This window comes from Cajanus cajan, chromosome 10 (genome assembly GCF_000230855.2).
Source record: "Cajanus cajan strain Asha chromosome 10, NIPB_CcT2T_4, whole genome shotgun sequence".
Lineage (NCBI taxonomy): Eukaryota > Viridiplantae > Streptophyta > Magnoliopsida > Fabales > Fabaceae > Cajanus > Cajanus cajan.
The window spans coordinates 35,326,736-35,398,824 of NC_138526.1; the positions used below are offsets into that span (position 1 = coordinate 35,326,736).

General features: G+C 30.8%; 2 protein-coding genes across 9 annotated transcripts; one reads left to right on the forward strand and one right to left on the reverse strand.

Annotated features, from left to right (window-relative positions):
• Positions 1–434: 434 nt before the first annotated feature.
• RHM1 (rhamnose biosynthesis 1) lies at positions 435–4,292 on the forward strand. 2 transcript variants are annotated; one of them, XM_020370718.3, is made up of 3 exons: positions 435–596; positions 1,784–3,357; positions 3,453–4,292. In XM_020370718.3, the coding sequence occupies exons 2-3, from the start codon at positions 1,795–1,797 to the stop codon at positions 3,897–3,899; spliced, it is 2,010 nt and encodes a 669-aa protein (XP_020226307.2). In that variant the 5' UTR covers positions 435–596; positions 1,784–1,794; the 3' UTR covers positions 3,900–4,292. The 2 variants fall into 2 exon arrangements, with proteins under 2 accessions (XP_020226307.2, XP_082921306.1); XM_083065180.1 differs by having other exon boundaries at positions 446–596; positions 1,787–3,357.
• A 1,617-nt stretch (positions 4,293–5,909) lies between these two features.
• On the reverse strand, positions 5,910–35,429 carry TPS1 (trehalose-6-phosphate synthase). 7 transcript variants are annotated; one of them, XM_020370936.3, is made up of 19 exons: positions 35,141–35,428; positions 24,570–24,658; positions 24,183–24,344; positions 23,620–23,717; positions 23,111–23,499; positions 22,370–22,484; positions 22,077–22,178; positions 20,195–20,345; positions 15,313–15,401; positions 12,874–12,922; positions 10,936–11,036; positions 10,268–10,455; positions 9,348–9,465; positions 8,125–8,292; positions 7,930–8,052; positions 7,761–7,848; positions 7,549–7,679; positions 7,353–7,451; positions 5,910–6,492 (listed from the first exon to the last, which is right to left on the reverse strand). In XM_020370936.3, exons 2-19 carry the CDS (start codon positions 24,613–24,615, stop codon positions 6,112–6,114), a joined length of 2,598 nt encoding a protein of 865 aa, XP_020226525.1. In that variant the 5' UTR covers positions 24,616–24,658; positions 35,141–35,428; the 3' UTR covers positions 5,910–6,111. The 7 variants fall into 7 exon arrangements, with proteins under 7 accessions (XP_020226525.1, XP_082922014.1, XP_020226524.1 ...); XM_083065888.1 differs by lacking the exon at positions 35,141–35,428 and adding an exon at positions 25,107–25,453; XM_020370935.3 differs by having other exon boundaries at positions 5,910–6,489; positions 24,183–24,658; positions 35,141–35,429.
• Positions 35,430–72,089: the final 36,660 nt, after the last annotated feature.

A 72,089-nucleotide genomic window follows, 5' to 3' on the forward strand; every position in this document is an offset into this window, starting at 1 on the left:
GTAAATATTGAATATAATGTAAAAATATCTAAAGCTTTTTTGACCCTTTCTACCAAGTAGTCAAAGTACTTACTTAGCTAATACTTTAAAATTAAAATCAAAGTTGATGGAGAGCTATATTCAATTAACAATTAATTAATGGATTAAAAAATTAATAATTAATTAGTACTTTTTTTTAAGTAATCAATCAATGACATTATGAGCTTGTTTTTTTTTTTTTTTCTTTTAAGAGAGAGAAGTGTCACCATCATAACTAAACGACCAGCAATCTAAAGGGGGACTTAATAGTACGACAGATCAAAACGAAAATTCAATTCAATTAAATATCAAATGGGCAGTGGGCCCCACGTAAATTAACGAAATTTGGAGGGTATTTTGGTCACTTTGCACGATCCTCTGGCTCCCCTTAACTGTCTCAAACACAGAGTTGATCAAATTTTCATACTTAACCGCCTGTGTGTATAATATATATACAAAGTGTGTAGAGTCCAAATCTAAATCTGGGAACTATCATTTTTCGATTCCATTTCTTCCCTGTCTGAACGACTTCTCTAGCTTGTCTTCGTCTTTTCTCCGCTTCATCTCCCACCAATTTCGTAAGTTGTTTTCTTCACTCATTCCTCTGTTTTCCTCTGTTTCTCTCCAGTTCTGTATGATCTGGGTGCTACCCCATTTGGTGTTTCTTAATTTTGCCGAGAAAAGGTTTGAAATTTGGGCTAATGGGGGGTTCTTGTGATCTGGGTGTTGCTCCTTTTCGTTGGATCTGTGGTCAGTGGTGATTATGGGGATATTTTTGTTTTGGTGATTAAGTTGTGTCTTGATCCACGTGATCGTTTCACCTGAAGCTTGTGAAACAATCAGATCTGTGCTGGATTTGTGATTCTGAAGCTAGGGTAATTGGTTCTGTGAGAAATTCTTTGCATTTCGTGGTGTTTGTGCGGAATCTGAGCTGTGATTTGTGTTGTTTTTGTTTGTCTTATTTGACTTTATTTTATTTGCGTGTGTTTTTATAGCTTTAAATATTCCCTTGTTTGTTTTTTCCTGGGTGTTGATATAAACAACGAAGAATGATAAATAGTGGATTGGTTATTGACTTATTGTATTTTTTCTTATTAACGAACTGGATCAAGAAAATATGTTCCTATATTCCTTTTTTTTGCTTTGCTTTACTCTCTCTCTTCTTTCTATTGGACTTGTTGTGTGAGCTTTTTAGCTATACTCTGTGGATCATTTACCTACAGATGGAAAATTTCCTAATGGTTTATTTAACCGTGCACACAAGGCAGGGAGGTTTCAAACTATCACCTCCTGCAATGCTACCCAAACTTATGTCATAGTTGCTTGATTTCCTCACACCACTGTCTTATTGACTTATTATCCAGAACTTAGCTTACCTTCAATTTGAAAATGGTTTTTTCTGTTTAGGATTAAATATGTTTTTAGTCTATGAACAAATTTTACTTGATTTTAGTTCCTGAAATTTTTTTTCATGAAAAAAAAAATTTGACCTCAAGGACCAAAATGTTTATGGGAGGAAAAGTTTAAGGACTAAAAGTGATCCAGAAACTAAAATTAGTAAAAAAAATTTAGTTTAGAGACTAAAAATGAAAATCAGCAAATGTTCGAAAACTAAAAACATATTTAATTCTTCTGTTTATGATAGGATGAACAATTGTTGTGACATGCAATGTTTTATTTTACTTCATGTGATTATTTGGTGAAAAATGGATATGTTGATTCTTATATCTTGGTGATTGTGATTTTCCTTTTATTTTTTTTGTAGAAGTGCGGGCCATGGCTACGCATACCCCAAAAAATATCCTCATTACTGGGGCTGCTGGATTCATTGCATCTCATGTTGCCAACCGCCTTATCCGAAACTATCCACAGTACAAAATTGTTGTTCTTGACAAACTTGATTATTGTTCAAATCTGAAGAACCTCATTCCTTCAAAATCGTCTCCCAACTTCAAGTTTGTGAAGGGAGATATTGGCAGTGCTGACCTAGTCAACTACCTTCTCATCACTGAGTCCATTGACACAATAATGCATTTTGCTGCTCAAACTCATGTTGACAACTCGTTTGGCAACAGCTTCGAGTTCACCAAGAACAACATATATGGTACTCATGTCCTATTAGAAGCCTGCAAGGTAACTGGCCAGATCAAAAGGTTCATCCATGTGAGCACTGATGAGGTCTATGGAGAGACAGATGAGGATGCTGTTGTTGGAAACCATGAGGCTTCTCAGTTACTTCCCACAAATCCATATTCTGCAACAAAAGCTGGGGCAGAAATGCTTGTCATGGCATATGGCAGATCATATGGGTTGCCTGTGATCACGACACGCGGAAACAATGTTTATGGGCCTAATCAGTTTCCGGAGAAGTTAATTCCAAAGTTCATTCTCCTTGCTATGCAAGGCAAGCCTCTTCCGATCCATGGGGATGGTTCTAATGTGAGGAGTTATTTATATTGTGAAGATGTTGCAGAGGCTTTTGAGGTTATCCTTCACAAGGGAGAGGTTGGACATGTTTACAACATTGGTACTAAGAAGGAAAGGAGAGTTATCGATGTTGCCAAAGATATATGCAGGCTTTTCTCGAAGGACCCGGATACTTGTATAAAATTTGTAGAGAACAGGCCATTTAATGACCAGAGATACTTTCTTGATGATGAAAAGCTGAAGATCTTGGGTTGGTCTGAGAGGACCACTTGGGAAGAGGGCTTGAAGAAAACCATGGACTGGTATATCAACAATCCTGATTGGTGGGGTGATGTCAGTGGTGCATTGCTTCCTCATCCAAGGATGCTGATGATGCCTGGTGGATTGGAGAGACATTTTGATGGATCTGATGAAGAAAAACCTTCAACATATGTCTCGACTAATACTCGGATGGTGGTTCCATCATCCAAGAATGTTGGCTCCTCACAGAAACATAATCTCAAGTTCTTGATCTATGGCAGAACAGGTTGGATTGGGGGCTTGCTGGGGAAATTGTGTGAAAAGCAAGGGATTCCATATGAATATGGAAAAGGGCGCTTAGAGGACCGTTCATCACTCGTGGCTGACATTCAGAATGTGAAGCCAACACACATTTTTAATGCAGCAGGAGTGACTGGCAGACCCAATGTTGATTGGTGTGAATCTCATAAAACTGAAACCATCCGTGCCAACGTTGCTGGGACTTTAACATTGGCTGATGTCAGCAGAGAGCATGGACTCTTGATGATAAATTATGCTACTGGGTGCATATTTGAGTATGATGAGGCTCATCCAGAGGGTTCTGGCATTGGTTTTAAGGAGGAAGACAAACCCAATTTCATTGGTTCTTTCTACTCCAAAACTAAGGCTATGGTAAGCTTACTTTCAAGTTACATGTTATTTTGCTTTATTTCCTTTTCACTATGACTATAACCACATCTGATAACATGGATGTGAATTTTTCCCAGGTTGAAGAGCTCTTGAAAGAATATGACAATGTATGCACCCTTAGGGTTCGCATGCCGATTTCATCCGACTTGAGTAATCCACGCAACTTCATCACCAAGATTTCTCGCTACAACAAAGTAGTCAACATTCCAAACAGCATGACTATTTTGGATGAACTTCTGCCAATTTCAATTGAGATGGCAAAGCGAAACCTGAGGGGCATCTATAACTTCACAAACCCTGGTGCTGTGAGCCACAATGAGATTCTAGAGATGTACAGGGATTACATTGATCCAAACTTCAAGTGGGTTAACTTCACACTTGAAGAGCAAGCCAAGGTGATCGTTGCTCCACGTAGCAACAACGAGATGGATGCATCCAAGTTGAAGAAAGAGTTCCCAGAGATTCTTTCCATCAAGGAATCACTGATCAAGTATGTCTTTGAGCCCAACAAGAAATCTGCATAGTTAAGTAGTTTCATGTTTTAGACATCACAGACTATGCATTTTTGTGGCGGGCTACATAGATCACTCATTAATTCATTGTTATTTCATTTGGTTTGATAAGAACCACACCACAAAAACAGCTAGCCATGTAGTTCTTGCTCTTTTAGCTATAAGTAATTCCAGTTTCAACATATAGTTCCAGCATGTACTGTGTTTAGAGGGTGACAAGTATTATGATTTGGACCAGATGTGGTTCTAAGTTAACATTTCTGCCTCATTATTCTAGTTTATAGTGTCCTCTGTTATGAGCAAACCTTAGATAGGGTTTTGTTACCAAAAAACTTACTAGCATCTTTTGCATCCTGGAAGACATGTATTCTTTTATTTCTCATATATATCCTTTTTTGTGGGACATGCAGTTATGCTTTTATCGTATTTGCATTGTATATTTTTATTTGTCTGAGAATCGAATTCGGTACCAAAGAGATTTACAATACAAACGTACTTCCTCAACTAAGTGAGCTAAACCTCCTTAGCACTGCTCAAATATTCATTTAATTTCCTTCTCTTAAAGTTAAGAGCTAGTGTTGTATAGCACTTGAAGACGTTGAAAATACAAAATATGACAATACATAAATTATTTAGTTTGGAATGAACCAAAGGTATATACGCAAGGTCTTGTGAAGAGAGACATAGACAAGGACATGGGCAAGTAGGATCATCATGTTTAAAGACTTTTTTGTGCCTAGTTACGTGAGATGTGAAAATCTGGCGATACGTTATTTTCATTTAACAAATTTAATTATCTTAACAATCATATTGTATATTAAATTTATCAAACGATGTGATAGTATATTATTAAATATTAATGTAATTTTTTTTATACTAATAATACATATCAAAATGAATTAGATAGCATTGATAAGATAGATGATTTTTTTTATAAAGATCAAATTCAATGCATTTATTATTTTATTGAGGATATAAATAAAAAATGAATGATATATTTTATTATGCATATTTTGATATGGTTTCATGTTTTTTTTTTTAAAAATCTTAATATATACTATTATATATAAGTATTTAATTTTTACGTTATTCGATTTGATTAGTCTAACTAATTAAGCCAATAGAATATGACAACTTTTTCTGCTAATCCTTTCAAATATAATTGTATATAATTTATAAATATATGACTAACAATGTTATAAAGTAATTAGAATATTTAATAGCAGTTAAATTTATTTCACAAATAAGTTAATAATATGATGTTATAGTTTGCCACTAGTGTTTAACTGCACATATAAATATGATTATTGTTAGAGTTAATAACCTATACACTGTCAGTGTAAAGTTTTTTTACACTGACAACTAATTATATCTTTTAATTGTGTCATGTCATTGTTAAAAATAAATGTATTTACAATGACATGGCACAATTAGAAGATATAATTAGTTGTCAGTATAAAAAAACTTTACACTAAAAGTGTATAGGTGATTAACTCTTATTGTTATCTAACAAGTAATTAAGAATAAACGAACTTAATCATATATAATTATTAAAACATGGTTAATAATATCTTGGGAGTTATGCAGTAAAAAAATCCTCAAGTTATTAAAATATTTACTTGTAATTGACTTTATTTCAGAAGTAATTAATAACACATAAGATTATTGACCGTTAGAAATAATGTGTAGTTAAAAATAAATTAATTGTATATAATTGATGTGGATGTGATTAACAGGTCATATAATTATTAAAGTATCTAAGTGTAGTTAACTTTATCTCACAAATGTGATTAATAATATAATAAAGCTATTGAAATTTCTTTAATAAATCGTTTGTAATACAAAATTAGCTATATATAGTAGGTGCGCTAAGATACTATTGCTGACCTAAGCAAAAGTGTATGTGGGGCTCTTTGGCCTGCCAAAACCAAATTCATGTTGTTCCTAATTCTCTTGGGCTGTGGGCGTAAATTAACATATATATATATATATATATAAATAATTAAAATCTTGTGCACATCATTGAAATAATTATGAAACCTTGCAAGAAAAGGCTATTCTCTAATGCAGAACAAAAGCAAATTTAACTAAATGAACATGTACAAGAAATTCTGAGACTAAAATTGCTCTAACTTGCAATATGGGCATTTGAAGGAAGCAGGATTGGTAGTATATACCGAATTGCGAAGGTGGGAAGTATCCTAAGATGCAAAAATATGTAATCTTAACCCTTGGCATTCGCTAGATCCTTCAGAAATGCAACAACCTCCTCTGAGGATCCAAGTGTATACCGAGCATTTGTCTGTGTTCTTCCAACAGCACATGAGAAGTAATTCTCCTTCTTCAGGTCAAGAACATTCCAAGAGATCTTTTCAGGGACTGGCCTACGTGGTGCACGGCACATATGGTTATTTATTTTCTTCTCCACTGCTCGTTGTCCCTTATTTTGGGATGATGATTTTGCTCCATTTTTACTAGCTGGGATCTTCACTGATGATATCCTGTCAACAGGGAACTTAACTCCTTCTGTTACCTTACTTCGTGGAAGACCGAATCCATTAGAAGGTAACTCTGGCTCAAAAAACGCGTATATATCTTCATCCTGCTGCAACCGATCGTGTTAAATTCGATTGCGTGCAATGAGGCTGTTTGGATACAACTTAATGTTTTTGAGAGTTTTTCTATTGAAAAAAACTCCTTATTTTCAATAGAGAATCTCTTCTAAACTTATATCCAAACAGGTTTAAAATCATTCCGCAAAATAACTTTCAAATGTTCATGAGCAGATGAGCTAATTTTGAAACATGAAAAACATATATTAGCATCGGCCTTTTAATAGAAGTAACTAGCCTTCAGACGTGGAAGAATGAGCCAAGAGCGGAAGACATCAAACACGTCCACTTGCATTCACCAATAGAAACAAAAGTATGATTTTGATTTAACAACCACTTTGCTTTACATGTCTGGGATAATGTTATTTCATCACATGCTACAATCTCAAAGGAAGCTTAACCAACATATTGGCGGCAAGTGTAAAAGATTTAACAGAGGTTGAGGTAGGCAGCACATAAAACAAATGATAGTGGAGTAGTTCAAAAGTAAGGAAAAATCAAAAACCCTTCAATGGATCAAGAGTTCTCAACATAATACGTAGATTTAATGGATATGCAGTGAAACAGGACAGTAGCAATGGTAACTTGCAAGCCCAGTGGTAACTAATGAAATCTTTGTTTTTGTACCTCAGGAAAGCATGTTTGAATTTAAATCTAGAATGTTCACTAAATTTTGAGCTTCCACTTTTTCCATTTTATCACTTAAGTTTGTGCAGTAAAAGGCATTGAGGTCAAGGTTAAAGCTTATACTAGACACTTGCATGGTAAGGAAACAAATTACAATTAAAAATTGCCACATGTGAAAGCATGCTCAAAAGGACATGAAAAACAAACACAAGTTCTCATTAGTTACCTTAGTCAGAAAATGTCCTATACATAGAACGTAATCAATTGGTGTTGTCATGGATTTACTGTGGACAATCTCACCTAGAATGCGGTCAATAGCTGCGCCCTGATTGAATATAAGATAGATGTATATATTTAAATCACCATCAAAATTTTTATGCGAAAACAGAACTCAGAAAAATTAATTACTAACACGACATTACCTTTGTAACATTAGCAGCTCGCACCTCCACAGATCGGCTCCCTTGAACAACTTCAACTGATGCATTAGAAATTGGACCTGTCCAGAGATGCTGCAGCATGTCCCTTGCTTGGAGTCTTCCAAACTCAACATCTATATCATGGTGAGAGTATCAATAACAGGAGAAACAGTAACCAAAACACAAAAAAGTCTCTCTACACACAACTCAAGCACCTGCATGTCTGTAACTCCATACAAGTGAAGCATCCCTTTCCTCGAAATGTGATCGAGGTGTTCTTTCTGTAAAGTACTCAAAAACATGCTGCAAGCATATGATCATCAATGTAACTCGATATCGTGAAGGGGAAAGGCAACCAAAACAATTGAAACTTCAAATAAGCACCTTCACGCTTTCAACCCATTCCATATTCAATTGCTCTGGCATTGTTGTCATCCATTCTCCCTTTGAAGGGTTTAAAAACATCCCATTCTCTGCTGCCAGCCAGATGTCATATTCTTTGAAGTTCTGTAACAGCAATAAGTTAAAATTGGATCAACTAGTTCATAAAGAAGAAAGTAATGTACCAAGAATTATTACTTCATCTAGAACTGTCCTACAGCTTCCACTAAGCACAACAACTGTAGTCTTTGGGTCACTGCAAAGTTCTGCCAAGGGTTGTTTCAGTTCTGGATGCACTGTGAGTTCCGTTTCATCATATTGATCACCTTTTCTTTCAACTGGTTCAGTTAGAGTTCCATTGAAACCCTGCAGTGTGTATCACCATCACCAATGTGAAGGGAAAATGTCAAAAATTATGGAAAATGCTAGAGCTCATGATTTAATATAGTGAAACATTAAAAACAACAAAATATATTGAAACATGACATTCATCTCTTGATGTCTCTTGATTCCCTGACTACTTTTACATCTAAGAATGCCATACTTGTTCACAATTTCTAGTATTGAGATACTACCATTATCTTCCCTAATCAGGCATCTTGTTTGTCTTCTATAAACAACCACGTTATTCCAAGTCTATTATGAATTTTCAGACAATAAGAATTGGGCAGTTTATAAAAAAATTCTATCTATTTCTTGCAAATTTCCCCATTAGAACTTCCCTGAAGCAATAAAACTGTTCCATGTCTGATAATCTTTTATATTTTTTGGCGAATAAATATCTCATAACTTTGTCATCTTCAAGCTACGTTTATCCACATTTGACGTTTGAGTTTTTATAATATTTAGTCATTTTGTTCCACACTGAGTTTGATTTGGTTCAAAAGATGGAGGAAGAACATGCAGTTACGAGAAAATGGCTTAATTTACAACTTTTCCCCCTTTTCAATTTCAACAGATGACTCATTCCAGTAATACACTTCAGGTCTAGCTTCCATTACAACCTTCCTAGTTTTCATCACAATAAGAACTAGTAAGTGTTTCACCGGATCTGATACCATTTATAAAACAACCTAGTGCTTTTCTCTTCCCTTTTTTTGTTGCATAGGGTATCCTCCAGCTGAGAACCCTCGAGGCATGAAGATCCATTTAAGGGACTAGCCTCTCCTAACTAATGTTCTTCCATACATACAGACTTGAGTATCGAACCCCTGACCACATGTTTAAGGAGCATAATTATCTGTCTACTATGTTACACTTACACCATGTTGGTAGTGTTCTTCTCTTTCTAAAGTAGCTAGTAGGTAGCATTCAGACATTTACTAAGATAGTAAAATACTCGGAGAAAACATAAAGGTTTAAAAGGGTTACTTAAGATCAGTATTCAAATAAGACATAAGCTTAATGGGAAGACAGCATACCAAAATAAGCAACCGGTTTTTTGACTGCAAATAACGTTCAACTGCAGTCTTGGTTGGGAGCCCTGGTGGAACTTGTTTTGTCCTTAGCTGTGCCTCAACAACAGTATCATTTAGTTCACTGCAAATATTAAAAGATAAAGATCACCAAGGTATCCTGGATCTATCTTACAAATACAAGCAGGAGATTGTTTCTTAATAACATGTTTTGGTTCATGATCAGAATCAGGTATCTGCACATTGTAAAGAACGTATAAAGAATAACAAAAAGGACTAAAGAATTGCAGAAAGAAAATGGTTGTCTTGCAGAACTTCGAGGGTCTGCACCTCCCAAAGCCCAAAGGCCACAATCCTCTTACAAAAATATGACAAGCTCCCTTTCCCTCTCAGCACCTTCTTATTTATAGGCAATATGCCTAAACTAACTATCTCCCATAACTAACTAACAGAAAGGGGATACCTAACACACATCTTTCTACTATTCATAAAATTACAGCATGACCAATAAATTGATAGGAAATGAGAGTTAGGGGCAGTTATGACAGTTTTGTGATAGCAAATCAATTGATAAAAGTATTAAAATTGAACGCTGAAATCACACACGACAATATACTTGCTGTCCCAGAGAGTCAATATTTCTAAGGTATTGAAGTTGAACAATCTAAAGATAGACTCGTGATTTTCCAAAGGAAGTATGCGCTTGGCATCCTCGAAAAATCAAGTTAATGAGTATAATTAATTAGGCAAATCAAGAAAATAATTTCCAGTATTGTTTAAGAAAAAACCACGAGGACAGAAGTGCAGATTAAATTCGAAAAACATATATCAATAAGCTGTAAAAGGATAGATCACCCTCATTATAAATGACAAGGTTCTAATGAATAAGACTGGATATCAGGAAAAAATACTATGTATATGTCTACCTTACAAAAGTTTCTGCCCATTCCTGAGCAGTGTGGGATTTTACATGATGAAAGTTATGTTTATGCCTCTTCTCTCGTTCTGCCGATGACATATTCAGAGCCTTTTTAATTGCATCAGCTACGTCTGTGATGTTCCAAGGGTTGACCAGAATTGCTCCAGCACCAAGTGACTGTGCAGCACCAGCAAACTACAAGAAGAATACTAATGTTAGATCGAGAGAATACTTGTTTATTTAATGCAATTGTAAATCATCCCGTTGAGTATAGATATCTAGTTAAAAGGAATAAATATGCAAAAGCTTAGTTTAAAAAACCATAGATGAGAAGCATTGAGAGCCTTCTATAAATAGAGACCTAAAAGCTTGACAGGAATGAAGAGATGAAACTTTGTATCTAATTTGTCCAAACTACTTCAAATAGTAAAAGTATAAGTACAGAGAATACTAATATTTTTACAACGAGGGCAAGTTGTTTCAGGCAATGAATTCTTGATGTTTTGGTTGATTACTCAATTTATTGCAAGTGCAATAACCTAAAGACAGGATTTTAGGGGGAAAGTTTCATCCACTAACATTTGAATCTATTCTTCATCAACTATTCAACATTAACATGGCATCAAATGAGAGATTAAAGAAAAGACAAATACACTATAAAGTTTCAGTAATTACTTCGCTAAGAATGAGAACCCCTTTCTTTTTATCTTGGCAGGCCACAAATTCGTAACTTACTAGATTCATTCCATCCCTCAAAGAAGTGACAAGTGCTACATCTGGGTAAGAAACAGGAAGTATGTACACACTATTAGCAGAAAAATTGCAATAAAATAATTGAATATCTTCAATAAACAAACTTATTCCTTCAAGGACAATTGAGACTTCAGGGAAACATGTAATAAATTAGGGTTTTATAAACTTATGGCAGTACTCTAGACATATTTGGCATACTTTGATCTATTCCCAAATATACTGTCCCAAAATATAATTTTTTAAACCTAACTTTAATTCCCAAAATGTTAAAAAAGTTTGTATTTGTTATAAATATCATATAGATATTTAATGGGTTCCAAAAATATGTCAATTGTATCTTGATATTTATTTCCTTATTTTCTTATTTCCGGGTGATTAGAGAATGTACTAAAACACAATCAACATACAAATTCTCTCTCTTTCAACTTGGTATAGCTCTTCATCATGGGAGCTCTGTTTCTGCTGCTCTATTCCAGCAAGCCACTACTCATTGTCACCCCCTTCAGGACTGCTAGTCAGGCCAATAGGAGTACCTTTCCTCTTGCGGTCAGGCCTAGGGGTTTTGGGGTTGATCTCTGCCCCACGGGCGCCTCCCTTCCTACTTGACAGTGCAAACATAGACAGGCTCATCAGAGTCCCCCTGTCCATTCTAGGGATTCATTTCACCAATTTTTGTGTTATGTGCTCCAAATCTACATCAAATCTCTTTCTAATTTTTTTTCTTGGCTGCATTTTCTGTGAAAACTTACTACGTAATGATGGTCGAGGATATTGACTTGATAATTACAACTATCTACAATGGGCACAATACTATTCTAAAAGGGCGTATGAAGCTAAGCCTATTGAAAGGGGTGGTCCACCTCAAGATGACATGAGGTTTGAAGCTTACGATAATGAGGATTCTCATATCAAGACATGGTTGTGGAACTCTATGACGCATGGAATAAGCTGAATTGTATGTTCTATCCCTCGGTACGTGAAAAATCTTAGTGAGACTTGCTCCATGAAGAAAGGCATTGCTGCCTGCTATGATGTTAAGAACAGGTTCTATGTCAAGAATCAAAATTAATTATCATACATTTATTGGAGTGGTTTACAGGCAAATAATATCAATTCTAGAGGAAAACAGTATCCTTTAATCATGTGTATTTAATGTATTGTGCCTAAATAATCTCCATGTTGTATTCCAACACACATGTTAAGCCTATCATGTCTATATTTTCTTTCTTTCAACATGACATCTAGATCTTCATAGAGGCATCCCAAGATCTGTGCCTGCTCGATGGACCCACTGTCCCATGAGACAATTTATATTGTGCCCACCCTGTTTTCAGTGCCACCATCCACCGCCGCAACTCTGGCAACCTTTTTGGCACTCAATCACCCCATTTGGTACACCATTCACAATCTACATGACACCGTCAACAGTGTCACAAACGACTAGTCCATGATGTTGGAATACAAACCAAGTCTACATCATTGGAATATGATGATAATCATGTATTTATAAAGTACACACATACTCCATTAATTTGAGGCCTTTGCATGATGAACAAAGACAAAATTATGAGGGTTTAAGCCAAAACCGAACAATATCATATCAATGAGAAGATATGTGAAATACTCTAGTCGGACTTCTAACATCACGTTATGCATTATTGGTCAAGGGTACAAAGACCATCTCATTGATACTTAGATGAATAAGTAAGCATTTACAAATCATGCAAAGCACATGCTGATTCACACGTGTAAAGCTATCTTGGCATTCGCTGACTATTGATTAATGAAAAATTGACATTAAAAGTTACACACTGGACTTTGTTAAAGAATAAAAGAAATCTAAATGCACAAAAAGTGTACCTGTAACAGCATACAAACCACATAGTTCATAAAAATCAAGAGAGCGATCCTGCAGGCATAGCAAATTCATTAAATTTTAGCATTGTAACGTGATTAATAATTAATAAAGGATGCAGATTGATCATCAAAATAAGCATAAAAATATATTAAATTATATTTTTTGGTCTTTTCTCTTAATTTTTAGATTCATTTTGATCTTTTATATGTTAAAATGTTTATTTTAATCTTTTATCTTTTATATTTGAATCAATTTAATCATTTTAAAATAATGATCATTTTCAATTTTGTGACATGATTTTGAATTGGTTTTTGATTGATTTAAGAGATGAAACTTGTAACATCAGGTTCACCCATATGAAAACTATGAAATGTAATTCATGTTTAAATTTAAAATGGTCATAAACATAGTAAAAATTATATGAAAAATATATATGAACAGTTAAAAAATAATATGAAATTAGATTATTTGAAAATTTCAATTTTCACCATGTTTATAATAATTTTGGTTTGAACTTCAATTGCATTTGAAAGTTTTCATATAAATGAATTTTATGAGATAAGTTTTAAGTTTTGAATTAGTCAAAAAAGGATTCAAATGGACTAAATTGACTTAAATTTAGGAGATAAAGGAACAAAATGAACATTTTAAAAAATGAATGACCAAAATGAATATAAAAAGTAAATAAAGGACTAAAAGTATAATTTAGGCTAAAAAACATAATATTTTTTTTTATATTTGATGTCAAGACTTGTCCAATATTAAAAGTACATAGTTCTGAATTCGGAAGTAAATGAATTGAGTTATTCTTTCACTATTTGACTTGTTAAAAGCTAAATCAAACTTGTTTGTTTGAAGTAAAATTTCAAATTTAAGTTGGGTTATATCACTAAGTCAAGTTCAAGATGCACATTAAAAGTTCTCTCTCTCTCTCTCTCTCTCTCTCTCTCTCTATATATATATATATATATATATATCCATCTATCTATCTATCTATCTATCTATCTATCTATTTATTTATCTATATTCAACAAGAAAAAATAATTTTAAATTAGTTATATATCGTGTTGGTATTGCGGATTGGTAAATTGTATTTCTATCTAGAGAATTGTAATTTTATTTATTACTATCAAATCCAGTATCAACTACTTATCTTCTATTCTAGCATTAAAATGTACACTAAATATTGAACTAAGAAAAATAAAATATATTTAAGTAAATGTTCATTGTCTAATAAAGGAAAAGAAAAAATCAAACCAAAAACAAACTTAACAAGTGAAACTCAAACTTCATATTTCTAAACAAGTCAAACCTAAGCTTTAAATTTGGCACTTTTAAGAGCAAGTGCACAACTTGTTTATAACATTTATTATGAATTAAAATCTTTCCTTGGTCCATGTTAGCTTTTCATACATCAACTGTATCAAATTCAATATAAACAAGGAAGAAAATTTTAATTTGATTGAAGTCAAATTTTATTCAATAAAGAGAAAAACTTTGCAATCAGTGTTATTATCAATAGCTGATTATTAATCCATTTGGATAAAGTTCTCATGTTTTAAAATTAAAAATTAGACACCACATTAGTTGAAAGTACATATACACCATATCCAAATCTGAAAAGATACCATTCTTCTAATTTGCAAAGGCATGGTTGCAAGTATAGTATACAAGATAATAAGATACATAGCTGCTATTTCTGAAGAATTTAGGATATAAACTACTAAAAACATATTTACATACACAAAAATTAGTGTAAAATTACATTAATATGCTTTCATTGTACTAAGAACAGAAATGCAAAAACTTTAAATGCTTTAAAGGAGTTCAAACATGTTTGCATGGTCACCATGATCGACCAAAAAATATTAAAAAGAGCACCTACGTGGGATGTTTGGTACAAAACTACAGATACATACCCAATACAGAGAATATAGATACAATTGAAATTTTGAATAATGCATTTAGCTGATGTTACATAAATAAGCGGCACAGAGCACAATTTTGACATTTTCACTTTTCACTCATTGGAAGTATGAAAATCAACACCCTTTCAATTCAAAGCAATCTGACAGTTAATTTATAGTTGCACCAATTAACAAGTTGATTTTACACAACTTAATATCTTCAGAGTTCAGACCAGCCTGATATTAATTTTTACTCATTTTCAATTGAGCAATTAACGTGAATTCAACCAAGGTTTGTTTGCTACAGTTCTTATGAGCAGGGCACGTCAAATGAACCCAGTATGGAGTCCAGCACAGAAAAAGGTCCCACAGTTCATACGTTGTCTCAAACATTTTTTTTTTATATTCAACTATTACTGCTGAAATAGATAATCTAACAAGATATAAGTAATATTAAAAGAAAAGATAAATCTTGTATTGTATATTCCCATTGCAATAATGGATCATCAGATGATCACTGTTTTAAGAACGCACCAGGTGATGTATGGGAACAGCAGTCAGTGTTCCAAACCGGCCATTGATGCGACCAACAATTTCATGGACCTGGCTTGTAAGCTTTTGATCTGTAAATATGAAAGAAATAAAAAAAGGTTATGGGCAAATTATGGCTGTTGAATATATAAAATTATTATTGGGCTTCCCCCTAAACTGCTTAAGATTTTTGTAAAGTTGGTCACAACACCAGTTAAGCATAATAACACATAGGAGTGTCAAAGTTGGGTTGACCCACATGGCCCATATGTTGTCAAAGTTGACTTGGGTTCACTTTTCAACCCACCAACCGCACAACCCAACAGGTTAAATGGTGGATTGGGTTGACAAATTGGATTAGTCCAATTTTTTCCTTGACTTCTATCTATTGATACTGACTCTTGATATTTTATTTGTGGTTCTTTTGTGTATTAAGATTTATTTATGATTTTATTTTTATTGATAGACTTATTGGTGGTTGTAATTTAGACTAATTTTAATGTTGTTAATAGACTTATTTTATTGTTATTGATGAACTTATTATCCCATTAAACATTTGATTCATTACTAGTTTTATAACATTTTTCTCTTTTTTAGTTATATTTTATCATAAATTTTGAAAAAATGGATTCAACCCAACTCAACCCTTTTTTCAATAAGTTGGGTTTTGGCCCTTTCCCCACAAAAAAACATCCCAAACTGTCACGAATATAAAAGGACTGCTGAATCTCTTCCTACTAGCTTAAGCTTTTGGGAGACTCTTTCTTTAACATGGTACTATGGCCTTTATGACCAAGTGGTCAAAAGTTTGATCCTCGCCACCACGGCATCACCTAACAGCATAAGATTTTAAGAGAGCTAGTATTTAACACATACTATCAAAAAGGGGAGAAAACTGTACAACTCAAGACCCCAAATGTTGGACTCAATAATTGAAAACTCATAAGTTGTTATACATTTACTAGAATTGTCTAGGTTATAGACCAGATTGGAAGAACAATATATCAACTACGCAGGTTTCCCCCTAACAAAAAAATTTCCTCCTTCAAAACTCCTGTAACAACAAAGTGATACCCTAACTACCTCCTACAGGTCTGTCATACCTTATATATAACAATATAACCATCACATCTTAAAACATAACTGGCTAACAGAATTTGGCCAATCACCCAACAAAAACACAAAATACATAAAATGCAGAGTAAATGAAATAGCATGATTAAATTGTTGTGAGCACATTATATTGATAATGTACCCAATTTTCAGTGCAACACATTTTTCATTTATGAAAATCTTTATACATGAATTTGAAAATGCAATATGTAAGCTTATATACTATTGTACAATGCAAGAAAACTCAAAAATGATTCATTTCTTTTTTCCATTTGTGTAAAAAGACTTTCATTTTTAACAATAAATATCAAAAACTACAAAGGAACAGAAAACATTAGATTTTCATTTCATATAAACAGAAAATTGATCTTCTAATTCTTGAAACAATAGGAGTATCTATATTGGGTCAGGATCCATTGAAACTATGATGTCAAATTAGTGAAATGACACCTTCAATAATTTTTTATAGAATGCAAATTTAACTGATCCAACTGCTATATTTAATAATATTAACTCATGATCATGCATATCATATTTCAAGATTTGGACTTTTCTAAATATGTTATCTAATAATGGATATTTACATGTATTTTCAATATCATTTTATATGTTGAAATAAAGTGGTAAGATGAATTACCAAATAATTTTAGAATTATATCCAATTTTGTATACTTGATATAATTAGTAATTGTTAGGATCGTGTAAATATAGTATGTGTGTATAATAGGATTAATTAGATTGATTCTATATTTATGTAATTAGCCAAAAATAGGTAACTGAATATTCTGTAATTATGTACTCTTTATTATAAATTCAATAGCTCCACAAAGCTCTAAACACGTGAAATTCATCCTATGCTCTCTTGTTCAACATGGTATCTAGAGCCTAACAACAAGTTGATTCTATGATATCGCGATGAACCCATCAATACCTAAAATTTTCTTCGAAAACTATGTTTTTAGTCTAGTTTTCAAATTTCCCTCCTTTGCTCATGTCACAGTGCAGTGTTGTCGCCACTACCAATTTATCTAATTAGTTTCATACCTTTATGGCATCTCATGGTGTTTTACATCAAACTTCTTATCCTTATACCCCCTAACATAATAGGGTTAATGAATAGACATTTTCTTGAAATGACTTGGATTCTTCTTCTCCACTCCCATGTCCCTCATCAATTATCGGGTGATGTTGTGCTTGTTGTGTGTTACATCATCAATTGCATGCCTTCTTCCATTCTAAAAGGTAAAATTCGCCATCAAGATCTATATCCTTATTATCCTCTTCATCTTTTACCTCCTAGGGTCTTTGGTTCTACATGTTTTGCTCATGCCCTTGGTCTTGGCATTGACAAACTCTCTCCTTGGTCTCACAAGTGTGTTTTTCTTAGATACCCATTGTTTTAAGAAGGGTACAAGTGTTATTCTCCTACTCTTTGCAAGTATATCATCTCTATCATGTTATCTTCTTTGAATTTGTTCCATTTGTTGCGTTTGGAGCATCTACATCTAAGACTTCTCCTTCTTTGACTGACTCTCCAACAGTCTTTTTTTGTCCTCCAAAGGAATCTCCATCCCCTCTAGACCCATCTCCTCCACCCTTGCAGGTCTATCAATGTTGTACTCATCTTGTATTGCCACCACAAAGCGCCAACAACGTTGCAGACTTACCTTAGGAGACCCCTCCTTTGCCTCATCCTCTAGTCCCTCCTCCTGAGTCTAATATTCCCATTGCACTTCGAAAAGTATATGTTCTACTCGTAATCCCTCTCCCCATTACATTTCTTTGAGTTATGACTGTCTTTCTCCTTCTTATTATTCTTGTCTTTCCTCCTTGTCCTTTGTTTCTATTCCTAAGAATGCAAGTGATGCCTTTGCCCATCCAAGATGGAAACAAGCTATGATAGATGAGATGTGTATATTACGGAGTAGTAGAACTTGGGACCTCGTTCCTTTACCACCTAGGAAATTTGTTGTTAGTTGTTGATGGGTCTATATGGTGAAGGTTGGCCCAAATGATAAGGTTGACAAGCTCAAGGCTCGTCTCCTTGCAAAAGGCTATACTCAGATCTTCAGGTTGAATTATGAAGGCACTTTTTCTCCAATTGCCAAAAATGCCCTCTATGTGACTATTTTTGTCCATTGCTGCTATTAGTCATTGGTTTCTCTATCAATTGGACATCAAGAATGTTTTTTTACATGGTGACCTTCTTAAGGAAGTCTATATGGAGCAACCTCCTTGCTTTATTACTCAAGGGGAGTCTTCTGGTCTTGTGTACTAATTGTGAAAATCTTTATATGGTCTCAAGCAGTCACCTAGGGCATGGTTTAGTAGATTTAACACTATGATTTAACAATTTGGCATAACACAGAGCGAGGCTAACCATTTTGTCTTTTATCGTCACTTTGTTGTTGGTTGCATCTACCTGGTTGTCTATGTAGATGATATTGTCATCACAGGTAGTGATCACTTTGGCATCACACAAGTAAAACAGCGTCTCTTCAAGCATTTTCAAACAAAGGATCTTGCAAACTCAAATATTTCTTGAGAATAGAGGTAGTTTAGTCCAACAATGGGATCATCATATCCCAAAGGAAGTATGGAATGGATATTTTGGAAGAAACATGAATGTTAAATTCCAAGACAATCGACACTCCAATAGATCCTAATGTCAAGCTCCTACCAAATCAGGGGGAGCCTCTGCCAAACCTTGAGAGGTACAGACGATTAGTTGGAAAGTTGAACTACCTCACTTTTACCAGTTCAGATATCTCATTTCAGTGAGTGTAGTACATCAATTCCTCAACTCTCCATGTAAAGAACATAGGGACTAAATGACTCGCATTGTTCGATATATCAAAGGAGCTTCCATAAAGGTTTTTTGTATAAGGACAAAGGACATAGTCAAGTTGTTGGGTATTCTAATACAAATTGGGTAGGCTCCCCTATTGATAGGAGGTCTACTTCAAGGTACTATATGTTTGTTGGAGGTAACCTTGTCTCTTTGAAAAGAAAGAAACAAAATGTTGTCAAATCTAGTGCAAAGGCAGAATATCGAGCTATGGCTATAGCTAGTCAGGCGCTTATATGGCTCAAACAATTGCTTTAGATCTAAAGTTTGGAGAGGTCACACAAATGTCACTTATATGTGATAATCAAGTTGTCGTGCATATAGTCTCAAATCCAGTATTCCATGAGAGGACAAAGCATATTGAAGTTGATTGCAACTTTGTTAGAGAGAAAGTCATGGCAGGAGAAATATCTACTAGTTTTGTCCGTTCTAATGATCAACTAGTAGATGTATTCACTAAGGCACTAAGGGATCCTCGGATTAAATACATATGTAACAAGCTTGGTGCATATGACCTATATGCCCCAACTTGAGAGGGAGTGTTAGAATCATGTAAATATAGTAACTGTGTATAATAGGATTAATTAGATTGATTCTATATTTATGTAATTAGCCAAAAATAGGTAATTGAATATCCTGTAATTATGTACTCTTTATTATAAATTCAATAGTTCCATTGTGCTCCTAACACACAAAATTCATCCTATGCTCTCTTGTTTAACAGTAAAATCATCAAATGTAATAGTTAGATCCATCGAATTTGCCTTCTATAAAAAATTATTGAAGTTGTCATTTCACTAATATGATACCATAGTATCAACGGATCCTAACCCCCCCTCCACACACACACACATATATAGACCTTATTTTACTTGCTATCTAAAGATGTAACAAGAGGAAAATGAAATAATAATAGTAGCATACACTCAGGAACATCTGTTCTTGTTGGCACGGCAATTTGAAGCAGAACAACTTTTTCATGCCAACCAACATTCTCTTCCAAAAACTTTTCAAATGCTAGAATTTTTTGAGGGATTCCCTTAATCATATCAAGGCGATCCACACCTAACATTACCTGTCAAGCACGGGAAAAAGGTTAAGGAATAATCAAATAGTATAGAAACAAATTAAAGTAGCACTTGGCGGCTCTAGGGGCCATAAGAGAATGTCATGACATGTCATGCCAAACAAATACAATTTTATAACACAGTCACTCTATTAATACTAGAAGAATGGAACATATTTTTTATAAATAAATTTTAAAAAATATCATATTAATATCACATAGTGATAGCATGAAAAATAGTTGGCACAGATTAATGCTGATAGCTTTCTGCAGAAACACATTGCAGAAGGATCTGATCAAGAAATGATAGAGTACCTCCAAACAATTTCAGCCCTCTTCATTTTGTAATAAGAAATATGAGATTTTGGTTTTAGAAAGAAGAAATTTTGTTGCCTAACTCTTTGCTCCTAAATCATTTCTGTTAAAGAATCTAAGCAATTTGGTCATCTGAAAATTCAAAAGACCAACAGATAGAGGGTCCTATGAGAAAAGTGGAATGGAAGATAGCCCGACTAAAACGAGTAGAGTTAGACCAAATAGAATTATATGAGAAAGCATTAAACAGGACCTTGATGTAAATGCTTTTTTCTAAAATTTTGGTTCTTGATAAAGCATGATAGCATGATTAGAAGTATCTAGCCAACCAGGGATGGATCCATAAGATGTATAAGGCAGGTACCAATGAAGTATTTTTTTTTAAAATACATATATTTATATATACACAAAAATAATTTAAATTATTAATTTAAACATTAATTAAAGTTTAAAAACTATTTAATAAAGTTTTGAAGCTTATAATAATAATTTAAAAATAATTTAAAAGAATTTGTATATTTTTTATTTTAATTAATTACTAAGGTACTTAATCTATGGAAGATATTGATAATACAAATAGTAGTAAAATGTATTTGTTTATTTTATACCAAATTTGTTTGGATGACCATGTTAAAAATTTAAAGTGAGAGTATGTGATAGTGATACATCTTTGTTGGAACTCAAACTCATATACAAAGCCTTTATTAATTTTCTTTCTCTCAGAATAGTTTTTATTCCTTCAAACTCATATATTATATATAATTTTGTATATACTAAATCCATGGAGGAAGGGGAGGCTACGGCACACGGGTGCCTTCCCCTGAATCTGTCATTGATCCAACCTCACCAATTGTAATAAGTAATAATTAATAAGGCTTGGTTTTTGTTATATTAACATGAGAAAAACACAACAGGAAACTAGGCCCTGCAAACCTAGCAAATGGAGGTTCTAACAGGTTAAAATTGCCTATAACAACCAATAAATTAAAACTGCAAATATTTCAGAAATTAACCTCTAAAATGAATTAAGCAAAGTCTATCTAGAGGGACCCATAAGTTGAAGGCAGCAACACTATAGTCAAATAATGATGAATAATTATGTGTATAGAGAAAGGACTTTGAGGTCATGTTGAATTTCTCATGATTCTATAAGAATAAATTATAAGGATGATGCCTTTTTTCTGTTTTCTTTCTTTATAATTTCTTCCAAATGATATTATGATAGCAAGTTACTCAAGTTGAAAGCATGTATCTATAATTCTTTAAAGTACTTAATTTATCCCAAATTTTCATTACTCTATTTAGTCCGTAATCTATAATAGAAAAATAATAAATCAGAGACAATCTCAATTAAGAGGACCTACATGTACAATACAATATAAGATATAATTTAAAACAGCAGTTAATACAAAGTATAAGATGCACCTTTCTTCCTTTAAATCTCTCTTGTAAATTTTTGATGTGTGTCTTGACTTGAGGAAGGTCAAGTGCACGTATGAAGCGTTCTGAGTCTATACCTATTGGAAACTGACATGCAGGGGTAAAAGAAGTAAATAAATAGTTCTAATGTTAAGTTCATCATGTTAACTGGTTTGGTTAAAGCCAAAGAATTGTTATAATAAAAATGTTTTATGAAAGCTTGCTGTAAAAGTTCAATAGATAATTTTGAATGTAGACAAGAAGCATGGTCATTATAGATGTATTTCATGAACACGTACTGCAGCAACTCGAGTCAGCTTCCCTTGATTCTCAACCCCTTCAGGCGTTCCCTCAAGTCCAAGAATGCGAGTACATGCACTAACAAAATGCCGTGCATAATCGTAGGTGTGAAAACTACTCAACAAAAATAACATTTATCCAAGTCAGAAGCGATGGCAACATAAGAAAATGAAAGTATTAAACTGGAAAATACAACATATAGCATAAAAGGAATCATAAAGTTCAGAGCCTAATGAGAAGAAAGAGTGTCAAACTGAACTGGAAATATAAGAACCTGCAGAGTCATTGATGTTGTAGACTGTCATTCAACACTATTATTTGGGCATTATATCTATGTATTATGTATGGGATAAACAAGATGTATTATGTATAGAATAAACAAGATGTGGTGTGGTCATAGCTTTAGCCTCTTTTTAGTTCAGAGGAACATGATTTTCTATCAATTGTAATTCGGTCCTCAAAATAAATGCTCGAGTTAAGTGGTTGACTGCCACCTCATGCATAACTAGTGGTTTATGGCTTGTACCAACAGTGAATTCAGCACAGGTAAAATGTCTTACTTATTGCTAAATAAGCATATATAGGCATATGGAGTTTTATGCACAACTCCTCATGCCCAAACCATCCAGGTTCACATAAAACAATCTTATTGCAAAAGCATGCCCATATCAAACACATTCTTAAGTAACAAAATTTGATGAATAAAAAAAACTTAAATAAAGGAACAAATTGTAATTTACCCAACCAAATCAGCTGCAAGAACAGCATGCAGGAGGTCTGAACGAGATGGCAATGTCCTGTGAATTTCAGAAGATGGAAATGGGGTATGCAGAAACCAGCCAACTTTCATTTTGCGGTTATGATTCTTTAAGCATTGTGGAAGAAACATAAGATGGTAATCATGGCACCAAACAACATCACCCTCTTCATAGTGCTTGTTTACAACGGCGGCAAACATTTCATTTGCTTTCTTATATGCTTGAAACTGAGATTGGAAACCTCGTGTGGTAGCAAGGCGGTCTTCTTGTGGAAGTCCAAGGTAATGAAAAAGGGGCCACAAAATGTTGTTGCAATAGCCATTATAATATTGATGAACAATCTCTTCATCAAGAAACACTGGGATACACCTCTGCAACACACGTAACAAGCAAGAGAACGATTAAAATAAAATATTAAAATTTACTTATGAAATGGCACAAAGGTAAATGCCAAAGTTATTTCTAACATTGTAATGCAGAAACTACTGTACCTTTTCGGCCAAAGCTTTTGTAAGTGCCTTTTGTCCAATCTCATCTGGCACATTGACACCAGCCCAACCTATCCACCTCGTCTCAAACTCATTCACACCTTTGTTTAAAGAAATTGTGGTGTTAGATAATTCTTTGCAAATTAGTATACCAAGTTCATGGCAAAATGTAACAAATGTATATTTTGGAACCCACTTTCTAAATCCGGTTACAGTTTAAAGCATTTAGCAATTTCAGAGCACAAATAGTAAAGCCTAAAAAATATAACAACAGCAACAAAACTTTATCTAAAGGTGAGGTTGGCTACATGGATGACAAAACATCCTTCAAAATTATAAAGGGTTTGTTTGATAAGTTTCTCTAGAAATACTTCAAGGAGAAAAAAATAGAAAGGAAAAATGAAAATAAACTTTTCTATAAACTAAATTTAACTTATGCATAAGTTAAAATTAAGATTTTGGAGAAGCTAATAGCTTCTACAAAAGTTCATGGAGAAATTTATCAAAATAAGTCCAAACTAAAAAGGGAAAAACGGAGAAGAAATACTATATCATCCACCACATACCTAAAAGAGCGCTCACCAAGCCACCAGCACTTATCTCCAAAGACCATGAATCCTCGCCTTTCCTAATTGCTGAGACTGGCAGCCTATTGGCTACCACCAAAAGCCGTTGTCTGAAAGGTTTTCCATCTTCCCTTACGCGGCCCTCACTAAGAGTCAGCGCTCCTTTCAGGAATCGTTCAACAGCATAGCAAGTAGCAGAGTTGTTATTATCTTCTCTTAAACGCAGGTCATGCTCAAAATATTCAGCAACCACATTATTATTATTATTATTATTATTATTATTATTATTATCAGGAGACTCATTTGAAAAACATGCCCTGCCGCTTTTCTTTTGCTCTCTTACTCTCATAAGTCGTTCATGACGACTTGGAAAACTATTAGAATTACCATTGCACTTATTCCCAGGGTTATGCTCACTCTGGAATCCAACCATTGAAGTCGAATTTCAATATTTAGCTGAAGTCAAACTTCCTTCCCTGCATTAAATAAAATAACAAAACAACCCCAATTCAGCCTCTAATGAAACACATTATAAACAGAGTGAAAGAAATTAAGCATTTAAAAGTGTCAACAAGAAAGTTTTCGAATCACGGAAAATCAAAATGAAACATATACAATAAAGAAAAAACAGCATCCACGAAATTACAAAAGGCAACAAGAAGGGGTGAACAGGGTGGGCCGATGAGTTGGAAATTTCACATTCATTAACTTGTATATATGCAACTGGAATTATCCGCATCTCTGGACTTGGTACATTCATGGAAATGGAATACAAAAAAGCAGAACAATAAGAACAGAGGAGGTGTTTTTTTTTATTATTTATAAAAATAACAAATATAATGTGAATGTTATATTGAAAATACTCGAGAAGCAAGAGCCGTCCATATGATGCGAATAGTGAAAACTTCTAAGAGCAGCAGTTACCGTGATATTACGAGCAAAATTATTCTGACTTGATGAGATGGAAGATAGCGTAGTAGGACAAAAAAAAAATATCAGAGGCGAATAGTGAAAATTGCATGAACAAGTTCAAATGGCCAGCTAAGGAGGCGCCTCGGAAATCAGGCTGAAAACAAAAAGACAATTCTGGTTTAATGTGTCAATTTACAGCTGGGTTAGGAGCAGAGGGTTTAAGTCATATAACGAGGCTACGTAGAGAGTGGGCAATCTGCAGAATCAAATGGTAGAAAAAGTGGGAGGAGAGAAAAAGAAAAAGCAGTAGAATCCTCGTGTAAGCTTTATAAGGCACATATAGCCTCATTGCCATGCAAGTGACACCCAGGATTGTGTTGAAAACAGAAAGAAAATATTTTACTCGAAAAAATGGATAAATTACTGGGCGTGAAAATTATTCTAGAACCAACCAGTTCTTAAGCCTGCAATGCAACTTCATCGTATTCTGGCCTTTTCCATGGCTTCTCTAAATTGAAATTTTTATTTTACAGAATCATACATTTATAATTATTAATAAAAAAATTAATAATTAAATATTGAAATCAAATTTAATATATAATAAATCTAAAATTAATTATAAATTTTTATTTATAAAAATTAAAATAACAACAACAGAATTCAAATATAAATTCTCTTGCCATTATTATATGTTATCTCTATTTTCTTTGTTATAAGAAAAGAAATTAATTTTTTACCAATTAAAAAATTAATTATTTATGTTAAATTTTATTATCTTCACAATAATCTTCTTAAATTATCTTATTATAAATGTTAGAAGAAAAAAAAGTTGTGCAATTAAAAAATCATGTATTGAAGGAAAGATATTTTATTATAAAAAAATATTATTAAATAATATAAGAGTAGTTAATATTTTTTGTATTTAAAAAAATATGTATTTTTATTTTATAAGAAGAATATCCTTTAAAAACTCTTTTTTCACTTAAAATTAGTTTTAAAAAAATCTTTATGAGAAAAAAAAAAATTAGCATTTCTCTCTTTAGACGTAATTTATTTATCCAGTAACAGTATGACAAAATTCAATACCAACTAAACAAACTCACTAAAACGCCCACTAGAACCAAAAAGTAAAAAAGAAAAATAAAATAACTTGCACGCATTATTAATATAAGTATTATTAATGTCTAATTAAAAATATAAGATTTTCCCAAAAGAAATATTGCGTGAAAAATTAAAATGTAAATATTTTTATATTATTGAATAATAAGAAATTATTATTAAAATAAATATTATAAAAATCAATAAATTTTATTCAAACATAAAAATAATGTTCACTTAAATTAAAGTCAAGAAAATAAATCAATGTTTACTTGTTGGTGTATTTTATTAAATGAATTTCACATTTCCGGTAAGAGTATTTATTTATAAAAAAAAAAAGCATATAAATCAATGTTTACATTTTATTAAATGAATTTCATGTTTTCTGTAAGAGCATTTACTTATTAAGAAGAAAAAAGTATCATATTCTTAGCACAAAGAAAAAATATTATTATTTTCTTTCGATTAACTAAATATCCTAAATTTAGACTGATAATACTATTTACCAACAAGTTATTTCAACAAATAAAAAACAAATCCAACAATTCCCGTAATATAGAGCTTCAGAGTGAGAATAAAATTATAAAAAATAATAAATAATAATATTGGTTTTAGACTCATCCACATATATGCATACATATTTTTTTTATATTAAATATTTCATATTAATATTATGATTATAAAAAAATATATAAATAAATATTTAAATATAATTTGATAGATAATGATTGTTAGTCAATGAGATGAATCACTTATTTATCCAAAAGTCAATAATATATATTAGCTGATTTAATGAAAAAAAATATAAATAATGTTTTTCATCCACATATTTGTGATTTGTTTTAACAGTAACAGCAATTTGTTTTTACTGAATGAGGAAAATAAATTATTTCTCCATCTCTACTGATAAATAGAGAAAAATGAGGTTAATTTTTTTATCATCATTAAATTACAAAATATTATATATGATAAATTTATTGATTTTAATAACCTAATTAAAAATAATTAAATTAGTTTTTAATTAAGATTTAAATATATTTTTTGTCTCTTAAATTTAAAGTAAATTTATTTAGCTTTCCATATTTAAAATCGATATTTTTAGTCTTATAATTTCAGAAAATTTTATATTAATTCTTATATTCAAATTTTGTTAAAAAATCTATTAAATATTATCATATAAAATCTATCTACTGATATTCTTATTAATGAAAATATTACATTAAACTTATTGATATTTTATAACTGTCTCAATTTGCTACTTTTAAATATATTATTGATGATTTGAAGAACTAAAACATAATTTTTGAAAATTATAAAACTAAAAATAATTTTAAATTTGAGAAACAAAAATAAATTTATCATAAATTTAAAATATTAAAATTATATTTAATTCTTTAATTAATTAACAATATAAAATTTATCAAACTCTAATAAAGTTAACTTTAATTAATTAACCATATTTTTTTTAACTCTGATAAGTATATCAGACCAAACGACACGGTGTAACTTTTACTAAGAGTTACACTACTCAATAACTTTATATTATTTGTGAATTTTGTAAATCCAACCGTCAAATTGAAAATTCATATTACTTTATATGTGTATATCAAATTTTGTTAAAATTGAATTACAACTCGAAGGTAATCAAAGTGTTTATATTTTATATTTTGAAATGAATATATTACGTCAATTTTGTTTTATAAGAATGAAGTATCAAATTATTTTGGATTAATATAAAATTTTGTATATATGATATAAGAGTAAAGAACTTTCAATCTAACGGATGGATTTACAAAATTCACAAATAATATAAAGTTATTGAGCAGTGTAACTCTTAGTAAAAGTTACACCGGTGTCGTTTGAACCCTCCTCTAATAATATTCTTAATTTTTTGTATTATATATATATATATATATATATATATATATATATATATATATATATATACAGAGAGAGAGAAGAGATCCTTTTACTCTAGGAGTAAATCTACCTAAACTTACTCCGTTCGATAACTCATGTTCTACATCAAATTTTAACGATCCAACCGTTCAATTTAAAGTTTTTAATGCATATATCAAATCTGCAAATTTTTAGAAAATTTGAAAATTATTTGATACTTCATTTCATTAATTCAAATTGACGGATAATCATAAAATCATTTTATACATTGATTCAAATTAATGAAACAAAATATCAAATAATTTTCAAATTTTTTAAAAATTTGCAAATTTAATCTATGCTTTAAAAACTTTAAATTGAACGGTTGGATCGTTGAAATTAGGCATGGCAACGGGGCGGGGCGGGGGCGGGTTTTACGTTCCCGCCCCCGCCCCCACAAATTTAAACCGCCCACGCCCCCGCCCCCGATACCCGCCGGGGATAAAATCTGGGTCCCCATCCCCGCCCCGGCGGGGTTCGGGTTTCCCCGCCCCGCCCCCGCTCCTATTTTTTTTTCTTCTTTTTTTCTTTTAAATAAATATTAACAATTTTAAAAAAATAAAAGAAAAATAAAATATATAAATTTTTACATATAAATATTTATAATTTTGATTTATATATATATATAAATAATTTTTTAATTATATTATTAAGCGGGGCGGGGGCGGGGGGCGGGTATGGGGGCGAGGGCGGGGTGGGTATTAACATCCCCGCCCCCTCCCCGCCCCCTATTTTATCAATCAGGAAAAACCCGAACCCGAACCTGAACCCGATAAACACGGGTTTTCTCCATCCAAATCGGGGCGAGTTCGGGCGGGTACCCACGGGGCGGGATAAATTGTCATGCCTAGTTGAAATTTGATGTAAAACATGAGTTATTGAACGGAATAAGTATAAATAGACTTACTCCTGGAGTAAAAAGTCCCTCCTCTTATATATATATATATATATATATATATATATATATATATATATATATATATATATATATATATCTTTTACTTGATACATAAGTTCATATGTATATCCAAAGGTGAACAAGTTCCATGAAGGAAGAATCTCCATAAACGTAAAAATAAAAATAAATAAAATAAATATTAATATCTAGAAGATGACTCAACAACTTTTCATCATAGTATAGTAAAACCGAAAGCCAAATTATGGTTCTAACATTAAATGCAACATTCTCTTACACTGAGTTAGTAGTAAATATCAGAATTAGATTAAACTAAGAAATAAAAATAGATTTAACAGCGGTAAAGAATACGAAAACCATGATAGTAAACCATATTACATATGACTAAATGTGCAAAAAGGTTCACTGGTTCAGGGAGAAGCGACAAATAATAATTAACAGAGAAAATATTTGTAGCATTTTTAATATTTTTCTCTCCTGAATGTAGCAAAGGAACTTCGCATTATTAAATTGGCATAGCAGATATGTGAGATCAAACTTTTAATATGAATGACCCGTAAAAGGTATACACAAACATGATGACCATGGAATTTCAATAAACCATAAATTTGTCAAACATGCACGTAGGGTAGGTACCACAAAGCTTATGACCCCATACAAAAGACATATAGACAGCATGGCCGAGGATCTCATCAGTTAGTGAGACCATTATCTTGCAATCTAATACGGGCCAAATGGACAATACATACTGGTTACTAGTAATTCCAAGATACAGATAAGACTAGGAGTAATGATTCCCAAAAGACCGAATTTGGGATGGACAGAGGTAGAAAGAAGAGACATAAGAAGAAAGAAGGGGGGAAAAGTTATTATCAGAAAAAGTTACAGAAATAATAATAATAATAATAATTATTATTATTATTATTATTATTATAATATTATTATAATAATAATAATAATAAACTAGAAAGTTGGAACCAAATGAAATAGAAGAGGGAAAAAAATTATATTTAATATTTTGCTACTTATAAGTATTTCTCGTGATGTACCTCTTACTGAATCTTTGTGGATCTAGTTGTACATTCCCAACTCACATATTATCAAGTTTTAACATTCAATTCACACCATCAGCGTAAAAGTTAATATTATTTGTTCTACTCATATTTTTGTCCATTTTTTATGACACACAATCAAACAAGTCATGAGATCAACTAAATAATTGCACTTTTAATTACTATAAATTTGGAGATATTTTTTAATTGTCATTAAATTGACATAAAAACTAATACTACTTGTTCCGTATTTTAGGCACACCAAATAAATTGTTAGATCAACCAAATAATTACACTTTTGCTTTAAATTTGGAGATATTCCTATGGTGTCACCAAATTGACATAAAAGCTAATACAATTTACTCCACCCAAATTCGTGTCAAACAGACTATTAAATCAACCAACCAATTGCACTGGCTTGCTATAAATTTGGAGACATTTCCATTGTCTTCAAATTGACATAAAAACTAATACAATTTGCTCCAACTGGATTCACGTATATCTTTTTTTACACATAACCAAACAGACCATTAGATCAACTAAATATTGCACTTTTGCTATAAATTTGGGAATATTCTTAACGTGTCATCTATTGATGTACAACATATTTGGTTTCACATTTAAAAACTCTAAAATAAATTTTCAAGCATTCCAATATCTTAAATGAAAAAAACTAATATTTATAGATGAAAAAAAAAACTTGAATTATATTCAACTAAACATTTTTTCAAATACAAGTGTAAAAAGCTAATTCCACTTAGATTGATATCTATGTTTTCTAACACACAACCAATCAGGCTATTAGATCAACCAAATAATTGCACTCATGCTAGAAATTGAGATATTAATTCCTAACGTCTCCAAATATAAAAATCGATATAATTTGCAATAATTGGACTATGTCTATCTTTTCTGACCGAAGTTAAAAGATAGGATGTTATATTAGTGATAAAATAATATTTGGTTAATAGAAATTATTTTTTATAAATACAAATTAATTATTAGTATTTTAAAAAAATATATAAATCATGTTTATAGATAAATAAAATAAATAAATAAATAAATATATATATATATATATATATATATCACATTTATTATCCAAACTCTATCTTTTTTGACTGAAGTTAAAATATATGATGTCATATTAGTGTTAAAATAATGTAACAAAAATCACATTTCATAATTGCAGATTATTCATTAATGCTTTAAGATAATACATGGATTATATTTATATTTATATTTATATTTATATTTATATTTTTATTTATATATATATGATATCACATCTATTATGCAAACCCTCCACTAACCCAACCTAATAGGTTATATATAATACCTATCCATGTATAAATTAGCAATTATAGCATGTCATACTTAAAAAAAAATTAGTTACTGTTATCTCTACGTATATTCCAAAGAATCGATGGGTGAAGACCCGAACCTTAGAGTATATATTTCTAATAAAAATGAAACGAACAAGAGTCTTAGCATTTCGTTTTTTGGAAATGACCCTATAATGCACTTTAATGAGCTCAAGACATCATGCTTTTGTGATGGAAAGGACATTTCTGGATGGAAAAACCGTTCTAATTTAATAAATATTTTGGATATTAAGTATTAACCCAACTAAACAATGCTATAGCTATTTTCTCAAGAGAATGTTAGGAACTAAGGTTCCCTCGGTCAATGGATGAGAAAGAATAAGCTAATGAAAAAGGGACTGAGAGAAGTTGACTTCATTAAGAACATGATGAGAATATTTAGTCGAAGCGTCTAATACAAATTAAATGACAGTTTCTTTTTTTTTTTTTTTTTTATCAAAACAGTCTAAAACAAAAAGTTGCAGGTGTGATGCTGACCAAGAGGGTTCAAAAATGTTTCGTAGACACCTTATACCGGTATACGCTTGAAAATAGAGAAACAATTAAGAAAAATATAATTGCAGTTGGTAATTGATATAGTAATAGAATTTTTAACATTAAAATATTATAAAAATGATTCAACATTTTATTTCTTTAAGTTGGATTATTAGTTTAAATCATATATTCCAAGAAGTTAATCATATGCAAATTATTGATAAAAGCATGATATCACATATGTCAATCCATCCAAATTTGAACAAGCAATCCTTCTCAATTTATTTCTCTTTTATTAATTGACGTCATAAATATCTTACATATTAAAGCAATCCTTCTCAATTTATTTCTCTTTTATTAATTGACGTCATAAATATCTTACATATTAAAATATAATTTTTTATTGTCTTTATATTTTCCTAACCATAAAAAAAAACACTTTAACAAGACTTCATACTTTTTTTTTACCTCTTTAAGTCTATCACACTTTTTATCTATTAAATCTATCACTTTTCTCTGGACCAAAATAAAAATACATCTATCACTTCTCCTTATTTTTTTTTCTCTTCATAAGTGTATATTAGCATATAAGGTGCCCAAGAAAAAATTTATTAATTAATATGATATATGATAAAATAAAATAAATAAAAAAATACTGTGTCAATGGGTGTTTGTATTGTTCAAATGTCCAAAAAGTTTTTCTAATTTATTATTGAAACTTTGTCTTTTTGATCTTGTGAGGAAGGTGTGTGTAGAATATAATTATTAAATTAGAACAATCACATGTTGGTTAATCTATGAGATCGGTGATTTATAAAATAAAACTTTGTGAACCCAAATGAAGGAACGAAATTATTATTGATTAGTTTAATTAATTTTTTAATACCTTAAAAATTCATATTTCTTCTATTTCATCCTCAATTCTTTTAATTTTAATAGTTTTTTTGTAAAATGATTTTACCGAATGATTTCTCTGTTAATCTTTTTTTAATTTTTATTGTATTTCCCACCTGATGTCTGCAACTATCGTGAATTTTTCACTAAGTTCAAAATGAACAAGTAAATAATAAAATAAAAAATCGCAATATTTAAGAAAAACTAAAGAATATACAATAATTATACTTAATAAGAGAAATTTATTGTGACTTTTGATGAAAAAAATACAAAAAAATCTTTTAAAAAAATAGAAAAAGATAAAATAATAACTAACATTTTTAGGCAAAAATTCAATGCTTATTGTTATAATATTGGGTGAATCATCCCAGTATGAAATATCTAAATCATATTTGGATGCTAGTTTTAAGAATATTTTTTAGATAAACGGCACTTTCAATATAATTTTAATTAAATAATTTTACGTAAAAACTTATGTCAGGTGCACTGTCGTACATAATTCATTGTCATGAGAAAGACTATTCATATAACAAAGTTATACAGCAACTTATAAAATATATTTTTTCTTTATATTTTCCATCACTGGACACATTTTATTAATTTCATATTTTCTTTCTTCTCACTCTGTATCTCCTATTTTTGTATGAATACTCATAAATAATTGTTACATCCGGCTCATGTCCTTTTCATGAGTCTACGGGCTATACCTCACCCCGCAACTCCTGGTCCAAGATCAAGAGATACTACATTGATTTTCATCAGTTATACTTTTTTTCTGAGCCAGTGGCAGTCAACTTGCTTGTGTCTCTGCTCTCAGTAGTAGTACTACTACTGGTCTAAAAGATCCATTGGGAAATTCTCTCAAGATTTTTATTCTCCCCACCAGTATGGTTCACCATCAAACCGAATATGAAACGAAACGGAACAGCCTTTTTGATACGGTGGGTTAAGAAAAGCACACGAGGCATAACACTTGAATAAGGAACTAAGGATCACCTACACAAACATTGCCTCCCTAATTTGACTATAAATTTTTTGTGCATGACTAACCTCATCCTAACAGTAATCACCCAAGTTGAATTATCATTCTTTTCTTGTTACTAAACATTACGAAGCAAAATTTTCTATAAAAGCATTCCCATTAGCACAAACACAAACAATAGATGGGCAGGTTATTATGCATGGTCACCTAAAATTTGACCCAAGCAGAAACTACTTGTATGTTCTAAGACCTAACTAATCTAATCTTAAATAGAAAAACGGAAGAAACCTGAAGTAAAACTTTTTCAGGGTCCATCATTCCTGGCATCCACAAACTCTACCACATCACATGGGTGCCTGAGTGAGTCACATGTGATGCTTGATCTACGGAAGACCTGAGCCATCTCTAACTTAAAAGCCTAATATCCTCATAAGCCATGGCCCCGATTCATTTCTACCGCTTCTTTTCCGCATTATGATATCATAATAACACGATGTTTGCTTGCTTCCTATTTCCAAGTTCCCATTCCATCCTCCACACGCACACGCGCAAAAACGAGTTCCACAGAGGAACCCGCAAGGTCGCAAAGGGCATTTCAATAGAGCAAAGAGTGGGCGAAATTTTGCGGAGTGCTCCGAGCCAAAGAAACAAACTAACAAACACCCTAGGGGACCACACGTGACGTCAATTCTGGTACTCTTCTTCCAATATTTACCAAAATATCTACCAGGAGAAACTCCTATAAACAATTCGGAATAATTTTCGCCATATTAAGTTCTGGATTTTTCATCCTTCATTTCAGAGGCTCAAATATGAAATAACTGGCTCTGGATTTTTCATCCATCCTTCACTTCACGGAGAGATTTCACATTTCACATTTCTATTAGAATATGTCACATTTCTAGAAGTAATTCTAGTGGCGCAACGATGAGTTAATTTCACACACAGACACAAAAAAAAAAAAAAATTATAACCGAAAACAACAAACACATTGGATTTTCTCTCTTAGAATTCGGCACACATGCGAATTGCATTTCACTCGGTCAAGAAAATACGCATGCAAAAAACAGAGATACAGCAAACAAACGAGGTCGTTTTCGATTTCGGTCAAAATTTATCGGCAATCAAACAGAAGCAACTTATCAGAATTCATTAAAGTCGCAGAGAAATCGTCGCCGAAAATTGGAACGAGAAAAATTAGAAACAACGCTTCGTTCGATCTAACTCTATTCAAAACCTCGCACGCAATCATGACATGAAGAAATATATATATATATATAGAGAGAGAGAGAGAAGAGAAATCTGACCTGAATGGCGCGAAGTTGTGGAAAGTGGAATGGTTATTCGGTGGAGTGAAAAGGGAGAAGTTTGAGCGATTTGCGGAGAGGGAGAGAAAATATGATGGTTTGTTATGTGAGAAGTGAGAAGTAAGAAGAAGAGAGAAAGGCGAAGGGTTTATATTGGAAAGGGGAGAGAGAGTGCGCATTTGGCAGACATGGTATCGTCACCAAGGCATTCCTTTTGGCGGTGCACAGAGGTGTGGGGAGCCAGGAGACTAGTAGACTTGCCCTGCTTTCCTTTCCTCTGCCCAATCACTTGGAGTTGGAGGGAATTTGTTCTGCTTTTTTTTTTTTTTTAAGTTTTAAATAATATTTGCTGAACCAAAGTTATATCTTGAAAACATAAATTAGAAATTAGTGATTGATTGTGAATTTTGTAATAATCCGTAAAAATGTCATTAATAATAAATTTTTGAATAGATGTAATCGTAATTTACAAGGATAATTTTTGAAAAATATAAAAGAGATAGAGAATAGTTTTAAAAAAATATAGTTTAAGAAGTGATTAAAGGAATAAAGTGAAAAAAAAAAATGTATACATCAAATGTTATAATCATCTTTTATTAATAGTATAATATTATTAGTAATAGATTAAAACTGACAATAGTAGAGAAAAAAACATTTTATGTCTCTTAATTTTTAAAAATTTTAAAAAAAATATAGAAAGATAATTTAATATGGTTATTGGTAAAGCTATTAATATGGGTCGAGCTTACCAAACTAATTTCTTAGGTTTTAAATTTCAAGCTTAAATAAAACGTAAATCATTTTAGTCCATTCTGATAAAGCACATGTCATAAACATGTTTAAGTTAGGTTGGCTTGGTCAGGCACTCAAGTCATGGGTTGTTCGTTTCTTTTTAAAAAATTTTAGTATTTTTATATTTTATTTATTACTAAAAAGTAGACGAAGAATTTAGAGTCTAAGAGTGAGAAGTATGTTCAAAATAGTGTTCATTCAAATATAAGCCAGTGACAATAAGCACAAGATTCATAATTATTTAGAGTTAGAAAATGAAATATCTCGGCACTATTTAACTTGTACAAAGTAAGTTGATTTTATAATTTTTATATAATTAATTTCACTATTATTATTATTATTATTATTATTATTATTATTATTATTGTTGTTGTTATTATTGTCATTTTATATATTTATATTAATTAGTTAAGTTGGTTATTTATTTTATAGGAACTTGGAGAGTTTAAGAGCACAATCACTATCAATATTTAATATTTTAGCTTATTGGAAATAAAAAGTCATCATAAGTGTACTAATATTGTAAAGATAGTTTATGATATACAAATTATTTCAATAATCATTGTGATATTCACTCTTAACATTGTCTCTCAAATTTTGAACAAGTATAGGAGTTTTTGCGAAATTAAATAATTCAAACTCTCTTGTGCACATCTAATTGGTTATATGATTTTATAAAAACGCTAGATGAGATTGTTTTATAATATATACTCACATTTTGCAATAAAAACATGTTAATGAAAATAATTATTACAATAATTATCAACTTTGAATTTGGGAAAAAAAAATAAAAAATTAATTGAAAAAAAAAAAAAAAAAAAAAAGGTCAAGCCATAGTTTGCATAATTATGGGAGTGTTTTGAGATAGGCTAACAATTATTATTTAGAAGACCAAATTCAGGTCGAATCTCTTTGACTCAACTCACTCACTATAGTTCGTGGATCGCATTGGACTCAACCCATAATAAATCAGGTAACCCATTTTACTAGTTTTAATTATGTGTGGTTATTCCAAAACATAAGAGGTTTTTTTCCCCTTTACAATTGAAAGATATAATGATTCACTAAAAAATGGAGATCAAAAGCTATTATATATCATATATCCCTTTTATAATATGTATAAATTATTATTACATATCAAATATCTCTTTATAATATGTATATTATATTATTATTATTATTATTATTATTATTATTATTATTATTATTATATACGATTGATTGACATTTGTAAAAATAAAATAAGTCAAAAGTCATATCAATGATAATATTTTTTTAACCATATTATTAGTATAAAATATTTATCGATTTCTCTAATGATTGATTTCTATCGAGGAAATTGGTTGGTCAGGTTTAATGGAATTTTTTTACCAACCACATTTATCTATTTACAATACTTGAACTTGAGACCTTATTTAAAAAGACAAATTTCAGTATCACCCAAACCAAAGATTTTTGGTCCAATAATGATATCTAATTTGTTGATATTGTAAAAATAAAATTATTTTACACTATCAGTGCATAACTAATAAACTCTTATTATTTCAGGTAAATTGATACAAATTATTAAATTATTTGTATGAGTGAAACTAGAGTTGATCCTTTAAGTAACATCTCGAATTCAAATATTGTAAATAAAAAAATAATAATTGAAAGATGAGACCATATTAATAAATTTAGTATTCATACCGATAACATAATTAATTGGAAAAAAAAATGTTGTTTTATACACTTCTAAACTTTAACCACATACTTAAATTATATGGTAATTTATCAATCATATGATACCATATTGTTCTTATTATTACTTTAATACAAACTCACGGCTGTGACTTGGTTTCAAAAAAAAAAAAAAAAGAAGCACTTTTCCCCCACCCAGATTATTCTCTTTATCTCTAGCCTATTGACTAGCTATCAGTTTGTTTAGTGTGTTAAAGATGGGGAAAAAAACAAAAAATACCAGAACTCATCCATTGGAAATTCCTAAGGGGGAGCTATGCACAATTTGTTTAGGACATATTCTTTTGCTTTACAACTTCAGCGTCCTTTTTTGTGTGCCTTGGGATTGGGATGCCTCGTAGGGCATCATTCTGATAGGAAGAAAATGGATCTTTAGTTATGTGTTTTTGATAAAGATTCCACTGACCAGATATTAATATGCACCAATTTTGTATGTATGTATAATGTAAATTAATTAATGACATAAAGTAAAGTTGGTTTTCAACCACCGTTTCATTTTCTGTAATTATACTTTTCCTGTTCTGGATCAACATCTTAGTTTTTCACCTTGGCCCAACTGGGGTATAATCAATCTCAAAATTTTGGCCCAAGTGCAACTTTCTGAAAGTCAATAACTAAAAATTAATTGATTAACAACTCACATTTATAACAGAGATGTGATTTGATACATGCTCACATTCTTTCTGTTATTTCATAATCTTACCATATTTTTACTATTGGGTGTCTATGAGTGATTACAGGGATGATGATTGATGAGGAATCACATTAGACAGTAACCAACCAAACTCTATCAAGTTCATATCATCATATGCTTATAAATAGTATATGCAACCACCATTTGCTTACGAAATATTTATACCTAACTATTACTTTACCAAAATCATCAATAACTTAAGTATTAGAGTATTTCCTTGTAGTTGATTCAATTGAAAAGTAATCAACTCATATTTTAAAAAGACGTGAATTTAAATCTTATCGATATAAAAATTTAATTAATGGATAATCTGTAAGTACTTTTATAAACTCTCATAGAACTTTGAGATTTGCCCTAATCTTGTATTTTTGTAAGAAAAAGAAAGTATTTCCATGCAAAAATACTTCCTCTAACGGGTAGAAACGCCATGGAACTCATCACCATGAAACAGATTTTTCATCCTAATATAGTATGAGGTATTTCAAAGTTAGATCAATGTTTTCCTACTTCTTCATATTCCTCCTCATTCACCAACTTAAAAGAAAAATGAGTAAAGCTCTACCAACTTCGAATGTGCTTGCAACATCATCCATCCCCATTCCCCAATTTGTTTCTTTAGCCAAAACTAGAATGTTGACTCGTGCATTAGCACAAATTGCATCGATATTTACGCATGAAATAGAATGGTTTATAAATAAAAAATATATATGCATTAATTGCAGTTTGATAAATTGTATAAATTTTTTGTCAATAAAATTTTATAAATATGTGTATAAGTGTTTTCGCACGATAAAAAAAATATATTTACTATTTGTGTTTTTAACCAAAATAAATATTATTGATATAATATAATTATTTTTAAACATTTAAAAAGATAAATAAAATATTGTTTTTATCAGCATGATGTACCAAGTATAAATTATATAAATCAGGGAATAGAACAAATGTTAGTGTAACAGTTAAATTTTCCCAAAATAGTATAATAATTGATTAATCATGAGTGGGAATACCAGTAAAATACTTCTATAGTTTTACAATCTTTGACCAAGTAAATTAAGTTAAAGACTTGTATAATATTACAATTATGACATTCTTTTTTTTTTTTGGAAACTAGTAGAGACATATCAACGGGGAAAGTAAGGCTTTGGCCCCCCTCACCCTAGACTATTTGGAATAATTATTTTGATGAAATATATTTATTAAAATAAAATATATAATTATTAAGAAAATGTTTCACTTATTCTTTAATTTTTTTTTGAAATTGACTCTTTCTATTTAAGTTATAATTTAAAGATTACTTTTAGCTATATAGATGATAAAAAAAATTAGTTTAAGAACAAGATGAAAGATGTATTTTTAACTGTTTAATTTTTATATTGAGAGGTTGGTTGAAATTGGATACGTATTTTATATTGTTGATGAATTTTATGATTTAAATGAATGTTATCCATAAGTTAAATAAACGGTATGATATATTAAATAATTATGATTTAATATTTATTTAGATTTATAATTAAAATTTTATCTCCATTTAGTGTAGTTCTGGATTTATCTCTGGTTTAAAGTTCTAATCTTACACATATGCATATGTTAAATATTAGAAGAAAAAGTTTTGTTATTTATAGTGGTCGTCCTACTTAACTTGAGTATAATCAACTCTGGTGAAAAATATATGTGAGCTAAAAAAATAGTTGGGATGATTTTTCATTGATTTGTATGAGATGTTTATTCTACTCAACATAATGGTTTCAAAATCAAAAGGAAAAATTAATGTTGTCAAAACTAGATCCATCGGTAACTCAAAGGATATTGATTCAATGAGTCACTAGTCAAATTAGAAAATTATTGTTGAATCACATGAACTTGTATAAATTATATACAAAGCATATATGAAAGTATCTAAGCGGAAAGCTACCTAGCTTAGTGAGTCATGGTGTAACATCTTTTTTTTTATATAAATATAATTATAATATATGCTTTATTTTTTTAACTTCAATTAAATAATTGATTGAGATTTTAAAATAAATCAAGGTGTTTTTTTTTAAATAAAATAAAGTGAGTTGAGAGGGTTATATTAGTCTCAAGTTATGTGATAGGTTTTGAACTTTAGAAGGCCAACTGATCACTTAGTCTATTGGAAGTTGTTCAAATATGTCTAAAAGTCACATATTACTTAGGAATCGAGGTCAAAAGTAATTTATAAACATCATCCTCCCTTAATCTAGTGAGACGTCTTTTCAAGGACAAAATTGTGATGATCCAATGAGCGTCAAAATGGATTATATCTCAGACGCAGTGTCCTTAACGGTGTTAGTGGACTTACAATTGGAACAAAAGTACAAATGGGTGCGTTGAAAACATTTTAGAGAGTTAAGTTTATTTTTGACACTTTAGGGAATGTGTGAAGGAGGTATTGGAGGAGCCTCAAAAGAGAATTCCATAGCAATAAACCACACCCTTCATAATAGAGATAGCATCATCAGGATAAAGAGGAGTGAAAAAGGTATCTTCTCTTATGTATGTATAAGAATCGTCAGTAGTGGGGTTGTCCCTAGACCCTTGTAGATTTTTGAGTTTCATGAGTTTGGAAGGGTTATGAACACCCCAAAAGTGTGTTAAAGTATAATTGTATTGCATTGGCTTATTAATTAAGTACTCTGTTGAATATTACCTTATTTGGATGGATTATCGTGTGTTTTTCCTATTTTTGGTATTTTGTTTGTTAGGATTCATGAACCGTAGTACATCTAGTAAATTGAATAGAAAGTGAATGAAGAATCAATGGGAGGGTTTAGGTTTAATATGAAATGTTGAGTTCGTATGTAATTTTAAAGTAATTCAAAATGGATATATGTGCTTTTCTAAATTGAGTTCGCACATTTTTTGGAACTTTATCCTAAGAGCATGATGTGCTCAATAGAGCATGGTTGTGTTGAGGGAACACGATCATGCTCAAGTGGAGTAAGGTTGTGTTGATCTAAACACAATCATGTAAGAAGTATTCACATCCATGCTTATTTTTCTAAAGAAGAAAAGTAAGAACCTAAACATTATCATGCTTGAAATAATAGAAAAGATGTGTCAAACCAAGCACGACCATATTTGGGAGGTAGCACACCCATGCTTGATCTCATTTTTCCTAGCACTTCCATGCTAGAATTAACAAGGCTATTGTTTTAATGATTAGCATATTGGAGTCCCTATATGATGTTGTTGCATTAGAATTAAAGGGAGTGAACATGGTAAGGAGAAGTTAATTAGAAGAAAGCTAATTATAAAACTATAGACTAGTTTAAAAGTATTAGATAATGTTTTAATAACTAAAGAACATATGAATAATTGTAAAGCTTGAGCATGTGATCTGCTTCAAGAAGTTTAAGTTGGAAGCTTAGCCACATGTTTAATTCTAAGTATAGGGATTAACTATTAGTCAAGTCTATGCATATAACCTTGTCATTTGTTTTGAGTTTGATACTTAGCCATTTGTAATTTAGATTTTGAGATGTGATGTGTATTTGTTTTAGTTCATGCATAACATGCATTATATTGTTTGGAGGTATGGACGTGAATTCAATTTTGGAAGGCATCTATATTTCTCTATCTTAACATTGGGGATTTTCATAGTTTGGGACCTTTTTGCCAACATGTTGATAAAATAATACCTTAACATGACTAAAGAACTTGAATTAGCTATTGTTGAATCTTCTTCCAAGCTGAGAGTAAACTTATTAGATACTTATTATGTGGTGATTTGTTAATTTCCAAGTACTTCTAGACTATCTATATATGTGTTTTGAGAAATGAGATAATGGTACCACATACATATAGAAAAGTAGAGCATAAGAATTATCCTTTTATGTGTATTTGAATATTGTGTTTATGTGTGTTATAAGATAGCTTGTATTTATATTATTAGATTCTACTTGACGTTTTTATATGTATTAAAGGTATGTGTGAGACATATTCTCACTTCTTATGTTTTCTTTTGTATTGTTTTTGTTTTCTTTTGTGTTGAATATTGCTAGATTGAAAGTGATGTACCAATTCAACTTGATATGCATGATGAGGATGTTACGGGCAAAATTTAAGCTTTTGAGTTATTTTGCTTTATTTGAGTTTTGCTATGGTAGTTATTACATCAAGGCTTTGGAAGAATAAATGTTTTGTTTTACTTTAGTTCTTAAAATTATTGGTTTACCTTTAGTTATTGAAAAACGTTGTGAAGGCTTTTGAAGTGTTTGTTTTAGAATTTTTTACAGAACTAGAATTTTTTTTAAAAAAATTACCAAAAAGGTATCTGTTACACTTTATTTACACATCTAGCACCATTTACTGTTCATACTCAGAATTCGGTTCCCGGAGAACCAAATTTTGAGCTTCAATTTTTTTTTTTATGATCAAAATTCGGTTCCCCGGTGTAGTAACCCAATTTCGTCCGGGAAATGTCAATTTTGTTTAAAAAAAAAATAGCAAAAAAGGTATATACAAGAAAGAATAAAAAAGACAAAAATATGGAAGCCAATTGTAATGCCTCATTTTTTATATTTTTATGGGAGGGTAATTTAGTAATTTTCATATGATTTCAGAAGTCCAGAACGGGCCGTTCCAACATTCCAAAAAGCCCCAAAATTTCTAGCCCAGAACGGGCCGTTTCAAAACAGGAACGGGCCGTTCCAACATTCCAAAAAACCCTAAAATTTCTAGCCCAGAACGGGTCGTTCCAAAACTGGAACGGGCCGTTCCAACCTTCCAAAAAACCTTAAAATTTCTAGCCCAGAACGGGCCGTTCCAAAACTGGAATGGGTCGTTCCAACCTTACAAAAAGCCCTGAAATTTCTAGTCTGGAACGGGCTGTTCCAAAACTGGAACGGGCCGTTCCAACCATCCAAAAAGACTTATAAATTCTAGCCTTGAACGGGCTGTTCCCAGAAACTGGAACAGCCCGTTCCCAAACTGGAACGGGCCGTTCCAACTTTAAAAAAGGACCTGTAGTTTTTAGACCAAAACGGCCGTTCTGGAACTACCAAAATACCTAAATTTTTTAGCCCGGAACGGGCCGTTCCCAAACTGGAACGGCCGTTCCGAAAGTGGCCGTTGTGAGTAAAATTGCCACCCCAGAACGGGCCGTTCCGGATTCAGAACGGGCCGTTCCAGTCCCTCCAGAAAGTCTATAAATAGCACCCTTCCCCTTCCCAACACACACATATCTCCACCCTTAACTTCCCAAAGGAGACCTACACACACCCTTCCCACACACATCTCCACCTTGGACCAGAGGGAACCCAGAGAAGGAGACCCACTTCTGTAGCGAAGAATTGTGAGTATATTAAATTCATTTCTTTTTATTTATTTATTTATTTATTTATTTATTATATTAGTAATATTTGCTATTAGTTCTTATTTATATTCAAAATGTGATTAAATATCAAAATATAGTGTTACAATATTTAATGTAAATATATGAAATTATTGTATCAAAAATTTTATTGGAGGAATGGTTAATTAGATGTGACATCTTTTTAACCTTTGAATTTAAAGTACAAGTTGTGACAGCTTATCTTTAAGTTTTTCCTCCAAAAACAAAAATGTTCAACCAAGAAATTTTTTTAACATCATAACATCTCTAGCAATAATTATAATTAAAATTTTATTGAATTGACTTTGGTGTACACCTTAGTCAATTTTATATTTTTAGGTGAATGAGCTGAGACAGTTCAAGAATCCTATATTTAACAAAAATAAAATTTAATTAAAAATATGAACACACAAATATTTTCTACCAAAGAACTACGTGACTCTGATTCTTCATTACACATGAAGATACGTAGGAGCAAGAACTAAATCTTGTCGAGCCAAAAAATAAAAAAAATATATTATCCTCCTTTTTATATAACAATAATAATTTTAACCTTTTTTTCAATGCATAATTTAAATTAGTTAAATAAAATATATTTGATAATTTTAGTGAGATAAATATTTTATAAATTATAAATAATTAGTTTAATTAATTAAAGGTAATCGTCTTAGGACGAACGTTGTGAGGTGCTAATACTTTCCTCATACGTAATCGACTCCCGAACTCAAAAATTTGGTTTTCGCAGACTATTTTCTATTTTATGGTTTTTCCAATGTTTTTCCCTAAAAAATAACATTGGTGGCGACTCCTCTTTTTCAATTTATTTTTCGCCGTCCCGTCGCGATCGAGGTTGCTACACCCGGGAACCGAATTCTGAGTTGTTTTTAATTTTATTTTTTTTTTGGTTTGTGGCCCAGTTTGTGCGAATCTTGGAAGCAGAACGACCCGTTTCAAAAGCAGAACGGCCCGTTTTGCTTGCACACGTAGAGGAAACGGGCCGTTATACTTCTGGAACGGGTCATTCTGCTTCCAAGATTCGCGCAAACTAGGCCACAAACCCAAAAAAAAAAATTAAAAACAACTCAGAATTCGGTTCCCCGGGAATCGAATTCTGAGTTGTTTAGGGTTTAGGGTTTAGGGTTTTACCTTGTTATTTATGTTCTCTTATATTTAAACTTTTATTCAAACTAAGTATAATGTGTACCTTTTATTCAAAGTAGATGTGATCATATTTATAATTTAGTTTCTGTATTTTATCTAAATAATATTAAAAAATTATTTTGGAGGTAAAGTGTGATACACATAGGAAGTTGCATATTGATGTTTAAATCTTATTATATGTCATTTGAATTTTGACATTGTAATTTGTGAGAATAGATTTGTGTGATATCAAGACCCAATATCTTTTAATGTAATCGATTATATTTGATAAACAACATACATTGACAAGTCTATTTTGACAAGTTTTTAATCGAATGAAGTCCTATAGTGCATGTGAAAACTCTAAGTAGAGGGAAGATGATTTTTCTCTTCTTTTTTTCTTCTACATTGGATTTGGATGTTTCTTATTTTTTGTTTTGTTTTCTCAATGACTGAGTGAATGTTCATCTTCTTCTAGAATTGCAGCCTAGCTCTTACCTTTATTGATGTATAATTGAAATATTTTTTACGTTCTTGTTTGGTTTTATCTCTTGATTTCTTTCTTATTGAATTTTATCTATGAGAAGCATTTGATCAATGTTTTCCATAACTTAAAGACATTTAAGAAAGGAATGAAAGGTGAACCTAATAGTTAGAATCATGGGGAATTGAACCAAAAAAGTAGGTTTAATCCTCCAAGGAATCAATGAATCAATAAAGAACTTAATGAGTTTAATTGGAAATAACTATCACAAAAGTACGGGTTAATTCAAATTAAATACCTCTCTATATTATGAAAATGAATGATACATTAAGTTAATTCACCTTCAAAGACAACTAATAAGAGTATTAAGGTAAATATATTAGGTATGTTGAAAAAGATGGAAAATAGAGATATAATAGGCTAAATTTGTGTCTCAACCACACAATGGAAGTTCATTAATAAGAAAATACATGATGGGTGTAATAGAGAATATTTTGTTTCCCTTAATTATGAGATACTTTCCATATTCTACGTTATAAATGAAAATATCATTTCCCAATTTTCAACATTTTCCCTCAAGTTGAAGTATATACATTATATGTACGCAAATTGCTACAAATATAATCAATTCTCAATCCTCTCAAAGAATCAATAAAGACATTTGTCAATTAATCACAAAAGTTAACAAAACTAGTGATGATTTCTCCGTACTCGATCTTCTTTATGACAAAATGATAGTCTACCGAAATATGTTTTATCCTTTCATGAAAGAGCGGGTTGGATGCAATATGTAAGACAACCTAGTTATAACATATTAATGAAATTTGCATCATCTCTTTTAAATTTAACCTCCCAAGGAGTTTTTTCAACCAAATAAGTTTACAAGTTACTAGGATCATGACTATGTATTGTGCTTTGGCACTTTATCTTGCTACCGCATTTTGTATCTTACTCTTTCATTATATTAAGTTTTCACCAACAAATACACAATATCAAGAGGTGGATTGTCTATCATTAGGCAAGCATGCCTAGTCAACATTTGAATATCCAATTATTTAAATGTGATTTGTGTCTTCATATAATGATCATTTTTCTTACACCACCTTTAATATACTTGAGTATCTAAATTTTACGGCATCCCAATGGTCTTAGCAAAGAGAGTTCAAGAATTAACTTACCATAGTTAAATAATTAAATTTCGCAACTAATTTTTTATATCTTCCGTGGTTAATAACAACTCCCTTTGATTTGGTAGTAAGTTGATTTTGGGATTCATAGGGGTGCCTACATGTTTGACATTCATTAAGTTAGTTTCTTTAAGGATATCAAATGCGCACTTCCTTTAAGAAATCACCGACCCATCTTTAAATTGAGTAACCTCAATACCTACGAAATACCAAAGTTTTCCAAGATTGTACCACATTTCTAAACTTGTCAAACCCGACTTGCAGTGACTACTTAAGACTATATAAAGACTTGTGAAGTCCACAAACCATGTTGAAAGAGTCCCCTAAGCAATGAATCATGGTGGTTGCTCTACATATACTTCTCCATCTAGGTCATTATGGAGGAAAGCATTCTTGAAGTCCAATTGAAATAAATGTCAATGATAAATGGTTGCAATAAAAAGAATTCTTAGATAGCTAGGTCATTTTAGCTATAAAGGAGAGTATATTTGTATATTCCTCACAAAAAATTTGGATATAGTGCTTGACCACCAAATGAGCCTTAAAACAATTAATCTTGCCATAAAGTCTCACCTTGAGTGTGTAGAACCATCAACACCTAACAATGTTTTTTTAAGTCTTACTCAAAAAATGATGTTGTAAAGATAATCAACATGTTATTTTCTAAAACATGGTGTTTAGTCTTCAAACAATTACAAGTATAATAATTCAATCTATTTATTCTTTAATTATCAAAACCATCTATATATGAATTCAACAAATCCTTCTACTTTATAAAATTGAAAATTATCAATGGATTCATCAATGTGTAAGTTCAACAAATCCTTCTAAATTTATAAATTAAAAATCAATGGGTTGGTCGAATTTCACCACCACTTATCATGAAGTAGAAAATTAATCTTTCAACCTAATTTTATAATCTATTATAAGTCAAGTAATTATATGAATTTCAATAATTAAACATTAGTCTTTTAAAAAAATTGAGATGTCAAAACATAATATTTTAAAATGAAAGATTTTAAGTATAAAAACATATATAAATATTAAAATTTATTTTATAATTGTTTAAAAAAATATATATTATATTTTAAATTAATGGATCATAACATCAAGTGCATGAAATAATTAAAATCAGTAATTTTGAATTTAAATTGTGTGTATAGAATTATGTTAAATACTTATTAAGAGAATTTTATAGTTACAATAATATTTGTGACAAGCTTAAGAAAAATATCTCTTGTAAATAATATGTTGTGTATAAAAAATATTAATAATCTTCATAATCATCCATAAAAAAAATGTTAATAAATAGATTAAAAATATTTCTTTTATTAAACTAGACAATCGACTCATGCATATACTCCTTTAAAAAAAATTTAAAAATACAACAAGAACTTATATATATTATTTTAAAAATAATGATACACATACAACAAAAATTATACAATACCATTTTTATGATTTTATTTTTTCATCATTAATAATATTTCTCTTTCTAATAAAGGAAATAATGAAGAGAGATAAATATAAAATTGATGTTATATATATATATATATATATAACATTCCTCTATTTTAATTCAATCATATAAAATTAATTTATAAAATAAGAATTTTTATTAATTTATATATTATTTTAATCATACTATATGACAACGTGAGATATTAAAATAAATTAAATTGATCAATGAATGTGAATTAGTGTATTCTCATTCCATCTCATTCCAACCTATAGAAATTGTGAGAAATTTGGAAACTTAATCATGACTATTCTGATAAACACGAAGAGGAAATTATCTGTGTTTTCAGGAGGTTGAAGCACCTAGGATACAAACTCCAAATGAAGAAGGAGATAAATAAATCATAGTTATAGTCACATGCTGCAAAACTATCGCAAGTGAAACAGAGTGAAGGACAATCGTACACTCCATTACACTAAAAAGATCATACATGTTATAATGAGGTGGGGATACATTCAAAAAGGTTCTAGACCCACATGCCAATAAATAAATAAATAAATAAATAAATCCCCTCAAAAGAAAAAAAAAAACAAAGTTTACCAATTTGTCAAAAACAAATGACAGAATCTTAAAACATGTTTGGATTATTGTCTGCAAATCATGTTTTCACTCAAACAAAAATAATATATATATTATATATATTTACTTCTATTCAAATTATGATTTAGAATCTAAATTTATGTTAAACACGACTCAGTGATGATTTTATTAGAACTATATTTATAAATAAAAACTAATTTACACACACCAAATTAAAGTTTACTATGAATGAATTATAATTCAAACATTGATAATTTTTTTTTATGACTTTCAAATAATAAGTAATAACCAATAAGGATGATTAAGGTGGTCAATCTAGTACCAAAGATTAAATTAATATACACAAAATCTTAAATTCAAACTTTAATATTATCATTATAAATTTGATAAATAAAAAATAAAAAATTAAATTAAATTATATAATTCTTTGAAATTATTATTGGATGACGATAATTATAAATTTATAACACTATTGAGCGCTAAATTAACTTATATAAGATCAATTTAACTTAACTAGAAATATTTGAATTTGAGTTCTTAATATATAAATACATTAAATACTTAGATGTGGTAATTGATTCAGATGTAATCATTTTTAAATCTACGTTTTTTAATTTTAATTTTAATTGGATAAGATGTAATAGTTTATTGGGGTCGAATAAAAATGTCTCGTGCATAATACAAATTTTTATACACAAAGCTTTAAATTTAACACTTTAGTCAAAGATTATATTTGTAATTTCACTGGAAATAATAAAATCTGAAATATGACATGTCTAGTTGGTGATCACATATCTGAAATATGATATTTATAAGCTTTTTTGAAGAGGACCCTGGTGCAGCATGGAAGAGTGAAGAGGGTGAGGTGTCTGAAACTGGAATCCACTTGGATTTGGAGCAGAATCTTTAGTAGTATTATTCATAGAAGGCACGTTGATTTTGAAAATGGTCCAACTTTTGAGCTTGTCTAGTTGTTGTGTGCGTGTGTGGGTGGAGTCAGCTTTTGAGCCAAAGCAAAGGGATTCGCCATATCGCAACGATGTGATGTGATGTGATGACCCCTCCGATTTCTCAAACCTATCATCTATAATTTAAAATATTGGACCGATCATCAAATCGGTTAAGATACTGAATTAACGAGTTAGTAAATTAGAGATTGAACTAATAAATCATTAATTAAATTACATAATTAATTCTTATTAATTTTTTTAAAAAATATTTATATTAAATATATTTTATATTTATAAATTTCAATAAATTTATATTTTATCTTAAATTTCAATTTTTATCTTATTTAAAATTATATTTATTTTTATTTTATATAAAAAAATACATAAAAAAAATTATTTTAATTTTTTTTAACCAGTTTGACCTACTGGTTGGACCGATCGGTTCACTGGTTGAACCGGAAAAATGATCAATTTACTCTAATTTAAAACAGGTTAAATGCATAATCGATTTAACTCAAAATTCAGACCAACTAGACTACCAATTCTCAGTTCAATCGGTGTGATCGACCGGTACGATCTGACTTTTAAAACACTGCTCTCTTCTCTTCTCTTCTCTTCTCCCTCACGTGACCTCACCACTTTTAAGTGTCTCCTACTTTCATTTATACCACATTATTATGAAACAATTAAACACAAACAAATTAACATTTTCTTATCATTGTTTTTTAATTCAGACCACTTCAGTTTCTTAACTTTACCCATAAAGTATAAATGTTCTTGTTTGGTCTTGACCCTGACTTTATAGTTTGATTCTTGCTTAGGAATGGGTTTTCGATACAGTGCATGTTCCGCTTTCCATTTTGAAAGCACTAAGGCACCATTTGAATATCTTATCTCTTATATGTTTTGTTTATAAAAAAAAAAAGAGAAGAAAAGAAAAACACTAAACCCATCAAGGGCGAAAAGTTGTGGGTTAAAAGGTTGGTCGTGTGCTTTACAACTTTTGCATTGAAAACAGAAAGACGTGGCTGTTTTGTTTTTCCTCAACTTTACTTAAAATGAACTTTTGTATTGCGCTATTCTTTTTCTTAATTTGTGGTTATTTGGGAACTTGTGTCACATAGTGCATGTTTGGTTTTTAACTCTAACATGAATTTTCACGTTTGCTTGAAGCAAAAAAATTTTACTTCCACGTAAAATTGATATTTAACATGGAGAGAATGTAGAATCATGTTTCAAAAGCTAATCCAAACATGCACATAGTCTATAACTTTACCAATCACTTTGGTTTGGATGATAAAAAAATAAAGAATGGAGAAAATAATAATAATATATAGAAAAAGAGGAAGAGATATGAAAAATTCACTTATTTTAAAAATATTTAATAAACTTACTTTATTCAATAATTCATATTTTATATATATATAAATATTTTTATATGATGATTTAAATTTATATAATGAAGTATTATATAATTTTTTAAATTTTTAAAAATTTATAAACTTGATTTATACATTAAATTTTTTTAATTTGTTAGCTAAATCATTGAAATTTAATATAGAACATGAATTATTAAATAGAATAAGAGTGAATATTCTTTATGTAAAAAGTAAATTTTATCAATTTAACCATTAAATTAGAATTTTATATTGTCATGAATATATATATGTCAATTTTTTTTAAATTGAACAACAATGAAAAAACAATCAAATTGTTTATATTTTGAAAAATAATAATTCGCATGTATGCACACGAAAATAAAATTGAAAATAGACAAAAATAACTTTTAAAAATAAAATTTATTTTTTTAAAAAAAATTTCTTTTAATTTTTGAAAATTTAACTTTTGACAAACCATTTATATCCACCTGATCGGAAAAAATAAATAAGGCAGCTTTATTTTTCGTAATTGATATGTGTTTATTAGTAACTATAAAATATTATTTTATTCATATTGCTTTTTAAAAAAAATTAGTAATAGTATAAAATGAATTTTTATTTTATAGTTCCTGTGTTTTTTTTATACAATATTTAAATAAATTAATATGATATATTCACTTAAAAAAACACGATATTTATCTGTGGTTATTGTAACTGTAAATAAAATAGGAGTGTTGCAAAGTAAATTTGTTAAGGCAAAATGATCTATAAATAGGTAAAATAAGCTAACCTTGGGACCACGACAACTTGTTATGGGCTCCTTCATCTAAGGACCAATACTTATACAATGAGAGTCTCAATATATAGAAAATTATTATTACTTGTAACATCAATTTTTTTTATAATAAATAAAATTATTTAAAATAATTAGAGTATAATATACAAGAATATTTTATTAATTAAATAAAAAGGGAGAGGTAATTAAGCTAGACTGTGAGTCTAACACGAAGACTAATTAAAACCTAGAGCACTAGTAAGAGAAAACTTAGAGAAGACTATCAGAAAATGTGCATATTAACGGTTGAAATTATAGGAAGTGTGTTGATCTACAAGATCTTCACTCTAGGTGAGGATAGTGAGATTGTCAAATCTTTGTGGGCATATATGGAACTGTCAAAATAGTTCGGCTCGACCCATTTGGCCTGGTCTACTTCAACCCACTTTTTAAGTGGATTGGCCCAGCTTGACCCACCAACCTCAATGTCCAAAAAAATTTAACTCGGCCCGGCCCACCACGAGTTGGTGGGCTAAATGGGTTGGTCCACCAACCCACTTAATTTTTTAATTTTTTTTAATTTAAAATAAACTCCAATCTAAAATAATCTCTAACATAAAGTAAAAATTTTCAAACTAAGTATCATGCATACAACATTAAACTTAAATTAAAAAATGTAAAATTTTAAATAATTAAAACAAAAAAAATAAAAATCTTTTCATGAGAATGATTATTCATCAATATTAAACTTCATTGGAGGCTTGAGTAGATAAATTTATAGCAATTTTATGTTGTTTAACATCAACTTTATCTTTATCTACAAAAAAGAATGGTATCTTGCTAAAATAATACATATATAATAATAAATGGGTTAAATGGGTTGTTAGTGGCTTGAGTTGATGGGAGTGTAAGTGGGTTAGGTGGGTAACCCGGCCCACCACGGGTTCAACCCGGGTGGGCCGAGTTACATTTTTTGACCCATTATGAAAATTTTCATTTTTTTTGGCCTGACTTAACCTCTTTTCAAGGTGGGTCGAGTTGACCCATGGGTCGGAACCCATTTTGACAACTCTAGGCATATATGAGGGATAAGGGTAGAGAGATTGATGGAGGAGGCCCATGGGCCAAGGGCCCAACTACTAGGGCTATGACAAGGAGGATACAAGAGGAGTGGGCCCAAGCTCAAGGAAAGCCCATCACATTGTTTAGTTGGGTTTTGGCTCAAGCCCAAGTAGATTAGGAGTAGTGTAGGGTTGGGCCTTAGTGCCTTGTATTTCTTTTAGGCCTTGTATTTCCGGCCATTTAGAATAGGATTTCATTTGAGGGTCATTTGAATTTAGGGTTATTTAGGTTGCATGTGTATTTACATTAGAATGTAATTAGTTTCACATTTGGTATGCATTTCGGCCATGTGCAACACATGCACATGGTGTGACCGAAATGCAACTCAAATGGAAGCCTAATGACATTCCAAATGAAGTGCACATGGTGTGATCCGAGTTTAGGGTTTAGGGTTTAGGATTTAGGCTAACCCATGGTTCACTTTGACCTATTTTTCTCTATAAAATCCATATGGCTGAAACTTGTAAACACTTTTGGATGATATACATGAGATTTCTCTTCTTAGAATTCTCCCCCTCCGAAAGTCACCTTATCCTATCTCTACCCTACTTGAGCTCCTCTCCTTGTAGAGCTAGGATATCTCTCCTTCTTCCGGACTTAGCTAGAGCAAGCCTAGGTCACATTGGTGCTTCTTAGAGTCATCTTCCTTGACCTCTTTCCAAGGAATCCGAGAAGCATTGAAGGAATACTTGAGGTTTCCAAGTGGAATCTTACCAAGTGGTATCAAGAGCTTCGGTCTTCAAGAGATAAGTTCATCATCTTGTCTTTTGAATTTTGATCTGTGGTTCATCTTGTTCTTGTGTCATCTTGTTCATCTTGTTCTTGTGTTCATCTTGTGTTCTTGTCACTTTAGAGTTTAATCTTTCCTAGATCTAATTTTTGCCTTAAAATTTGATGGATCTAGTATCATGTTGCTTGAATGATTCATTTATGTGTTTATGACTATTTGCTTCCATGAATCATGCTCCAATTCTTTTGCCTATTAGGAATTTTCTGCCTATGAGCTTTTTGATTTGCTTGAGTCTTAATTGAAATTTTATTCGGTCATTGTATGTTTGAGTTCATTTTATTTTAAATTTGTCTAGTTGTAATGTGTAGTTCTTGTCTTGTTCATCATTCCTAGCTATGCTTGTTTGAACCTTTTTGATTTTAATTGCATTTTGAAATATTTTCTGGATTTGGCCGAGATCCTTAGTCTTTTGGTATGCTCATAATTTTTGTTTGAATTTGAGTTCATAAACTACTATTAGTTCATTAGTAGTTTTCTTAGAATTTTTAGGTTTCCTATACTAGAAAATGTCTTGAAATTTTTTTCTCCTTATCCGTGAGTTTGATCTTGTGTGATTTGTTGTTTGCTGAAAATTGTGTTTAAGATTCATTTTGAATTTTGAATTTGGAGCCAAAACCGTGCATGTGCTAAACAAACAAGCAAGCATCAAAAGCATGTTGCATTTCCATTACATCTTAACCTAATTTGCTTGTCATTTGCACTTCAAATTTGAATCCGGTTTTGTGCCCAATTCTAAGTGTGACCGAGAGTGGTGTTTGCATATTGTGTAAAGAGAAAAAGGCAATCTCCTAAGATTAAAAAAAAAAAATAGAACAAAGTTTCAAAGAAAAATACAAAAGCAAAGTGATTAAAAAAAAAAGAAAAAGAAAGTGCTAAACCTAATTTCAAAAAGAAAAAGCCATATAAGGAGTTTTGTTCACAAAGTTTCTTCTCGGTTATACATTGTTAATTGAATACATGATGTTTTCAGCTTACATCTCTTGAGTGTTTTGGTTTTGTGAATCAATTCTAGATCCTTTCTTAGGTCATTTCTTTCTTGTCCTAGCCAACTCTTGTCTTTTGTCATCTATATTGTCTTCTCCTACTCTACTTTTGTCTTCATTAACTCTCAATTCTCTTTGTTGTTCATGTTCACTTTTGAACTCAAGTGTGACCTATGTTTGACGTAGCCTATCTCCTTAAAAGCTAGTTCTACAAGGTTCATCAAAAGAGGACTAAGAAAAGGAGGAGGAAGGGACAAAGGTGCTCTCGGATTTGGCTACCAAAAAGAACAAACACCAAACACTTGTGGCTGGAAATTTGTGGCTGCTGGACTTGTTACATCCGTGGGGATACTTTGGAGATTCAACTTGATTTGTAATTGAATTTAAAAAAAATAAATAAATAAAAGTATTAGTGACGGATTTAGAGACCAATGTTTCCTTACTAACTTGAAATTTTGTTGCAAAATTGGTCACTAATCTTTGGTAGCTGTTTTGATTTATCTTTAAGCCACTTGTTTCTTTTGCTGTTTAGCTTTGTAATTACCTTGTAATTGGCCATTTGTAGGAGTGTCTTGGGTGTGTCCTTGGTACACAACCATCTCTCCTTAGGTTACTCATTTTCGTTAGAACTTGGTGAGAGTGGTCCTTGATTGATCTTTGGTATCTATCAAGCTCTCACCCTAGGAAACGTTTAGATAGTTTAATTCTTGCAAACATACTTGTTTTATTTGCTTTCATTCGTCTAGTATATCTTAGTTCACAAATAACAAAAATAATTTTCATTGAAAAAGATTTTGGTGGAGATTAACTACAAGGGGGATTAGTAATTTTTACTTGAAGAGGCTTGGTTATTAAGTGGCTCTTAGTAGCTCACCTCCCTCCAAAGTTCAATTTGTATACTTAGTCCTCCAAGTACTTAGTCTTAACCTTGTTTAAAAATTGCTTTCAAAACTTCTTTCATTAAAAGAAACCTTTCTCCTATAATGGAAGAATTTTCTACTCCTCAAAGTGATAATAATTCAAGTGATTACAATGACTTGTCAAAAGTAACACATGAATTAAGATCACTCAAAATTTGGAAAGAGCAAGAAGCTAAACAAAGAAAAAAAGAAAAACTTGAAAAAGAAGCTCAACTTGCTCTTTTGGAGGAGGAAATTCGTTTATTAAAGGAAACAGAAGAAAAATTACACCACAAGCACCGAAGTAGACATAGCTCCCAAACTCATAGTTCAACCCTAGGAGAACCAATGCATGATGATAGCCTAGCCTTAGGAGATCATTACCAACAACCTCCTAGAAGAGTTCATAGGACCCCCAAGGCAAGGGAATCTAGGGTAGATCTCCCTTATTTCCATGGTAAAGATGATGTTGAGGGGTACCTAGATTGGGAGATGAAGGTTGAACAAATCTTCACTTGCCATCAAGTGAGTGAAGAAAGAAAAGTATCCCTAGCCACCTTAAGCTTTCAAGGTCATGCCATGTATTGGTGGACTTCCCTTGTGAGGGATAGGCATCTCCATAATGATCCTCCAATTCAATATTGGAATGAATTAAGGAGTGCCTTGAGAAGGAGGCATATTCCCTCTTATTACACTAGGGAGCTTATCAACAAGCTCCAAAGACTCCATCAAAGAACAATGACTGTGGAAGAGTATAGACAAACGATGGAGTTATACTTAATGAGGGTTGGCATTAGGGAGGAAGAAAATATTACTACTGCTAGATTTTTGAGTGGATTGACTTTTGAGATAAGGGATAAGGTTGAGCTTCTTCCTTATAGATATTTGAATGATTTGGTTCAACTTTGTATCAAGGTTGAATAACAAAATTTGCGAAAAAGTTTCAAAACAAGCTCATACTCATCTACTTATACAAAAGTTGATTACAAGAGGGAGGGCAAGAAAAATAATTTTGAAACGAAAACTACTTTTGACTCCCCCAAAAATCTAGACAAGGGTAAAGAAAAAGACAAAAAAACAAACACCTCACACACTAGCACCAAGTCTAGTGACATAAAGTGCTTTAAATGTCTTGGGAGAGGCCACATTGCTTCTCAATGCCCTAATAAAAAGGTCATGATTTTAAGGGGTCAAGACATTTATAGTAGCCAAGATGAAGCTACTATTTTTCCATCTTCAAGTGAGGATGAAGAAGAAGCAAGTGAGGAGGATTCAAGTGAGGTCACTTACCCTTACAATGGGGAACTTCTTATGTCGAGAAGGGTCCTCAACAACCAACCTAGTGATACACAATCCCAACGAGAGAACATCTTTCACACAAGATGTAATATTTCAAACAAGGCTTGTTCTCTCATAGTGGATAGTGGATCTTGGTGCAATTGTTGTAGCACTAGGATTGTTGAAAAGTTGGGCTTGACTACCACACCCCATCCCAAACCTTATCAACTTCATTGGCTTAATGATGATAGGGATATGGTGGTCAACCAACAAGTGGAAGTAGAGTTTTCTATTGGGAACTATCAAGATAAAGTCAAATGTGATGTAGTTCCCATGGAAGCTTGTCATACTTTATTGGGTAGGCCATGGCAATTTGATAAACAAACCCATCATGATGGCCTAACTAATAAAATAACTTTCACACACAAGGGTAAGAAGTTTGTGCTTCATCCTCTATCACCTTCACAAGTGATGGAAGATCAAGTCCAAATGAAGACTAAACGTGAGCAAGAGAAAGGAAAACAAAAAAAAAATTGAAAAAAAAACTTGTAAAAATTAGTGAACAAGAGGATTCTAGAGAGCCTAGTGTTCCCTTTCTAGAGATAGTTCAAGAAGAGATTTTTGATACAAAACCTTTACACAAAACTTCTATCTTCCTTGAACCATCTTCTCATATCCTCATGTGTAGAGGAACACTCACATGCACTGCCACAAATTCTTTGGAAACTTCTCTACCGCTTGAAGTAAAAAATCTTTTAAAAGAATTTGATGATGTATTTCCTAAAGAAGGCCCAGTGGGACTTCCACCTTTTAGGGGATTAGAGCATCAAATAGATCTTGTGCCTGGGGCTAGTCTTCCCAATAGACCAGCCTATAGGACCAATCCACAAGAAACTAAAGAGATAGAGAAGCAAGTACAAGAGTTGTTGGATAAGGGTTGGATTCAAAAGAGTCTAAGCCCTTGTGTTGTGCCTGTCATCTTGGTGCCAAAAAAAGATGGAAAATGGAGGATGTGTTGTGACTGTAGAACCACCAACAACATCACAATAAAATATAGGCACTCAATTCCTAGGCTTGATGACATGCTTGATGAATTGCATGGGTCATCCATATTTTCTAAAATAGATCTTAAAAGTGGATATCACCAAATTAGAATTAAAGAAGGTGATGAGTGGAAAACTGCTTTTAAGACTAAGTTTGGATTATATGAATGGTTGGTAATGCCTTTTGGGCTTACTAATGCACCTAGCACATTTATGAGGCTAATGAATCATGCCCTTAGGGATTGCATTGGTAGATTTGTAGTTGTTTATTTTGATGATATTTTAATCTATAGCCAAAGTCTCAGTGATCATGTGGATCACCTAAGACAAGTCTTACTTGTTCTTAGAGACAATCACTTGTTTGCCAATGTAGACAAGTGCACTTTTTGTGTGGATAATGTTATTTTTCTAGGGTTTGTGGTAAGAAAAAAGGGGGTTCATGTGGATCCCGAGAAAATCAAAGCCATCCAAGAATGACCTATTCCTACTAATGTTAGTGAAGTTAGGAGCTTCCATGGTTTGGCAAGTTTTTATAGAAGATTTGTTCCTAACTTCTCTACATTAGCTTCACCTCTCAATGAGTTGGTGAAGAAGGATGTGGTCTTTTTGTGGCAAGAAAAACATAATTTAGCTTTTCAAGAGCTTAAGCAAAAACTCACTCAAGCACCTGTTCTAGCTCTCCCTGATTTTTGCAAAACCTTTGAGCTAGAATGTGATGCTTCAAGTCTTAGCATAGGAGCTGTGTTGTTACAAGGTGGCCATCCCATAGCATATTTCAGTGAAAAACTTCATGGGGTTGCCTTGAACTACCCTACCTATGACAAGGAGTTGTATGCTTTAGTTCGTGCCCTTCAAACTTGGGAGCATTATCTTGTGACCAAGGAATTTGTTATTCATAGTGATCATGAGTCACTTAAATATTTGAAGGGTCAACATAAGTTAAATAAGAGGCATGAAAAATGGGTTGAGTACCTTGAGCAATTTCCTTATGTCATCAAATATAAGAAAGGCTCTACAAATGTAGTAGTTGATGCTTTGTCAAGAAGACATGTTTTGTTGAACATCCTAGGTTCTCAAATACTAGGGTTTGATGACATCAAGGAATTGTATGAGAAAGACCTTGATTTTGCTAACTTTTATTCTTTATGTATTCAAAAACCTTATCAAGGGTACTATATTTCTGAGGGGTATCTTTTTAAAGAAAATAAACTTTGTGTACCCCAAGGATCTATTAGGAAACTCTTGGTAAAGGAGAGCCATGAGAGTGGGCTCATGGGGCATTTTGGAATTGAGAAGACTCTTTCACTTTTGAGAGAGAAATTCTTTTGGCCTCATATGAAAAGAGATGTTCAAAGATTTTGTAGTAGTTGCATAGCTTGTTTACAAGCTAAGTCTACCACAAAACCTCATGGACTATACACCCCCTTGCCGATATCCAATGCTCCTTGGGTAGACATTTCCATGGATTTCATCCTTGGTTTGCCTAGGACCCAAAGAGGAAAGGATTCCATCTTTATGGTTGTGGATCGTTTTAGCAAAATGGCACACTTTATTCCATGCTACAAAGTGGATGATGCAAGTAGTGTTGCTAAATTATTCTTTCAAGAAATTGTGAGACTACATGGGTTACCCAAAACTATAGTCTCAAATAGAGATGTTAAGTTCCTTAGCCATTTTTGGAAAACTCTTTGGGCAAGGCTAGGAACTAAACTTCTATTTTCTACCACATGTCATCCCTAAACTGATGGGCAAACTGAGGTAGTAAATAGGTCTAGGGACTATGTTGAGGGCAATCCTCAAAGGCAATAAAAAGTCATGGGATGACGATCTTCCTCATGTGAAGTTTGCTTATAATAGAGTGGTTCACAAAACCACTAACATGTCTCCTTTTGAGATTGTTTATGGTTTCAATCCTCTTACTCCTTTGGATTTATTGCCCCTGCCAGATGTTGCTTCCTTTATTCATAAAGAAGGCACATCTAGGGCTGAGTTTGTTAAAAAATTACATGAGAGGGTTAGAGATCATATTCAGTCTCAAACTGAAAAATATCAAAAATATAATAATAAAGGTAGAAAGGAAGTTATCTTCAAGGAAGGTGACTGGGTTTGGCTGCACCTTAGGAAGGATAGGTTTCTTTCCAAAAGAAAGTCCAAGCTTAGTCCTAGAGGAGATGGACCCTTTCAAGTCCTTAGGAGAATAAATAATAATGCATATGTCCTAGATCTCCCTTCTGAATATGGTGTTAGTCCTAGTTTTAATGTTTCTGATTTGTCTCTCTTTACAGGACTGGCTACCCAAGAGGAGGATGCTTTGAATTTGAGGACAAATCCTCTTCAAGAGGGAGGGGGTGATGGAGGAGGCTCATGGGCCAAGGGCCCAACTACTAGGGCTATGACAAGGAGGATACAAGAGGAGTGGGCCCAAGCTCAAGGAAAGTCCATTACATTGTTTAGTTGGGCTTTGACTCAAGCCCAAGTAGATTAGGAGTAGTGTAGGGTTGGGCCTTAGTGCCTTGTATTTCTTTTAGGCCTTGTATTTTCGGCCATTTAGAATAGGATTTCATTTGAGGGTCATTTGAATTTAGGGTTATTTAGGTTGCATGTGTATTTACATTAGAATGTAATTAGTTTCACATTTGGTATGCATTTCGGCCATGTGCAACACATGCACATGGTGTAACCGAAATGCAACTCAAATGGAAGCCTAATGACATTCCGAATGAAGTGCACATGGTGTGATCCGGGTTTAGGCTCCAAAATTTGAATTTTGAATTCAAATTTTGGGCGCCTAAGGTTAAGTGAAGCATACCATGGTTACACTTAACCTTAGGCTAACCCATGGTTCACTTTGACCTAATTTTCTCTATAAAATCCATATGGCCGAAACTTGTAAACACTTTTGGATGATATACATGAGATTTCTCTTCTTAGAATTCTCCCCCTCCGAAAGTCACCTTATCCTATCTCTACCCTACTTGAGCTCCTCTCCTTGTAGAGCTAGGATATCTCTCCTTCTTCTGGACTTAGCTAGAGCAAGCCTAGGTCACATTGGTGCTTCTTAGAGTCATCTTCCTTGACTTCTTTCCAAGGAATCCAAGAAGCATTGAAGGAATACTTGAGGTTTCCAAGTGGAATCTCACCAGAGATGATCTTTATGTCACTAGGTTGTTTGTTTAAATTGTATTGATGTGTATGAATATAATTGTGAATTTGTTGCTATGTTGTTTATGAATCATATATGTTGTTCTGATCAATCTAATAAGTGGTGAAATTAAGAATTTTGAGGGTTAAGGTTATTGTGTATGAATTTGAGGGTTTTTGGACTAAAATTGGATGGATTGATGACCTTGTGATGTTTTGTAAGTATCAATTAATTATTTGATTGATTGTTTTGAAATTTAGGTTTGAGGAGGAAGGAGGAAGAATTGTGCATATTGCAAATTTGCAAAATGAAAGTTCTAAGATCGTGTCGAGCGTGGGGCTACAAAGAGGTTCCAGACCTCTTAACGTTGGTCATGAGGTTCTACACTTGGTACCAATTTAATGTCAATTTTATGAGAGAAGGGACATTGAGCTTAGCCCAAACCATGCTAGGCAAGAGGGAGCCCTAACTCCTCAATGTCAGGTGTGGGGATAGCCACATCGGGCAAGACTAAGACAGAGAGGTCTTATACCTCAAACCACTGGGTGCGAGTGATCCCACGCCAAGTGCAAATCCAACCTTGCCAGGCACCACACTATTTTCCATTATAATGCTATTTTGTACAAATAAATTGATAATTGAAAAGTAGTGAGGAGGGATTAAAATTGTGAATTAAGTGAATGAATGAATTAGTAATAATGTGTAAATAGTTGACTAATATATGATGAATTATAAATGTACAAATACTGATGAGGTTTTATGAAAAGTTATTTTGAGGTATCATTTAAATAATGCGATGAATTGTTAAGTTGTGATGGTGCATGTTGTGATGAATATTGTGATGAGGATGAAATGTTGAGATGTAATGAATATTGTGATGAAATGGATAAATCTAGTGTTGTGAACTGGCAAATAAGGAAGTGAGTTATTGCATATTATGTGGTTAAAATGTGATTGTTGAGTCCATGCATTCATATTTTGTTGAGTCCATGCATTCATATTTTGTTCGCGAGATAATGCGAGTCTATGTAGGTGAGATATCATAGGTCATTTATCTATGTCCTATGGGGTATTATGGTGGAAAAACCTCTAACGGGAATAAAAAAACTACCATGACCAACTATAACACTTTGATATGACCTTGACAGACATATCTTGGTTGAAGGTGGTTCAAGGGAATCACTATAGATGGGCGGTCCCTACATTATAGATGGATGTTCCCATTCCATAACTCTTAGGCTATTTTGTATTGATAATGATGATGAGGAGATTGGTACCACATTTATGTAGAATTAGGAGCATACATTGTACAAGTCATGTTTTATGATTGAATAAATTATATGACTTGCTGGTTGTAGATGGTGGATGAATGTATGACAATGGTTATTATAGATGTATTGATGGAAAGTTTACATGTATATGAAATGTTTGATATTGTAGATATGTGTGTTTATCCTTATGCCTTATATGTGTTGTGTATGGATGAATTGTATTTTCACTCTGTATGTTGTGTGCTTGTGTTTGAGTTGATTGCCAATAGTAAGAATAAACCAGGTACAAGAGGGTGTATTTGATGGAGGAGAGGCTTAAAAAAGGGTTTTGTTTTGATTAGTGTAACGTTGGGACAAAGATTTAGTTTTGGGTATTTTATTGAAATTATTTAAATTATAGTTCATCATGTTTCATTGTTGAAGTTTTGTTCAAATAGATGATTTGTACCTTGTTTTAATTTTACACATTATTGTACTATCTTTTTAATAAAGTTGTTGAAATGAATTGTGAACCATTTTACTAAGTATCGACACTTTGGGCATTATCATTGTTTAGGGTTTAAGATTTATCATTGTTTAGGCATTATCATTGTTATGAAAGGATATTGATTTAAATTATTAAATTCTTTATTTATTTATCATGGTAGAAGGGTGTCACATTACTATAAGTTCAATATTTTTCATTAGGCCCCAAAAAGGAAAACAAAATAATTTCTAAAGGATTGATTTTTTACTTTGCCCATATTACTCTGATGCTTTTTTGTTTGATTGTATAATTTGTTCATTTTTGCTATGTAGGATTAGAGTGTTAAGATTTTGAAATAAGTGTACCAAGTCTATATAATATAGGAAAAAGTAAGGGTTGTCGAACCTCAGGAACTTGGAAGATAACTGTGATTTATTGTATTCTTATTAAAACTTGCTAAGGTCAAAATTGCACTAAATTGAGGCATACAATATTGCATTAGCAAAGGTAATTCAACGACTAAGAAACACATAAAAGTTCTAAAACAAAGAAATGTCAATATATAAAGTTGTTGGAATTAAGTTTCATCTATCTAACTCTTATGCACTCCTATGATTCCTTTATATTTAACTTCCGTTATCCAATATCATTGAATTCACTAAGTTCATTCTAAATCAATTCCTTGAATTTAGAAATTCTAAGAAGTCAAACTTAATAAATGATTCCTCATTTTATTAAGTCGGAGACCTTAATAAGAATTGTTTCAACTAATAGTTCCAAATCGATTCCTAACCTTTTAAACTATTAGGTGATTTGATTCGAAACTAGATATTTAGAAAGCATTTTCCAACTGAAATCCAAATCAAAGATAAAAAATAAGTGATCAATTTATCTCAACATTAAGAACATAATCAAAATCATTAATATTGAATAACAGATCATTATATATATAGATCAAAATAAATACATAAGAGTTTGATGATTACATTTAATCCCAACTACAAAAGAATATCATCTCCTTGTGATGAAGAAAATCAATCTATAAACCATAGAGAATGAGTGTAGAAGAAGATAGGAAACCCTTAGAACCCCATTCTTAGCTGGCTTTTGAACCTCATAATCATTCTTTAACTTTTTGCTCTATTCTCCCAATTCGTCCTCTGTTTTTCTTCTTTTTTCTTTTTCTCCCCTCCCTTTTCCTTTTTAAATGTTAGCCAAAATAAAACAAAGTAGGGAAGAGAGAGAGTAAACAACTTAACCATTTCCAAATGGCTGAGCGCCTGAGAATTCTTCAGGGTGAAGTAACTTGGAATGGTTAAGCCCTTGGTCTAACGGCTGAGCGCCTGGGAGCTCCAAAAATTTTACCTCTCGGACCCTAAATTGCTTATCCCTTTTTCAATTGCTGAGTGCTTTAGGGTTTTTTCCTACATGCTTCTCAACCTCCAAATTGCTCAACCCTTTTGCAACCGTTGAACGATTTGGATCTAAGCTACAACCTTCATTTTTCTACATCTGCAAAACGAAAACACCCCCAAAAAAATTAATAAAAACTTTTATCAACTCTCAACAAAAAGTCTTACTTCATATCCTTTTGATTCTATTTACAAGCTTAAGGGTTCCCTTATCAATTTCATACTAAAATAACTAGATAAGTCAAAATTATTGATTAAACTAATTATGTAAATTTGACACTTGTCATGGAGTCACCTCCTTATAAGAGGACAAGTGAAGATAGATGACTTATTTCATGTAATGCAAGACTATCCAAGAGAAATAAAAGAGGAAAACAAAAAATGTAAGACTCCAATTTTTTTCATAATGAAATGATGTACTCTATGAATAATTTTTATCAAGATAAAAAATGATTTTGGTTGTTGAAGTTTAGGCATAACACTAGATTTTTCATCAAACTTTCTAACCGAATAAAGAACACTTCAACCTTAACTTACCCTTATATGTTTTCTTGTAATTGGACTGCGATAATCATATTTAGTATGGAAGTAGAACCAAGATAGGTTAGAGGAGAAGTACCTTCAAACCATGCTGGCGAATGGTGGTATAGATATTCTTTTGGGCTACTCTTACGTAACTGGTTGATGGATATATTGTTTGACCGATAATTAGAATTTACATACTTTTAGTTGAGATTACCGTAAATATTTTAGTTGAGATTACCGTAAATATGTGTACACACACTTTTTGGGAATGTGGGGAAAAAATTACACTGTATCGATTGAAAAGGCTTAATTTAAGCTTATAAATAAATTTATTTCCTTTTTTCTTCATAACTTTTCTCTCTCTATAAAAGAATTTATATCGATTTGGATACTTTTAACACAATAAATTACTTTTGTCGAACATATTTTTGTAATTCAATTTCCTTAACTAGGATCACAAATACACACACACACATTTCATCATTGAATTAATTTCCCAGAAAACAAAAAGAAAAGAAGCACGCACACAGCAAACACGCATGAATGCTCTGGCATGAGACACTAACAAATGTCTCACCAAAAATCGATTCTGTTGGCAAAGGTAGTGGTACTCATGCTGTGGACTGAAGGAGCAAATAGGCTTAGGCTTAGGAGAGACGACACTATGATGAGAGGCCCATCATATAGAATTATATTCCATCTTCGATATATAATAAACTTCTTCATTCATTAATTATAAAGTCTGTCTTGAAATACAAAAAAATAATTTAATGTTCTTAAATTTGATTTTTTGTTTATATTAAAATAATATTTAGTTAACAGAAATCATATCTCACTAGTTTAGATTAATCATTGATTATCAATTTTAAGATATTACATGGATTTTATATGTGAATGAGAAAAAAAATTTCCATATCCCATGCACGTAGTGTAGTGAATCTTTAGGGTTTTGATTTAGATTCTCTGACGTCCTCAAGATTCATGCAATTGATTCAAACATTTACCTATAATCTTCCCTTCGTTGCTAATCCAATTCATACAAAACACCTACCATCCTACATTATCCTACATCGCTATGTCATTATTACATTCTTACATTCGTCAACAATGTTCACCATATTTTTTTATAATTAGTCTTTGAATATGTGAGATCCATCGTAGTAGTAGGGTGTGCTTGGAAAAATCAAAAATACAATTAAATCTATAATAGTCCTACTAAATTTAATTAGAGCATGTTTGGGTACGTATTTTTCTGAACATAATTGTAATTTTCTATTTTTCAAAGCAGAAATTAAGAAGTAAAACGTTTAAACGGTTTTTTTTTTTTTGTTCGTCCCTGGAGTATCCACTCCCGACAGGATTCGAACCCCTGACCTTGCTTAAGCGTGGATCAACCCCTACCGCTGAACCACACGCTTGGGGTTAGACGTTTAAACAGTTTTAATGTCAAATCAAACACAGACTTAATATTTGGATAATAATCAAATTAGTCTTAGAAAAAATCAAATTAAGAACTACTAATTATATGTGAAAATTTAATTATTTTAATAATTGATTTTATGAATAATTAATTAATGTTATAATTGATTATAATAAAAATAAATTTTTGTTTGAGTAAGTTTGTCGAAAAATAATTAATTTTAAGATGTTTAATTTTGTTTGAATACAACAATAACATCAATTTCTATGTAGTAAATTAGTTGTTTTTTAAATTGTTAAGAAATAATCATAAATTTTATGTTTACAGCTTCGTAAAAATAATTTCATAAAAAAATTTCATTTACAAATGTAAGTTGTTGTTTTAAACATACAACTTTTATTATTATAAATCATTTATAAAAAAAAAAAAAAAAACAGCTGAAGCTGAATATTATAATATTCCCCAGACATATTTCTCGTTTATGAAAGCAGAAAAATGTTAAATAAATTCTTAAATTTTAAATGATTTTTATTTTAATACTTAAAATATACAACTTATTATTATTAGGCTAAAAACCTCTTTTGGTCCCTTATAATCTTTTTTTGTTTCAATTTAGTCCCTCATTAATTTTTTGTCTCAATTTGGTCTCAAACTAATTAATTAGTTTCAATTTAGTCCCAAATTAATTAATTAGTTTCAATGTGGGACTTCCGTCCAAATTATTTAAACAGAGTTAACTTTTGGCCACGTGGATGCCACATAGATGCATACGTGACATCCACGTGGATGTGAATTTTTTTGAAAACACCTGGACCCGGAACGGCCCGTTCTGAAACCGAAACGGGACGTTCTGGTTGCAAAATTAAAACACCACCAGTGAAGCAGAACGGGCCGTTCTGAAACCAGAACGGCCCGTTCTGCTTTCAGAACGTCCCGTTCTGCTTTCAGAACGGCCCGTTCCAATACTGTGAATAAATTATTATTTACTTAATTGTGTTTTTGATATTATAATTATGCAATTTTGATCTCTAAGGTTTTAATTGAGTAATTTCAATCATTAAAAGATTATAGTTGTGTAATTTTAGTCTCATAATTTTTAATTGAACAATTTTAATCTCTCAAATATCATAATTGTGCAATTTTAGTCTTTCTCATTAAAAAATTTAATAATTTTAAAATTTTAATATATATATATATATAATGTAAAACTATATAATTGTTTGTTTATTTAAATTAACGTATATTATTATTTTTTTAATGTATCAAATGATATATATTTATATTACTAAATAAATAAAATTTATATATTATTAGTATTTTAATATTACTGATAAATTAATATCAATAATATTTTTACTATATTTATAAATAAACTAATAATTTAATAAATATAACTTAATATATATTAATATACTTTTACAAAAATATAAATATATAAGATCATATATATATATATATATATTTCTAATTAATATACTTATATTTTTGTAAAAGTATATTAATATATAAATTATATTTATCAAATTATTAGTTTATCTATAAATATATTAATAATATTATTGATATAATATCGAAAATTATAATATACATTAATTTGAATAGATAAATAATTACTTAATTTTAAAATATTATATATATATATATATATATATATATTAAAATTATTAATTTTTAATAGGAGAAACAAAAATCATACTATTATGATATTCGAGGGACTAAAATTGTTCAATTAAAAATTGAAGGACCAAAATCGCGCAATTGTAATTATTTAAGGACTAAAATTATGTGAGTAAAATATTAGATATTTTATAAGTTTAAAATACTACATATATTTATTATGAAAAACATTATAAGAAAAGATAATTTTTTTATATTATTAAATATTTTATTCAATAAAAAAAATACTACCAACATTTCATTTACAGCATACATAATTAGCCACGTAAATCATTTTTAATTTAGGGACTACTTTTTTTTAATTTAAATATGATTTTAGTTTTTTTCTATATGTTACAAGTTTTTCGTTTGCTCCCTCATTTAAAAAAAAAAATAATTAAATCTTCATAATATTTTTTTGTCCCTTTCGTATTAATATAATTCTTAAGTTAGTCTTTTATTATAACAAGAATTGGGACAACTGACAATAAGAAAATTTCCAAGTTATTTTTTTTATTAATTAAAGAAACATTAATTTAAACAAACTGCAAAACTTTTGAGTTTCAAAGTTTTAAATTTAAAATAGTATCTTATTATTATTATATTTTTAATTTCTTATAAACATAAAAGTATTTTATTAGCATGTGCAATATACATGAAAAATGTTTATTATATATAACTAAAATTTACAAGTAAACTATATATATAAATAAATGCTATGTTTGAATACATAAGTTATATTTAAAATTTGTACAAATAGTTAATTTTAAATATATAAATTATATTTTAGATTTATGATTAATAACTTATATTTTAATATAAAATTATTTTTATTTATCGATAGTTATCTTAAAAATATTAAAATTTAATTTATAGATAATTTTGATAAAATTTGAATTAAATAAAAAATTAAAAGAATCTTTAAAAACACTTTGATCAAAGAAATTTTTTTAAAAAAATATTATTGTATAAGATAATTGTTCATATTTAATATAAATGGGTTAATGACTTTTATTGATTTGGTTTTGGTTCATATTTTTTTAGTAACAATAGTAACGCACTCCTAACACACCCTCTTTCATTAGTTAACATTATATAAAAGAATTAAAATCATAATAAGACTCATGTCCATGAATACTATAAGTAAAATCCATCATAAATTGAAAATTGAAAATTGATAATTGAATAGGTATCCATTCATACACGTGGATACTTGTATTTTGAAATTACTTAAATATTTTTAATCATATGTAACATAAATTGATCTCATTTATTTTTAATATACATATTATTTCATTTATATTTTATTATATATAATTCTATATATATATGTTTTAATTTTTTTAATTATTTTATTACTTTTTGTTTAAAATTTTTAATTTAACAATATATATATATATATATATATATATATATATATATATATAATTTGTCAATAACTGTTAAATAGGTGCCCGTACCATATATGTAGGGTGGGTAATTAATTAGAGACTATTACTTGCACCCAACTTATTCCACCCCATTGTCATATCTAAATATAAATAATTAAATTGAAATTTTTAATCATGTGAATTAAAAAAGATATTATTATTTCATAGATAAAAATAAAAGAGATACCTGTGAATATTATTTAAGAAAATGTTATTGATGATATTTTTCATATATTCACTTCCCTTTTACTTGATTTGTTTTAAAAGAAAAAGGCAATTTCTAATTAAAAGACATGCCTGAAAAATGATAATAATTAATTATGCAAATGTTCAAAAAGATATCTTCCCTATCTTTACCAAAAATTAATAAATAACAACTTACAAAACCTAAAAGGAAACTACATCACACATGTTCGTTCTAGCTAGAAGTTCAGACTTAAGACATATTATTAGGTGTAAAGTAGAAATTAGGTAAAACAAGGCATGATGGAGAAAACTTGGGTTGTTTTACCCTAGCCATTTGAAAGGCAGACATAAGAGGTTGTGGTGGTGAGATATATGGATAGACGAAGTCAACAATGAGAATGAGAATCATCATTCATAACAAAAGTAGTTAATAGGGTTTTTAGGATTGTTCTGTTGCTGTTTTCATGATGGGAACCCTTACCTGAACTTTAGGTCTCCCTCACCAACAAACACCATCGTACAATAACAATTGACCTTATTAGGATTTTGGTAGTTTTGTGTCACAACGTAAGCACTCACGTCTTGGTGAAACTTTTTACACTATCGCGTGCTTTTGATATTTTTTACCATTTGTTTAATAAGCATGATTATGCAAATAATTACGTGAGATAATAATGAATGAAGTAACGAGAATAATTGGATAGAAAGGAAAGATATTTTTACAAATACGTCAAAAGTAAATTCATTTATTTCTATGAATCAAAAGAGGTATGTCCAATTGTTCAAAGCAAAAAATAATAATTATAAATTGTGTTTAATTCATGAACAAAAATCATTAAGTTGTTAGTTTGAGTAATACTAGATCCGATTCCCTAAATCTCAAGTTTGATATTTATATATGAAAAAAAAAACATGATTGATAAAAGAAACTTATTAAAAATGACTAACTGAATTTTTTAACGGCCAAATTAATCATTAACCAAAGTTGATAGATATTTCGTATGAATAATAAAGTTTATAAAAAAATTATTCATAAACATAAAGAATAATTTAAAGTGGAAGACTTAAACGTTATATTACGATTGAAATTAAATAAGTTACATGACCTAGTAAGATAATTATATCTTCTCATTATAAATAAAGAAAAATTAAATTTATAGTGTGGCTTCCCACTTATCACATGTAACATGTCTTGATCTATTAAGAGTGTGTTTGCATGCATTTTTGACATAATTTTTCAAAATTTTAGTAAGTTATCCATTGTTATTTTTGTGTATGTTACATTTTAGAAGTGGTGAGTAAATATACGATCCACCTTTTTAAATCTATTCTAAACATGCACTAAGTGAGTGAACACATAATTTCAAGTACCATGGACACTAAGTAGAATTTTAAATCAATTTCATGATCAAATAGAATGGTGATTTGGACAAAGGTTCCAAACGCTACCTTTTCTATTGATCACTTGTCTCGACCTAAAATTAATTATTATGAGTTTAAATTTATATTTTGAAAAGAAATTTAAGTCATATTTTTTAATCTTTTCAACTCAATTCAAAATTCAATATTTATTTAAAAAGCATAATTTTAAATAATTTATTTTAGTTTTTAACTTAATAAATAATATTTTCATGTGATATGGTATGATATTTATATTAATATATTATTTATCTTGAAAATACATATTATAAAACATAATTGTAATTATATACTTAATTATATATATAAACTAATATTGATACAAATCAAATCAACCTAAATTTATATCAAATATTTCAAATTTTAATAGAATCAAATTCGTGATCTTAACACAAAGTGGAGTCAAATAAAAATAAGAACAAAACTCTCATAGCATGTTCCACAAACACCCCCTATGCATCATCATCACCCATTTGTTAGGCATATGGATAAGGTTGAAGTCATACGCAGACAAGAGTTCAAGAGTGGAACATGAGGAACAGGTAGAGAGACCGGTAATCAAATCACGTCATGTATGGATAATTTATCAATCACCTCTAACTTTGGGGATTTAATTTATTTGTTCAGAATATTCTTGTCAAATGGAATCTTAAGACTCGATTAGTTTTTTTTTTTCTTTTTCCTTTTATAGATTAATGGGTACTAATTACTTTCCATTCAAGCTTCCTAACAATTTTCATTCACACAATTGTTTCGTTATTGATTTAGTCACAGCTGAATGGATTTTAACAAGTTTAACTTCAACATGATTTTAAAAATTAAATATAAACTCATGCGATTTAACTGTTGAAAGGAAAAAAAATTACATTAAACTTAATGTAACTAGTTCCTTAAGTCACTTAGGAACAAGAATATGTCAAACTTTAAATGTTATTAATTTATTTTTGTAATATATTATCAAATGTTATATACATGTTATATTATTAAAGATTTTTAATAATATTTTTTTATATAATTAGACAACATTTTTCAAATTTTATTAAAATAATATTTTTGTAACATTTTAATGATGTTGTTAAGTTTTTATTAACCTTATACAATAATAGTTAATTTTAACATAGATGTTAATATTAATTATACTTTATGGTTCTTAACTTCTTATAAATTCTTTAAGCTAAGGTTGAGACATTTTTAATTAGTCACCATTAATTATATATCAAATATCAAAGTTCATTTATCTTAAGTATAACTTTATGATTATATATACTCTTTATGTGTTATTTATTTATTTGATGTAAAACTTTAATTATGAAAAATAATTAGATATGAGAAAAATATTACTCTTAATTAA

Excerpts from the sequence above, each read along its gene's own strand:
- RHM1 (XM_020370718.3), top strand. The coding sequence starts at position 1,795 with ATGGCTACGCATACCCCAAAAAATATCCTCATTACTGGGGCTGCTGGA. Across the intron at positions 3,358-3,452 it reads ACTCCAAAACTAAGGCTATG|GTTGAAGAGCTCTTGAAAGA; the intron begins GTAAGCTTACTT and ends AATTTTTCCCAG.
- TPS1 (XM_020370929.3), bottom strand. The coding sequence starts at position 24,615 with ATGGTTGGATTCCAGAGTGAGCATAACCCTGGGAATAAGTGCAATGGT. Across the intron at positions 22,485-23,110 it reads CTTGCAGCTGATTTGGTTGG|TTTTCACACCTACGATTATG; the intron begins GTAAATTACAAT and ends TTTGTTGAGTAG. Across the intron at positions 9,466-10,267 it reads TGGGCAGAAACTTTTGTAAG|TGAACTAAATGATACTGTTG; the intron begins GTAGACATATAC and ends TAATATTTGCAG.